The 72,089-nt window shown below is 37.6% G+C and overlaps 1 protein-coding gene and 1 non-coding gene across 2 annotated transcripts; one reads left to right on the forward strand and one right to left on the reverse strand.

Moving 5' to 3' along the window:
• Positions 1 to 6,910: 6,910 nt before the first annotated feature.
• LOC141616307 (small nucleolar RNA R71) lies at positions 6,911 to 7,017 on the reverse strand. The gene has a single exon (XR_012530663.1). It is a non-coding gene; the product is annotated as a small nucleolar RNA R71 (small nucleolar RNA).
• Positions 7,018 to 37,069: 30,052 nt separating this feature from the next.
• On the forward strand, positions 37,070 to 41,676 carry LOC141612162 (uncharacterized). Its single transcript, XM_074430882.1, has 3 exons — positions 37,070 to 37,212; positions 37,618 to 40,274; positions 41,086 to 41,676. The coding sequence occupies exons 2-3, from the start codon at positions 37,748 to 37,750 to the stop codon at positions 41,445 to 41,447; spliced, it is 2,889 nt and encodes a 962-aa protein (XP_074286983.1). The 5' UTR covers positions 37,070 to 37,212; positions 37,618 to 37,747; the 3' UTR covers positions 41,448 to 41,676.
• Positions 41,677 to 72,089: the final 30,413 nt, after the last annotated feature.

Consider the following 72,089-nt stretch of genomic DNA (forward strand, 5'->3'; position numbering starts at 1 on the left):
TCATTACAAAAAGTATAAACATGATAATAGAATGAAGAAATGAACAATAAAGATTAAAGAGTAAAGGAATTATACCAAACTTGAGATGATCCAAACAATAAAGCAAAGAATAATAGAAGAAACTTGATTGATTGATGGAAGGTTGTCAATCCTCCAATAATAACCCAATAATCTTCAATTACCCAAAAGTAACAAACTTGAATAATAATTAAGGAGAGATTAATGTGAGATTTGTGGAAAGATTAAAGAGTAATCTATTCTAATCTACTCCTAATCTAATCTAAGGAAGGATTTTCTAGCTAAGAGAGCCCCCTTTTGATTATTACAAATGGGGTATTTATAGTAGGAATTCATTAGGTTAACTAAGGCTAAATTAGTAATTACACTTTTGAGTTTAGAGCAGGGAGACGCCGGTATTTTTCGAAGGAAGGGCGTCTTTCTTTGAAGCTTGAAGAAACGGATTTGTGCTGGGCTGGAATCCGTGCGTCTTAGGGTGAAGACGGGCGGATTGTAGCAGGGGAAGACGGGCGGATTTGGGTGAAGACGCACGTCTTCTGTTGTTTGGGGACGGCCGGATTCTAGAGAAGCCGCACGGATTGGAGTGCCATCTCGTTTTCTCTTCTATTCTTCCCTTTCCTTCACTTCCATTTTATTCTTGTGGGATTGGTCTTTAGTTCTCGCTTCCTCTTCATACTAGTTCATCAAATATTGTCAAATAGCTTCCGAATATGCACAAAAGACGGGAATTTCCGCCTTATTATCTCCTTTCCTACAAAACATATGAAATGCGATAGAAAAGCAAATAGGAAGGTTTTGACGGATAAAATGGCCATGAAATGCTATAATAGTATGCAAAATAGGCTCAATTAGGGGACTAAATGTGCGCAAATAATGGTCACATCAGTGTGGTTGAGACACGATATCTAGCAAGGATTCGGTTAGTGCCCGGGTCCATACCACGATGTGGCCCAAGTACCTTCGTGATGGATTGTGGTCCGGCGGTTTGGTGACGGTGTTGCGATGTCGTCACCGGGTTTGTTATGGAGGAGTTGTGGAGTTTTGATGACTTGCATTGTTACACCACCATTTCATATCATAATTATTTTGCCTTTCACATTCACATGTATTTTAATGAGCATTTGTATTATTGGAGCTAACCAAAGCGCTTTCAAATATCTGTGGTGAACCATATGATGATTTTCGCTCATATGGGGAGCAGTGGCTTGACAGGTTATATTTGCATATACCTTGGAGGCTTGGGAGAGGTCTTCGCCTTAGTTATCGCTATTTCTTGTTGTCTAGTTTTTTACATTTATTAGACTCCAGTTTTATTTTCAATTAGGTTGTACTATTTGGAGTTGTCATTTGAATTCCTTAACTTGTAACTTAATTATCTTAACTACAACTTATTTATGTTAAATTGCCTATTCTCATTTGTTCGCACTACAAGCTTGGGAAACCAAGTCATGTTACATCTCCATTAGTTATGATGACCTTGAGGAAGCTTTCCGACTTATGGGGGTATTAAAAAACATTTATTAAGGTAAAGTAATGATAGTACGATTACAGATTCCAAATCCCAAAATACAACTCATAAATCCAAAATGTGATAACTATTTAATAAACTCAGCGGAAGCTACAATTGAAATGACTCGTCAGGCGTCCCATCTAATCCCGCACATAAGCTCAATCATCAACACCTGCTAAATTCATTGCTCCCAATTTTCCGAAAATATCAAATGGTTCACCACAGTTTTGAAAACATACAAAGGTCAGCAACAGTTATACAACTAGTCATAAGTAAAGGCATCCACATATAATTACATAAAAACAACCAATCCAAATTCGTCAATGTTATACTCCATAATAACCTGTGTCCAAACCGCAGTGTGGACACCGCTAGCTCCCATCGAAATGAGTAGCCTGATTCCCATCGCAACAGGTAACAAACTCCTGTCGATGTCAGGCCGCAGCACTGGACATCAAATGCCCCGCTCATCGTAACGAGCGACCCCAGATCATTAATGTTCACATCCTACTTGTGATAGGAGTCACAAGAGGCGATACATGGGGGTGAAGTTCTTCTCTCGACATGGTTTCACAATCACAACCACAACCTCCATCACCATAAACACAATAATAATCACAATATCACAACCGTATCACAATTAATCATACAACTATACTGAGTAGGAAAACCGTACCTTATTCACAAATCCGAACTAGTACGCAAGCAACTAGAAATGCTCCTCTACAAAGTCGCCATCTATATAAACAATGTAACTACAATTACTACAACGATCATCATGAAAATACTATCAAAACTCCCTTAATCCACCCAATTTGGGTTAGGTCGATAACACAAAACGAATAAGAATGAAGATCGAGACTTACAACACGATCAACACGATGAAAAGTGGAATTCGAATGTGCAAAAGACCAAATCTTTGCTTAGATGATGATTAAAGTGATTAGGGAAGGTTTTACGAAATGTTTTAGGTTAAATGACATTTAGAGACTGACAAAAATGATATATAAACCTCCCTAATCACCTTAATTAAACCGCGGAAAAATAGCCCGCCCCCCCATCTCGCGACGGCCACTCGGTCCAGTGTCACACCTCAGTCGACTGAGTGGCACTTACTCAGTCAGTGTCCAACCTACCACTACACCAAATCGGACCATCAATAAGGAGCGTATCACAATGGTTTAATGCATTTAATAACGACACTTAGATTACCGTTTTCAAAATATTGGTGGAAACCTAGACCGCGCTAATAAGAATAACGAATTCCGTCGAAAACCGTTCTTATTATAATGTGACAAGGGTTGTTTAACAAACCGTTATCAAAATCGTTTAACGGTTTCCAAAAAGTCATTATAGAATCACCCTTATCAATAGTTGTTAGACAACCATTACCAGTTTAAGAAAACGGCGTTTCGAAAACCGTTACTAAATTAACACCAGCAACGGTTTTTGGTACCCGTTGTTATGTTATAGCTACGGGTTTGTTGTAACCGTTATCATTTTCTATTATGAAAGAACGGTTTCTCTGTACCCGTTGTCATTTATAATTTAAGGGTTAAAAATAACCGTTATATACTTTTTCCAATGTTTAATATTCAACCGATGCATGTATGATAAATAATGAACCGTTGCATGTATTGTTTTGTTTGACCATTATTACTATCCGTCCATTATTATATTCACACATGCATGCATACATATGTTCCTATAAATATCACTTATAATGTGATCAATTAACTATATTCACCAATTCAAAGTTCAATTAATAATAGCCTATAATTTAATTAAAAATATTACACTTCGATCACCATGTCGTCGTCGTCTTCTACACCCGCCGAATCACAATCAAATACCCGCTATGTGCATCCTATTACCTGTATTATACACAACCTTCAAATCAAATATGATGACAATGGTAAGACTTTTTCGAGAAGTTTTACTTGGATGAGAGATATGATTCGTCAAGGTGGTTATACGAACGTTAAAAAGGTCCAGCTAGCTTGGACTAAAGTTCATGCTTTTCTTGGTTACGCAATGATCAAGTTTGAAGGTTTTAGGAAGAAGTTAGAATCTTTTCGTCAAGCAAGAAAACTCCAGGCAAGATACGAGGATCATGATGCTGGGAAGAAAAATTATTATACGGATGATGTGTTACAAGCGCAATATTTATGGATTGCAACCGATTGTGATATTAATCTATTAAGAACATATCGGCACTATATTGACACTGTGCCTCATTCATGGGAGGCGGAACAAGTGCTTCCTAATAATCCACATATTGAATTCCCAATATTTATCTCAATCACAGGGGAATTACAAGATGATTATGTTGATTAATTATTATTATTATTATTATTATTATTATTATTATTATTATTATTATTATTATTATTATTATTATTATTATTATTATTATTATTATTATTATTAGTAGTATTATTATTATTATTATTATTATTATTATTATTATTATTATTATTATTATTATTATTATTAATATTATTATTATTATTATTATTATTATTATTATTATTCTAATTAATGTTGTTAAAACTGCGCATCTTTTAATTTCTTGTTATGTATGTGTATTTCTTGAATATATACGTGGTAGTGTATTTTATTTTCTAATTATTTATTGCAAGTTATGTAGGTTTAAAATATTGGTTAATAAGTCAACTTTTACATTAAATTAATTACCAACGGTTTTGAAAAAAATTATAAATATGACTATAAATATTAAAGCATCCTTTACTAACATTCATTAATCAAATCTTAATATTTCATCCCCATTAAATAAATTTGAAACAACATGGCAATGAACTCTAATTTTACAAACAACAAAGAATGGCTTACACAAATGATTGCAGATGATGGGAAGGTTCTCGCCGGGCTTCCCGCCGATTGATATGACCATTATTTGAGCGTATTTAGTCCCCGAATTAGCCTTGTTCTCATGCTTCTTAGTGCATATTTAGGTCATTTATTGTCATTAGTCCTTTGTTTTGCATATTCTTTGCGGTTTTGTTCCCTTGGTAGGAAAGGAGTGCAAACCTTGCATTTTCAAGGCAAAATAGAGCTAAATTGATTGAATTCAATGACCAAGCATCAAAGAGAAGACAAGACTAGAAGGCCTTTGTACATATTATAGTAGATGGGCAATGATAAGGAAATATCCCTGCATCTCCGACAAGATCCCCGAGGATTGTTGGAAGATGGAGGAAGAAAAGAAGAAAAGAAGAAAAGAAGAAAAGAAGAAAAGAAGAAAAGAAGGAAGCTGACGAAGAATCCAAGCGGCTTGACCCTCGGGATGCTCGTCCAAGAAGCCCAGAATCCGAGCGTCCGGACAAGCAATCCGCTCGTCCAACAGCCAGACAATCCGCTCGTTCCGCTGCCTTGGACGCTCGGATTGTGTTACAGCAACTTTTCATTTTCTTCTTGTTCTATGAAGGATGCGCATATTTCGGAAAGACCGGCAAAAAGGAGACCGGCATCTCTTTTGAGAGGAGCGATTCCTCAAGGACTTAATCGTCATTTAAGCCCTTAGTAAACCCTAATTTGTGTACCTAATCCCCACTATAAATACCCCATTAGTCTAATCAGATAATCATATTCTTCTTATCAATCTCTAGTGTAGTTTATATCATTATGATCTCTTCTTAATCTTGTAATCAACTTTTAATCAAGTCTTAATACAAATCTCATTTCCTTAATCTCTATTTTGTTCATCTTTTATTTTGGGTAATTGAAGATTATTTGGGTTATTATTGGGAGATTGACAACTTTCCAATCAATCATCAAGTACTTCTATTATTCTTTGCTTTATTATTGGAATCATTAGTAGGTATAATCCTCTTAATCCCTTTTTAATTATTGTTAATTATCTTCATTTATTCATCATGTCTTGCTTTGTTAATGTGATTGACAACCTTGTTAACATGCTAAACTTGATAATGAGTGAGTAGTTTCCTTAACTAGGGTTAATGGGTAATTAGGGGAAATTAACATGGGGAATGATTCATGCTTAATTTAATATGTTTTCATAGTTTATTTGCTTGCTTGTTGTGATCTCAACTTATGCACATGTTATGTTTGATGAAATGCGAGCCTATGAATCCTTGCATTTTTTACCCATCAATTACCTTTTCAATGAGACTTGTAAGACATAAACCAACTCGAGTCTCATTAGACCATGCATATAGTTGAGTAGGGAGGATTAAGTCAACTTGTAGGTGTTGTACAATCTAATCTATTCAGCTTCGGGACACAAACCTTCCTAGGATTGTAAGATATAAACCAACTCGATCCATCACAACAATAATTGCTTGCTTATAATTTGAGAATATGTTTGTATGATCAATTCCCATGAATCCCCTATGACCCCATGACACCCTAGTGCCTTTTATCAATTGTTTACATCCCTTTTTAATCATCTTTCTTGTTTACTTTCATTGCTATTTAGTTTAGTGATCTTCTACTTCAAACCCAAGATTGTAACACTCCTAGACACTGCTACTTGCAATTGAAAATCTTACTTCAATACCCGTCCCTTGGGATCCGACCTTTACTTGCCTCTTTACTAATTGTAGAGTTGTTTGTGAAGTTATAAATATTGTTTTGGTCTAGGTGCTCCTAACGACAAGTAACCGAAAACCAAACCTCCAAGTGAGTACGACCAAAAATGGCGCCGTTGCCGGGGACGGTGTTAACTTGATTTAGACTTTCTTAGATTGTTATTAGTTGTGTCTTTCTTTGCCTTGGGGAAGTAAAAATCCTCAAGGTTTGTTCTAATTATTTTCAAGTTGTTTGATATTTTGCATGTCTAGAAGATCACAGAGTAACTTGTTACCCATTGATCACGAAATTGAAAGAACTTTGACAAACAATAGAAGACTTGCTAGAGGTACTTTGAGAGGTATTGGTTAGGTTATAGATATTCAACCAAACACTATTGAGTTCGTCAACCCTTTTGCAAGAGAAGGTGAGGAGATCCCAACACAAAATCAACCCACAATGCCTAAATTTTCATCACATTCCATACCAACCGAGGAGAACCTACCCAATGGTACTCCCACACCACAACACTTAACCGGAAACTTCATTGCCAAATCCGCATTTATCTAATTAGTCGAAAGAAGCCAATTTAGGAGGATGCCTAGTGAAGACCCTCATTCTCACATGGAGACTTTTTGTGACTATAGTGATGCAATTTCAGAAACCGGTGTAACACAAGACCAAATTCGATGGGTCTTATTCCCTTTTTCTCTAATTGGCACCGCAAAACAATGGTTGAAAGGCCTTGATAAGGCTACTCTCGGAATTCACTCTTGGAAGAAATTTGCTCTAGCTTTCTACAAAAAGTTCTACTCACCAGAAAAGACTAACATGCTAAGAGCTCAAATTACGGGTTTTAAGCAAAGAGATGAAGAATCTTTGTATGACGCTTGGGAGCGGTTCAAGGGAATTTGTCGCTCATGCCCTCATCATGGACTTAGCGAATGGTTCTTGGTACAACAATTTTGGAATGGTCGTTATGAAAACTCAAGAAACATTCTCAACATGGCATCAAATGGTATGTTCACCGAAGTTGACGATAATCAAACTTTGAACAAGATTGAGGAAATGGCTGTCTATAATTCACAATATAGTAGACCTCGCAAGGCTACTAGAGGAGGAAAACATGCAGTGGACTCTATTACTCAATTGGGTGCTCAACTTAGTGCTCACATTGATACCATCAATTTGAAGTTCGAAAAAGCTATGGCTAGACTTGAAGAAGCCTCAAAATCATCAAAGCATCATGTTAATGCCATGACGGAATCTTCATCAATCCCAAGTGGGATATGTGAGAATTGTGGAACTTTGGGACATGACCAAAGTGAATGTAGGGGAACAAATGAACAAGTGAATGCTTTTCAAGCATAAAGGAGCGGTACCCCTTATTCTAATTATTACAATGAAAACACCAAATTCCACCCAAATCTCTCATACAAAAGCCAAAATGTTCAAAACCCTCAACCAACATATACCCCACCTCCCATGAGAAACAAAAATCAAAGACCCATTTACAACCAAAACCAAGGTTACCAAAATCAAACTCCATACAATCAACAAAATGACCAAGGTTTTGATGTTCAAAAAGTGGTCCTCCAAATGCAAAAGAATCAACAAGAGTTTCTCACTCAAATGCAAAAGGATAGTCAAGCAAAGGACATCACCATCAACAACATCCTAGCCCACACCAAAATGTTGGAAACCCAATTGACTCAACTAGCATCTTCAAGTTCTCAAAGACAAAAGGGGTAATTACCACCTCAAAGTAATCCCCCGAGACATGAAACGGTTAGTGCCATCCACTTGAGGAGTGGTACGAGATATGAAGGACCAAAGAAGCAAGTTGAGGATGAAGTTGTGGAAGCTAGTGACAAAGAAGAGGTTGTGCAAAACTCCAAGGATGGAGAACCAACAAAGGAAGAATTTTCAAAGAAAAGTGAAGACAAGGCCAATGAGAAGGAACCCATTGTGATTAGACTTCCTTTTCCAAGTCGTCAAGTTAAGCCCAAATTTGATGACCAACTTGGCAAATTTATGGAAATTGTGAAGAATTTGGAAGTCTCGATTCCTTTCACGGAATTAATCAATCACGTGTCGGCCTATGCGAAGTACATGAAGGACATCTTTACAAAAAAGAAGTCAATCCGGAAGCTTGAAACTGTCGCCTTCACTAAGGTGAGTAGTGCAATCCTTCAAGGCAGTTCAACTCTGAAACTTAAAAGATCCGGGAAGCTTCTCAATACCGTGTACCATTAGCGACACCACGATTAACAAGGCCTTATGTGATCTAGGGGCTAGTGTGAGTGTTATGCCGTATTCGGTGAGTAAAAGGTTAGGGATGGGAGAGCTTAAATGTACCAACATCACACTCCAAATGGCCGATAGATCGACGAAGACACCATTAGGGATATGGGAAGATGTTCCCGTAAGAGTTGGGAAATGTTTCATCCCGGTGGACACTGTCATTGTTGACATGGAAGAAGACTCCAATATTCCAATCATTCTAGGTAGACCTTTCTTGCACACCGCGGGTGCGGTGATAGATCTGAAACATGGAGAGCTTACTCTAGAAGTGGGAGATGAGAGCATAACTTTCAATCTTGATAATACCATGAGAGCTCCCCGTTTGCATGAGCCATGTTTTATGGTTGATCACTATAGCCGGAAGGATGATGGGAAGAAGTCGGAATTCCAATGGAAAAAGAAAGTTGATGATGCTCCATCAAAAGAGCAAGAGAATAGCAACAAAGAGAGCTTGAAAAGTTCACCCATGACAAGTGAAGAGAATGGCCTCATTGGCCAAATCAAGAAAGGAGGAGAGTTATCTCTATCAACTCAAGAGATTTTTAATGATCAAGTAGACGAAGTTTGCGGTCTTTGGGATGATGAGTTTGAAGGGATTTTCAATCCCTATATTGGCAGCGCTATCGATCAAGACCATCATGAAGGACAACAAGTGCAAAGATCTATTGAGGATCTTTATCATGATAATGAACAAGCTTTTGACTACTTCTTCAAGGTGTTGAGTAACATCAACAACACCTTGAACATGCCCCCATGACATCTCACTAAGGATGAGAGTTTGGTGGAGTCCTCTCCAAACCACCATTATTTGAGCGTATTTAGTCCCCGAATTAGCCTTGTTCTCATGCTTCTTAGTGCATATTTAGGTCATTTATTGTCTTTAGTCCTTTGTTTTGCATATTCTTTGAGGTTTTCTTCCCTTGGTAGGAAAGGAGTGTAAACCTTGCATTTTCAAGGCAAAATAGAGCTAAATTGATTGAATTCAATGACCAAGCATCAAAGAGAAGACAAGACTAGAAGGCCTTTGTACATATTATAGTAGATAGGCAATGATAAGGAAAGATCCCTGCATCTCCGACAAGATCCCCGAGGATTGTTGGAAGAAGGAGGAAGAAAAGAAGAAAAGAAGGAAACTGACGAAGAATCCGAGCGGCTTGACCCTCGGGATGCTCGTCTAAGAAGCCCAGATTCCTCAAGGACGTAATCGTCATTTAAGCCCTTAGTAAACCCTAATTCGTGTACCTAATCCCTACTATAAATACCCCATTAGTCTAATTAGATAATCATGTTCATCTTATCAATCTCTAGTGTAGTTTATATCATTCTAATCTCTTCTTAATCTTGTAATCAACTTTTAATCAAGTCTTAATACAAATCTCATTTCCTTAATCTCTTTTTTGTTCATCTTTTATTTTGGGTAATTGAAGATTATTTGGGTTATTATTGGGAGATTGACAACCTTCCAATTAATCATCAAGTACTTCTATTATTCTTTGCTTTATTATTGAAATCATTAGTAGGTATAATCCTCTTAATCCCTTTTTAATTATTGTTAATTATCTTCATTTATTCATCATGTCTTGCTTTGTTAATGTGATTGACAACCTTGTTAACTTGCTAAACTTGATAATGAGTGAGTAGTTTCCTTAACTAGGGTTAATGGGTAATTAGGGGAAATCAACATGGGGAATGACTCATGCTTAATTTAATATGTTTTCATAGTTTATTTGCTTGCTTGTTGTGATCTCAACTTATGCACATGTTATGTTTGATGAAATGCGAGCCTATGAATCCTTGCATTTTTTACCCATCAATTACCTTTTGGATGAGACTTGTAAGACATAAACCAACTTGAGTCTCATTAGACCATGCATATAGTTGAGTAGGGAGGATTAAGTCGACTTGTAGGTGTTGTAAAATCTAATCGATTCGGCTCCGGGACCCAAACCTTCCTAAGATTATAAGATATAAACCAACTCGATCCATCACAATAATAATTGCTTGCTTATAATTTGAAAATATGTTTGTATGATCAATTTCAATGAATCCCCTATGACCCCATGACACCCTAGTGCCTTTTATCAATTGTTTACATCCCTTTTTAATCATCTTGCTTGTTTACTTTCATTGCTATTTAGTTTAGTGATCTTCTACTTCAAACCCCAAATCGTGACACCCCTAGACACCGCTACTTGCAATTGAAAATCTTACTTTAATACCCGTCCCTTGGGATCCGACCTTTACTTGCCTCTTTACTAATTGTAGAGTTGTTTGTGAAGTTATAAATATTGTTTTGGTCTAGGTGCTCCTAACGACAAGTAACCGAAAACTAAACCTCCAAGTGAGTACGATCACCGATCAACACCCATTAATCAAAGCATCCCTTGAACATTAATGGAATTATTGGATTAAGAGGTGAAACGGTCGTTTCTGTACCAAAACTAAATACCTAAATATAACTAACAGAAGCTAGCGATAAGTAGGGTCGATCTCCACAGGGAGGCAAGGTATCTATCTGTAGGCCGTCTATCTAAGTCACATATGGGGGTTTTATATTTGGTTTCTAAACTAAAGAAGGCTTAAGGAAAGAGCAGTAAAGAAATAGCAATAAAAGACAGAAAATTCAAGTAAGATGATCAAAAGAGATAGAACATGTCAGGATTTCGGTTCACCACGGTAGTCTATCGACTCAATCGCAAATAGCCTAGACAATCTAATGTGAGAAGGATACAGGAAAGGTCCTTCCGGTCCACTTTCTATCCTAGATTTCCACTAACTTAACTTTCGTCCTCATTATGGTAGTCTACTGTTCATAGCAGGTCTGTTCATTCCAATCTTCCGATCCAGGAACGAAGTTAACCAAATTAAAATAATTTAGAAGCATGCATTCAACTAAATTGGTGATATATTTATATTGCTATGGGGACAGATTCTCACAAGTAAACCGTCTAGTCTATTCGCTACATCGTCACAATCCTACCATAGATCCCCTAATCCCGACATGAAAGAGTTTAGCTACTCATATTACTAATATTGTCAATATTAATAACAATGAATGAACTAATAATAGAAAGCATGATGAAATAAATATGATTAAGCATAAAACAAATTAGGGCAGAAATTAATTAAGAGAAGAACAAGTAATTAAAGTAACAAATAACTTGATTAAGATTAAAAGAAGAAGAGGAATTATAATCTCAAGCAATTTCGGCGTAGAGAACAAACCAAAATCCAAGCAAGAGATTAAGAGAGAAAAGTTACAGTGAAGAGAGATTAAGAGAGAAAAGTTGATTAAGAGAAGTGTTGAAAGGTAAAGAAAGAAGTGTTTATTAACCTAGTTACGACTCTCTTATATAGGGAAGTGAAAATTAACAAAACTAAACCTATCACGGGATAAAAATCCCGAGTATAATAGCTAAATACTCGTTCGAGGACTTTTATATCACTCGATCGAGCAAATCCAAGCTAAAACCTCTCGATCGAGTACTTTAGGTACTCGATCGAGCACTTATTAAATAGGCACTACTCGATCGAGTAGAAAAAGGAGTCGATCGAACATAATTGTACTCGATCGAGTACTTTCCAGCGCACAATTCCTGCTTCGCGCACTGAACTTCAAACGGCTGCCATTTCTTCGTTACTTAGGAAAACAAGGCATTTCCGATGGCGTTGGAAAGCTGAGAGGACAAGCTTTCATCTCCAATTAGAATCACCTGAAAATCGGTTGTAGAACTCGAGATATGGCTCTTCCAAATAGGTACTAGTAATTTGAAGTTCTTCCTTTACTCGCCTAGCTATCTTACTTCTTTGCGCATCTCAAAATAATAGTCTTAAGGCTCCAACTCAACTAATCTCCTAAATGCATGCATAGGGACATGTTTTAGGCTTGATTATGCTCATTTCCGGTTCATACCTGCAAATAATACAAGACAAACCAAAGTAGACTATTCGTGGGACATTTGTAGCCAAACACCACACAAAATGCATTGAGATGCGTGCAAATGAAGTACAAAATACCTATATAAAACGCACGCATCAAATCTCCCCAAACCAAACCTTTGCTTGTCCCCAAGCAAATTAAATGCAAACTAATGCAACGGAAAAAGAAGGCTCAGAGCTAGCTATTACCTGTCTACTTGAACCAAATTAATGCAATCAAAAATTAACAATCATAGCTACAGTAGTCAATACGCAAACGAGTTATAAGATGTCCATAAACAAGGCTGACCTATCGACCTTGCAAGACCGACAAAATCGGACTCTCACGTGGTCACTCTTCTCTCATGAACTAAAGGGTGAATAATTATGTGTAAGAGGGAAAGAGAATACAGTTACTCACCTAATCTGCGACCTACATAACATGCATGCAACAAAAATGATAGACGATTCAAGTACTACACATACATTCCAACCAACAATGTCCATCACAGCCGAGGGCTTACCAAAAGTATAGGAAAGTGAGGTTCAGGTGAGAAAAGGCAAAATAAATTATGGGAATGTAAAGGTAAAGCGTCAAGCTAGTTCCTAAACAAGACCATATAGGACCATCCAAATCTCAGCTGTCTAGAAAATACAGCACAAGTGCCCTTCATGGCACATAACTCACTAACCAAATATACTATCTCCTCAAAAATGTAGGAATAAAACGGAGGAGTAAGACCGTCACAAGATAAAAATAAGCAGAGTCGGTCTCTATTATTCAACCAAACTCAAAAAAATTCAAAAAATTTCTTCGTTTCTTCCTGTTTCATGTGTGATTTCCAATTTTTCAACTTTTTTTTTCTTTTTTTTTTTGATTCCTCACACGTTGCTTTCCTTTTTTTTCACGTCTTTTTCTTTCATTCTTTATCCTTCCTCATTTTTCCACCAACTCCAAACAATAAAAACGAACCAAACTCTCAACATGGATCAACATACAACAAATGACACACTAAACTAGCTTGACTGGGCAGACTTAGTTTTGGGTGTAGCTAATGGGTCAAAAAGGCTAAATTTGGCTTAAGTGGAGCTAAATGGGTGAAAAATGTAAGAAGAGGGAAATTTGCAAGCGCCTCCCTGCATGTGACACCGACCACAAACCGAATGTATGCAATTAACGAGAAATCGAATGTCATAAACGTGCAATAAAGATGAACATGCTATGAAAGGAGTACTACTCTCAATTCCTATGTAAACTGGTCATGAATGTCACCAGTTATAAGGCTCTAAATCTCATAATTTATAAAGTAGGTTGCCGATTTATAAGGTCAAGTCTAAACAGTCAGCTAAGTTTGAACAAAAACTCGTAGATTATGCGCAAGACTAAACTAATAACTGTCAATAAAGTGCAAGGCTCAAGTAAAAATGACAAGTTGTAGCGAAATTTCATCTCGGAAATCGACCGTTCCGACTCAACCTATATGCAAAAATAAACGTGAATTTTTTTTTTTTTCGAATTTTTTGTTTTTTTTATGAGATTTTTGAATTTTGTGAAAATGAACAACAATTCATACAGAAATTAAACGTGATAACAGAAATGCAATAAAAACATAAATGCAGACACAGATATGGATGCATAACCTCCCCAAACCAAATCGTACAATCCCTCATTGTACCTAAAACAAGGAAAGGAAATGCAAACTAAAAAGGAGAGAGAGTGTAGAAGACTTACAAGATAACGCGAAGTAGGGACCTCCCCCAAACCAGCCAGCAACATGGGAGGTCGCTAAAACCTCCATAACAGCGTCACAGGAAACGAATCAAAGCAGGGAAACTTGATTGAGAAGATACAGCGCTCGATCGAGGAACAGAAGCTGCGAAAGTGGTCGATCGAAGGGAAAAAAATCGCTCGATCGAGTAATAGTACCTGCAGACTACATATGGCGACAAAAACCAAGTCTAAAATTGTTTACAGTCTATGGTTTGTAAACCAATTATTAAGCACACAACAAAATTAAAGTGTTCGAAAATCAACTAAACAGAAATTTAAACTCCGGATTGCCTCCCGGACAGCGCTAGTTTCAGACAGGTCCCAGCTCGACCTTCTTTTCTTTTAGTCAGCTATTCCGATTGAGCCCAGTCAAAACAGCTCAAAGCACGCAGTAATCGATCAAATAACTGCACATGTGCTACACAAAACTGTAAGTAGCACCATAAAATAACAATAGCATAGGAAATTAAAATGAAATAGCATTAAAGTCTAACAAATTTCCTATGACAGTTCCTAAAAACATCCACAAAATTATTCCTCCCTCCAGCTAAGGGCGGAATATAGAAGCTTAAATTAACCGCGAGTGGAAAATAAGAGAGCTCATGAGCATTTGACTCGAAAATAACGCGAGTATACTCTAGATGCACTGACGGGATTGTATTGTGAGGTAGAGGAATCTGGTCTGCTAAAGGAGAAGGTGGGTATTCATCCCAAATGCAAGGGACGGTAAAGTCAATTGGGTCAATTGGGTCCTCAATAATAGGTTCATCCATAGTATCGTCATAACTATCCCATTTAACCTCAAGACTGTTAAAACTTTTCTCCTCACTCCCCTTATAGCTAGACTCGTCAATAGGGAAGTTCTCAAAGAGAAATTCCCAGTCGTCCTCACTATCTGTGCAAGAATCATAGAGGGGTTCTAAATTATCCTTATAAAAGGGATTATCAACCACGCTAATGGTCTCCTCTATTTCTTCGTCAGTATTTCTTAAAACGGATTCTAAGATCTCACCCACCCCCTTATATGAGTCAACATGAAGAGAGAAATTGGGTTTAAGAGTTTCAGTAGCAAACCATTCAAAAAATTCTAATACCTCTTTTACGGGGATTCCTTCGAAATCCTACTTACCATTAGCCTCGAGGTATGCTCGCGTAGGGGCATTAATTCCCCGGATGATAGACTGGCATATTTGGAGTCCCGAAAGCATTCCCGTCTTGGTTCGAGCCACTCCTCCCACCTGTCTATATAAGAACCAAAACTTTCGTTCTCTCTCTACGGAAAGTCAAGAAACAAAGACATGAGAATAGTCCCAAGGAACCGAGGTTCCTTGAGACAAGAAATAGACTAAATAAAAACAGATAAAACTACGCTGCCTCTCCGGCAATAGCGCCAAAATTTGATACGGTCGTTTCTGTACCAAAAATAAATACCTAAGAATAACTAACAGAAGCTAGCGATAAGTAGGGTCGATCTCCACAGGGAGGCAAGGTATCTATCTGTAGGCCGTCTATCTAAGTCACCGATGGGGGTTTTATATTTGGTTTCTAAACTAAAGAAGGCTTGAGGAAAGAGCAGTAAAGAAAGAGAAATAAAAGACAGAAAATGCAAGTAAGATGATCAAAAGAGAGATAACATGTCAGGATTTCGGTTCACCACGGTAGTCTATCGACTCAATCGCAAATAGCCTAGACAATCTAATGTGAGAAGGATACAGGAAAGGTCCTTCCGGTCCACTTTCTATCCTAGATTTCCACTAACTTAACTTTCGTCCTCATTATGGTAGTCTACTGTTCATAGCAGGTCTGTTCATTCCAATCTTCCGATCCAGGAACGAAGTTACCCAAATTAAAATAATTTAGAAGCGTGCATTCAACTAAATTGGTGATACAATTATATTGATATGGGGACAGATTCTCACAAGTAAACCGTCTAGTCTATTCGCTACATCGTCACAATCCTACCATAGATCCCCTAATCCCGACATGAAAGAGTTTAGCTACTCATATTACTAATATTGTCAATATTAATAACAATGAATTAACTAATAATAGAAAGCATGATGAAATAAATATGATTAAGCGTAAAACAAATTAGGGCAGAAATTAATTAAGAGAAGAACAAGTAATTAAAGTAACAAATAACTTGATTAAGATTAAAAGGAGAAGAGGGATTATAATCTCAAGCAATTCCGGCGTAGAGAACAAACCAAAATCCAAGCAAGAGATTAAGAGAGAAAAGTTACAGTGAAGAGAGATTAAGAGAGAAAAGTTGATTAAGAGAAGTGTTAAAAGGTAAAGGAAGAAGTGTTTATTAAACTAGTTACGACTCCCTTGTATAGGAAAGTGAAAATTAACAAAACTAAACCTATCACGGGATAAAAATCCCGAGTATAATAGCTAAATACTCGATCGAGGACTTTTATATCACTCGATCGAGCAAATCCAAGCTAAAACCTCTCAATCGAGTACTTTAGGTACTCGATCGAGCACTTATTAAATAGGCACTACTCGATCGAGTAGAAAAAGGAGTCGATCGAACATAATTGTACTCGATCGAGTACTTTCCAGCGCACAATTTCTACTTCGCACACTGAACTTCAAATAGCTGCCATTTCTTCGTTACTTGGGCAAACAGGGCGTTTCCGATGGTGTTGGAAAGCTAAGAGTACAAGGTTTCATCTCCATATGGAATCACCTAAAAATCAGTTGTAGAACTCGAGATATGGCTCTTCCAAATAGGCACTAGTAATTGAAGTTCTTCCTTTGCTCGCCTAGCTATCTTACTTCTTTGCGCATCTCAAAATAATAGTCTTAAGGCTCCGACTCAACTAATCTCCTAAATGCATGCTTAGGGACATGTTTTAGCCTTGATTATGCTCCTTTACGATTCATACCTGCAAATAATACAAGACAAACCAAAGTAGACTATTCGGGGGACATTTGTAGCCAAACACCACACAAAATGCATTGAAATGCGTGCAAATGAATTACAAAATACCTATATAAAATGCACGCATCAAGAGGCGTGAAGCAGTCCGGCTTGTCAACCAAGCCTCATCATCATCATCATCATATTCATACCCTCGTCGACCTATTACTCGCAACTTGGCTGCAGCTAGAGATATGCTGAGTTGTACTCTTTCAACCTTATCTCCACATGCAAGTCGTGTCCAGAGTGGCGTAATTGGTGGCAGGTTGAGAAGCGCTTTTTACGCTTAACCGGGGTTGTTCCAGCTTATTATACATCTTTTGATTTCTGATAAATGTTGTAATGTATTTGGTTTACAATTAAATGAAATGATCATTTTGAAAGTGTTGAGTTATGCTTGTTTGATTTGCTTCCATTTTTTGAACTCCATAGATCAGTCAGTATCAAGATCCAGATTGTTGCTACATAATACTCATCAACAACGGTTCACCTGCAACCGTTGTCAATTGGTTCGTCAACAATAGTTCACCTGCAACCGTTGTCAATTGGTTCATTAACAACGGTTAACTTACAACTACAACCGTTGTAAATTTGTTCATTAACAAAAGTTCACCTACAACCGTTGTCAATTATGACGTTCTAACTTCAACGTGCACCGTTTATTAATTGTTTGACCATAAGACTCAATATATTAAAAAAAATGTAAGATATGACCATACGACTCAATATATTAAAAAATAATTAATTTTTTGACCATACGGTATTTTTTAAGTCGTGGCTAATATTTCTCATTATTCTTGATTTGACCAATGCACGGATGGTTTAGTTATTTTTTATTGAATCAACGTTGCATTATTGGTGGGTTTGAATCAACACTGCATTATTGGTGGGTGATTCTATAATTTTAATTTTGTTCCAAAATTATGGTCGTTAACCAAGATACAAATTTGTGAGTCCATGAGTGCAGAGGGATCGTAAGTTGTCAAAAGAAGCAGAAAATAAAAGATTACGGGAATTGCGGCGTCAACTGAGCTAAATTGAAAGCGAGAACAAAATGGATTCATTACGAGAAAGGTTAAAGGAATAATGGCCTTTCCATTTCATTAAGTTCCCCCCTAAATATATAATTATTGAAGGTACAGATGAGAATTCATCGGCTTTCGAAGTTGGTTCTTCTGAGGATTTGATGGTGGGGTATATATTACCCAGATGCGATTGGTATGTATCTACCGTGAGTGAAGAAACAAAAGCTTGGTGTCAATGGTGGTTTAGGTCATCGAAAGTGATGTCGGATTTGGAGGAAAAGACCAGAGTTGAAATAGACTCCTACACCATCATTAATGGGAAGAGATATTATCCATAACGTAGTGTATTTTGGGTCAGTTGATTAATGTCCGTTTATTAATTGCTCATTGGGTTGTATTTAGGAAACTAATTGAGGAAAGAAGTTTTTAATATATGCATTAAATACATTGGGTTGTGTATAATTTAGTCTTGAATTTTTATTTTCCCCCACTTGCTATCCCAGTTGCCTAATTGAGGAAAGAAGTTTGTACTAACTTAATACGGATTACCAAATATGGAAGATGCTTTTTTTTTGCGGGAAAAACTTGACACGATGAAAGATAAATGACAACGGTTAGGCACCAACCGATGTAATATAATGAAAACAATTACGGGTTTATAGTCAGTCGTGGTCACACTGCAAAATACAGAATACGGTTTCGCTTAACCCGTGTTTATTAGTTTCAATTAAATAATTCTTCAACCAACACACATCCAAACCTTCTCCTCGCTCATTTAAAACCCTCGAACACTGAGTTTCCCTAGAATCACTACTATTCTCCGTCGCCGTCGTCGTCGCCGTCACCTTCCCCGTTGCGTCTGTCGTCCCCTCCGTCATCGCCATACCGGGGCCGGCTTCTCCTCTTTGAAGAAGTAATAATATACCCTACTCCTTCGTCTCATTAACTTAATGTCTTTATTTTCTTTTTTAGTTTTGATATTATCCCCTAATTATCTTAGGTTTATTGTGTGTTAAACAACATCTATTATTTTAAGTATATCGTGTGTTAAACAAACCTATATTTTTAAGTATACTGTGTGATCATTTATTTGAGACGGTGCTCCTGCTATGTCGACTTAATGCTTAAAGTTAGTAGTTTGTTAATTTCTGGTTTAGATATGGGTGGAAAGCGGAAAAAAATTATGGGAAAAGGTCAAACGAAGAAGATTCAGATGACGAGAATAATTTGGAATCGGATACTGGGCGAAGGAGCCATAGGGTTTCCCTAGAAGCAATAGAGAGAGGGATACCTAATAGACTTCAATGGGATAAATTAACGGGGCTGCCAGATGGTATCTTTGCTTCAAAATTCGCGAGTTGGATTGGTTGTTGTGTAAGAGAGTATGTGCCTCTCGGTTTACTGCGTATCGATCAGTTGAGTAAAGACCAGGAGGAAAAGTTATGGGGGAGAATAAAGGTATGTATATACAATAATAAATGCAGTGAGATGAAATTATTTTAGTATTCGATATGTGCTATTAGCCGAAACTAACCAAATATGCTCACCATATATGCAGGCAGCTTACACTGTCCCCCAAGAACATAATGGTTACCTAAAAAAAAGATAGAGGAATCCTTCAGAGCATGGAAGTTAAAGGTTGCTCGGAACCACTTGTTCAACAAGAAGAATGGGAAGATAAACAAGAAACCACCAACAAAGAAGTATCGGTATGTCAGCCAGCAAGATTGGTATAACATTATTGCTTATAGGCAGTCTGACAAGTTAAAGGTAATTTTTATGCGACTCAGTGGGCTCACTTTTTTAGTAATCACTTAATAAGTAATGAAATATGCTTACGTTACTCGATACAATTCATTTTATGAAGACTATGAGTAGGCAGAACCTAGAGAACATTTCAAAGAAAGAGAGCATCTTTCATGGCTCCAGAGGTGGTTATAGATTGATTAAGAAGAATCTTGGAACTGTCAATCGTCACGACGCTTGGGTGGCCGGTCACACTCCTAAGAATGGAAAGTCGAAACTCCATATGATAAGGCCATCAAAGAGAAAATTGTAAGTTTGAATAAATATGTCACTCCTACCACTGGTGGTCGGTTATATAATTGTAAGTATAAATAAAATTTAGTTGCATAATAGTTTTATGTGTATGTAGAGGATCTGTGAGAAGGAGATACAGGAAGAAAAATGGAAGCCTGAAAGATGTGATGACATTCTTGCTAGGGCAATCGGCAAAGCAGAGCATCCAGGTCGTGTGAGAGGGGTATCAACGCATGTTGGTATCACTAAATATTTTGGGAAAAATACTCGAAGGACAATTAGTGGTGATGATAGGGTATATAAATACTGTATTTTATTCAACATAATATATATATATATATATATATATATATATATATATATATATATATATATATATATATATATATATATATATATATATATATCTTTGAAATTATACTACTTATTTTAATCATATTCATTTCTACTACACATCTCCAAACAATGGCCAGGTTGATTGTCATAATGGTGGAAACGGGAGATAAGCCATCTGAAGAAGAGTTGGTTATGGTTCGGCAAGTCATAAAGGGAGCGGGGGAGAAGAAGGAAAAAGCGGGCATGCGAAGTGAGAAAGACATGGCAAAGGATCAAGATGGGGTAGATGAAGAGGAAGCCATGAAGGCAGGGGAGAAGGAGGTGGAGGTGGGAGCCGAAGACATGTTCTTATCATCACCAAATCCGGCTTTTGACGAGGTATTAGCTACTACGACTAGTTTATAATTGTTGTATATATACTAATTAATTAAATTTATTAATTAAAGTAGTGCATATATATATATACTAATTAATTAAAAATGTGAAGGTCGTTTGCAAGAAGTCTTGTGTTCTTTACTACAAACCCCTACAGTAGCATCGGGTAGAATTTTTGTTTCTAGGGAGTAGCGTTCTATTACGACCAGATTCAAGAAGTTGAGGTTGAAGGCAATCAAGGCATTGCCCTCCGTGAGGGATGGAAGGAAGTCGAAGTGACTGAGTTATATCTGGAGGAGTTGTTAGAAATCTTGATCTCTTAACTAACATATTCATATATGTTTTATGTTAATTTAATCATAAAATTAATTGGTGATCTTATGCATGCAAACCATAAATAATATAAAGAAGAAATCTTCATCTTACATTGGTATTTTGGTTTAAATGGGCACAAGAGAGTTCTCCTTCTCTCTTGTTCTTGTGCTCTCTAAAATGGATGAACTAGGATCCAAGTGTAGGATCCCTCCCAAAGTAAAATACCCAAAGCAAACTCTTAATCAAATTAATATTATGTATACTAGAATAATATTAATTTAGTTAAAATTGACCCAAAAATATTTGGTTTTGGTCTCCTAAAACCGGTTAAGAGAAGAAGGAGAAGGAAGAAAATATTTTATCTCTCTAAAATATTTTTATGATGGATGAATTATTTTTGTAATACACTAGAATGTTATGTAGTGTATTGGATTAATTATAAGGCAAAAACCCTTGGTTTTGCCTTATGTAAAACCGGGTAAGAGGGGAAGAGAGGGGAGCCAATGCATGCATGAATTTGTCTTCACAATGACAACTAGGTTGCATGGCTAGTTTATTAGGGGAATGATTATGTTCACCACTAACATAATCAACACTATGTAATCTTAATACTCCCCTTAATACATGCGGGACAGATTGTAAGGCCCAAGCATTCGAAGCGACAAGTTAACTTCCTAGCGCAAGTCCCATCCGATAAAGAAAGGTAGGGGGTTTACCCATCCTCAACAGCACTGTTCTATAGGGCATGTGGGATGCCTAACTGGGCACCTCTTGGTCGAGGGACCCTTCTTCAGCAACCATGCTATGTCAAACCGCCGCTACCCTCGAAATGAACTCCATTTTATCTTTGTCAAAATGTCAATTTGTCATATGTCACATGTCATATGTCACATTAATTTGTTATGTATTTTTAACATATTAAAAATAAACGTATTAATAAAAATACGTCATATACAAAAATCGACTCAGCAATTCATAATTACTTGTACCAAAATATTTTACCAATTTATAAATCACAGTAACTTGTATTTATAATAATTCATTCAATTTCAATTATTTCCTTAAACAATAATTTCATCTGAGTAATGAAACAATTCGATTACTTAGACCGTATCTCATTTAATCAAATTTCAATGAGACACGTAAATATTACTTCCAAAATCGTCCGTCAATTTTAAATATTTAATTGACCCGTATCTTCATACGATAAATTAAATGATCAATTAAGAGTGTTGCCCTTTAGGTATGACCTAGGGGATCAACAGGTCACCACCGTCGCACGACAGTAATGTCAAACTCTAGTTAGCCAATCATTACCGATATGTGTGGACCAGTTGACAGTAAAATATTACTTCCCAATTGTATTCTTTATAATGAGACTTAAACATGTGATCATCATGATCAACAATTGTGATCGCATTATTGTCGGAGGACACATATTCCAACAATCTCCCACTTGTCCTCGACTAGTGTGCGTCACCAATTCTCTTGTCCTATTACTATCTCCCACTCAATGCAAGGTGTATTTCAGGTCGTACTTACAAGTGATCATATCGAGAGTGGTTTCCTCGATCTGGAGAATAACTGATTGACCGGATTTATCCACCATGGATACATTCCGAGTGTGGCCACGCATTTCCAATTCATTACTCCTCGAGTGGCCCTGAGATATTGTTATAACCCTGACTAGGGGTGGACAATTCCTATCGCACTCATTCCCTTCGACTAGCCACAGCCATCATAACCCAAAATATGCCCATTTGACCCCATTTACGAAGGTCGTAGTAACATAAATCAAAGCTAATCTGAAACTGTGCCATCTTAGGCGAACAGTCTTTAGTCAAAAGAATCGACTCATTAGAATACTATAGTAGCTCTCGCCACGACCAGGCTATATAAATTTGCCAGAACTCTATAAGCGGTCATAAGGCCCGACAAAGTGTTCCTAACAGTCTGTCTATGTGATCGACTAGTCATCTCACATGACTCTATGGCACTTGAACTTGCCATCAATCGCATCACATTCTAGTCACTTCGAGTCGTCACCTCATATAAGTAACTATGGGCAAATACAATGCTAATCCGTGTTCACTTTAACGGGGTTCAGTTGTCTCTACAACCCGTTTGGACATAGCAAAGTATAAGTTGAGTTAATAATAACTCAAACGACAAATGTTGACATCACACTTGGGTAGTCAATACCATATTACAACCTTGTGATGCATATCGTAAGTGTGTAAACACTTGTTGACTGCAATAGAAGTTTAACATATCATGTGTTCATGTGTTCAAACTTCTTATAATCGCATTTTCCTTTACGTTCATGTTATCTTCTCATAGCATGAACCTTACCAAGTACACACTTAGGTTCCCAACCTCGGTTTCGGTTCTTTATCTTGAAAGAACTTCCTTGTCGATTATCACATAACGAACGAATTTGTGGTGAATGATATAACTTGAATTGGTCAAGTACTCCATCCACACACAATGCACTAGGTATATGTTTTGTAGAGTCTTGCAACAATTTGTCAAGATGATTAGCCTAGCACTTCTCACAAGTCCTAGCATATTAGGGAATATTAGTTATGAGTAACTTCTTACTTCAACCAAGTACTATTCAAAATTCTTATTTCTCCTTTTCGCTGAAAAGCTTAGGATTTTCATAAATCCTCACATGTTGTTTGAACTTTAATATGTGCAATCTCTTGACATATAACAGTATTCTCACAAACATCAAATCGCTCATCGGATTCTCCTCGAGAATTCATGACGTTTCTTGTATGGCTTGCCAATGAATCATCATGCTTTTATGCATATGATTCACCATTGGACATGTGCATGATTATTCTAATGGCGGAAATATTAGTTACTAATAATCATGAGATCAACCGTTCTTAGGTTCAATGAACGATCATGACTGCTAATGGCAATTCCATTTTCATTTACATGAATAACCTATGTTTATGTTGATTCGATGTGTATCTCTTAATACTTATCCAACATCTCTTGATGTAATTGGATTCATCATAGTCTATATTCATCCAGAATTGAAAACTCAAATACTTCTTTGTGAAAGAAGGTATTAGCTCGTCATTCCTAATGAGTAATGAGTTGTAAACTTTCGCAAGATGATTGCTCCCACTAAATTCCATGTCTTCACATGATAATTTCTAAACTCCCACTCAATTCCTCATGTTTCGAAATTGATTACTCAATCGAAACATTCCAAAATTTGGAATGTATGTTGCTATGCAAAGTTATTAAGATGAAACCATATATGTTCTCATCATATCCTTTCAAAAATTCCTATTTTGAAGAGGTCTCATCCTAACCTTATGGAAAGAGATTTTAATCTCTAACTCATTCATGTCATAATGATTCGTAGCAATGTCATTATTCAAATATAAATAATATCTAATACACGTCCTTCAAAATACCCTTTTCAGAAGGAGGTTTAACCAATTCATTTTCATAATGTGGTTAAGTAATGACATTTGCGTGGTTAAAAACTTAGCTATTGATGATATCGGTATATCAATCCTTGCAACTTCTAGTCATAAATCTCGTTTATTATCTAGGATGTAACTTTGATTCATTTAGGCTCGTAAGTAAATCTCAAGGTTGAAACTATTGGTCAAAATTTATCATAAACTAGTCAATTAAGACTTTACATTAGTCATTCTTGTTCCAAAACTTTCTTTTGGTCTCCTCGTGTAGTTATCTTGAGAGCATATACTTTTGATTACTTGACTCGGTCTCTTTAGTCATGTAGATCTAATTGAGACCATAGATCTCATCTATTGGGTATACTATATAAAAATAGATATACCTTCATTCAAATCATTCTTCCTTGCGTAGATCTCGTATACACAAGTACACAAATTTATCTTGGTGTGTGTTGTGTCCTCATTTTTCTCCCACTCTATCTTTAGAATAAATACACTAGAGATTCAAAGATAGCATATGAGACACAAATAATGATTTTTGAAGTAAAAGGAGGACTATCTCATAGGTTGACTAATAGTTCTAGATTTTGTAATTGTACTTGGTGATTGACATTCCTTTTCGAGAGTTCATAAACTCAAAATCACTTTATAAATGATCGTACACAAGCCTTAAGCATGTGGACATATAATGAATCCCGTCATTATAGTTGTCTATTAGATCACTTTAAGTGAATAATCATATGTTTCTAAGAACAAGCATTTAAATACGAATTTTGAACAAAGGATAAAATGATAAAACGGGTGACTTGGGTTGCAAACCAAGCCACCATTATCCAAAATACAACGAATTATCCAAAATACCTTTCCATGTCGAACACGGAAACTTAAAAGGTTCTAAAATCCGAAACATAATTAAAATAAGACAATAAAAAGCGAAGCTTCATGAAAGCTATTCCTAGCTTCTTGATGGTTTCGCAAGCTTGCTTTTCTTTTCCCTTGTCTTTGCTTGGTGGAGGCCCTATTTACAATAAAAAGGGAGATACATTATCACAACTTTGTATCACAATACCATAGTTGAAATAGAAACATAAAAGAAAGGATAATCATTTACCTACTGGAGTAATCTTTCCAGCCTTAATATCACCAAGGTATTTGGAACAATTTCTTTTCCAATGTCCAACACCATTACAATAATGGCATTTATCAAGAGGACCCTTCTTGATTTTTGAAGTGCTAGCTTCATAAGTCTTAGCTTTGGTGAAAGTGGGAGCTTGTTTCTTACCCTTCCTCCCATTCTTTTTGAACTTCCCCTTTCTTTTGGTGCTAATGTTGAGCACATCCTTGGGTGGGTTCACATTTAACCCCATGTCTCTTTCGGCTTGCTCAAGTAGCTTGTGCAACTCTTCAAGAGACACATCCTTGTCTTGCATGTTAAAATTCACTCGGAATTGAACATACGCCTTGACTTTGGATAAGGAGTGTAGAATCATATCTACAATGAGTTCTTTGGGGATTTCAACCTTTTGAATCTTCAAGGTCTCGACTAGCTCCATAAGTTTGAGCACATGAGGGCTAACCTTTTGGCCCTCTTTGAAGTCAAGATCAAAGAATGCCGCGGCCGCCTCATATTGGACGATCCGCGGAGTTTGTGAAAACATTGTCACAAGCTTGGAGTAAATCTCATTAGCGGTGCGCATTTTAAAGGCTCTCCTTTGGAGATCCGCCTCCATCGCAAAGATCAACACGTTTTTCATTGCGGCGGACTCCTTATGGTAAGCCTCATGTGCTTCCCTAGTAGCGGCACTCGACCTAGCATTAGGTTCGAGTGGAGAGGCCTCGGTGAGGTAACGAAGCTTATCGTCACCTTGGGCGGCTAATTTGAGTTGGGCATCCCAATCGGAGAAATTTGACCCATTCTTTTCAAGTTTACATCGATCCATGAAGGATCGGAGCCATGATGAATTAGCGAGAGGCGTGGCGTTTGGGTTTGGTGTAGCCATTTGTTATGAGAAAAAGAAGTGGTCTACAAAACAAAAAAATAGAAGGAATAAAACATATGTCGTTTTAATAATAATACTCGTAAAATAATTTAAACAAGTTTTATTGCATTTTTCTAGTGACCTCTACCCAACTAGATAAATGATTCCAAGACCCAAATTCATATCAACTTAGGCACGGGGTAGCCGATGAAACCCTTATCAATATAACTTGGTGGATTAACATTTTAATCGATTCTACTTTTAGAACTCTTGGTCGATAAAATTACTCTAATGTTTATCTATAGCCCAAAACACATCCGACAAGGGCACGGGGTAGCCGATGAAACCCTTATCAAAAACTTTTGTTGAGTTCAATCCAAATTTCGAATAAATGTGTCCATGATCCAAATTTACATTAATTTGGGCACGGGGTAGCCGATGAAACCTTCATCAACATAAATTCGGTGGATAGACATTTATCACCCACTTCCCCTACGTAAGAAGGTTTGTACCCCGGGGTAGCCGAGTGCACTCCCTCGCGAAATAGGTTTTCATGATTTCTACTACTCCCTCCTATTCTACATAAGTGTCCCATTGTCTATTTCCGTCTATTCACAATAATGTCCCATTGTCTATTTTTGGTAAACTTTTATACTTATTTTAATCACTTCAACCCCACAACAATACCTCACCTCAACCCGAAACAATACTTATTTTAATCACTTCACTCACAATAATACCTTCCCTCTCTCCAATTATCTCACCCCACCACAATACTTTACATTATTTAACTCATTTCCTTAATTCTCGTGCCATGCCTACAATGGGACTATTATCCAGAATAGGAGGAAGTATTTGGTAAGGCTATGTCTCAATTGATTGTTTTAGCGAGAGGTCATGTCAATTTATTATCTATCACGTTTTAAGTGAACTAAAGCGGTGAACTACGATAATTCTAATTGACACGGTCGATAAACTCGATAAAAAGACAATGCATGTTTTAGTTATGGCGATTTAGCGATGCATGCGACATATAATAAAAATGAAAAACATAGAATAAATCCTAGTATGGCCTTCCTAAAATAGAAAAACTATTTAACTATTACATATTCGGAAACCAACTCCATTGGTCCCTTGAACTTCGGTTGTGGCACGCATCTCTAGGTAACACCGTCTTTATGTATCGCCTTCTTGAAGAAATCCGTCTTTATGGAACTCCGGAATAAATAAATTACATAATAAATTACATAATTTCCTATTATACATTTGTACTTAAAATAAAATAAATCTATTAAATTACAAAACGGTGATACGAGATCACAATAAAATTACAACCGAATCGATATTCCCTTACATTTCGGGTAATATCAATTAAAAACAAAGGCCATACTAAGTAAAATTACATAATTTAAAATTACATAAAATCAAATTATGACAATCACAATGAAAATGCAGCATTATAATATGTATGAACATGCCCAATTTTATGCTAAATCGCCTTTAAGTAGCCAATATCGTATATTACACGGTTTTTACGGATTTGCGTGATTCAACGTTTTATAATCACAAAAATTACATAAATTCATATTTATGCATAAGTTAATTACCCTAACCTCTTAGGACTCAAAATTTAGTCTTCACCAATTATTTGACCATAATTAACTCATATTTCTAAAATTTGTTCATTAATGGACCTAAAATTATAATAAAAAGCTATAAACTTCAAATAAATCACAAAATTTCAAATAAATTTGAAATTTAAAATTTAAACTCATGAACATTCTGGAAAAATACCATGACACTCATAATATTAAAAAACTTAGGTTAAATATTTCGAAATTTATCCGGAAAAACAATGTTGCGGTTTATCGGTTTTAACAAAAAGTAATCATAAAAACATGAGAAAAATTATATTCATCAACTTTTCAATTTTAGATCTGAAAAAGATAATAAAATGCAATATGTGACGTTTTTCCTTAGTCATGGAGTATGTTTTATTAATATTTCACTAATTAAGTCACTATTTATGTTATTTTTCTTCAAAAAATCATAAATCATGCATAAAGACTTTAATATAGCCTATTATTTTACACACATCTTGTAAAATTGCATGTGACAACATACTAATTTTATATGACCAGATTCGAAATTTATCTCATATTAAACTATTTTTCATCTAAATTCGATTTTCATAATGAAAAATCCATTTTTCGAGCATAAGAAGTCCAAAAATTATGAAAATTTACAGGTCATCGCAAAGTAATATATGTGACAACATATCCAGAAATCACTAGAAAATTCGAAGTTTAGCTAATTTTAGTCCGAAAATGACATTTTATTCATAAAATCACATTTTAATGTCATTATTGTATAATATGAACAATAAAAATCCATAAAATTAACCAAAATATCCTAACAACATTTTAGGACCAGAAACTTGACATGCATAAATTTATTTCGTGATATATCATAATAACACAAATTTACAAGTTTTATATGTTAATCGTATAACTCGGAAAAACTTTTAACCGATTTGCATGCAAACAACCAAGGCTCTGATACCGATTGTTAGAAATCTTGATCTCTTAACTAACATATTCATATATGTTTTATGTTAATTTAATCATAAAATTAATTGGTGATCTTATGCATGCAAACTATAAATTATATAAAGAAGAAATCTTCATCTTACATTGGTATTTTGGTTTAAATGGGCACAAGAGAGTTCTCCTTCTCTCTTGTTCTTGTGCTCTCCAAAATGGATGAACTAGGATCCAAGTGTAGGATCCCTCCCAAAGTAAAATACCCAAAGCAAACTCTTAATCAAATTAATATTATGTATACTAGAATAATATTAATTTAGTGTAAAATTGACCCAAAAATATTTGGTTTTGGTCTCCTAAAACCGGTTAAGAGAAGAAGGAGAAGTAAGAAAATATTTTATCTCTCTAAAATATTTTTATGATGGATGAATTATTTTTCTAATACACTAGAATGTTATGTAGTGTATTGGATTAATTATAAGGCAAAAACCCTTGGTTTTGCCTTATGTAAAACCGGGTAAGAGGGGAAGAGAGGGGAGCCAATGCATGCATGAGTTTGTCTTCACAATGACAATTAGGTTGCATGGCTAGTTTATTAGGGGAATGATTATGTTCACCACTAACATAATCAACACTATATAATCTTAATACTCCCCTTAATTTCGGTACATATGGGGATAAAATGGACTCCATTTTATCTTTGTCAAAATGTCAATTTGTCATATGTCACATGTCATATATCACATAAATTTGTTATGTATTTTTAACATATTAAAAAACAATGTATTAATAAAAATACGTCATATACAAAAATCGACTTAGCAATTCATAACTACTTGTGCCAAAATATTTTACCAATTTATAAATCACAATAACTTGTATTTATAATAATTCATTCAATTTCAATTGTTTCCTTAAACAATAATTTCATCTGAGTAATGAAACAATTCGATTACTTAGACCGTATCTCATTTAATCAAATTTCAATGAGACACGTAAATATTACTTCCAAAATCGTCCGTCAATTTTAAATATTTTAATTGACCCGTATCATCATACGATCAATTAAATGATCAATTAAGAGTGTTGCCCTTTAGGTATGACCTAGGAGATCAACTGGTCACCACCGTCGCACGACAGTAATGTCAAACTCTAGTCAGCCAATCATTACTGATATGTGTGGACCAGTTGACAGTAAAATATTACTTCCCAATTGTATTCTTTATAATGAGACTTAAACATGTGATCATCATGATCAACAATTGTAATCGCATTATTGTCGGAGGACACATATTCCAATAGGAGTATGGTACTCTAATAATACCACGTAGTGATAATTGGCTTTTGCAAGATGTCGTGGGTTCTATTGTGCAATGGCCTGAAGCATTCATTAGTGTTGACATCTCAGGGGTAGTTATGCTAAAGCGAACGCATTTTATATAATGAACGCCTTTAAATGTATTATGGTAACCTTATCTAACATATAGTAAGTATTTCAATTTTTACATTTTCGGGAGTTACACGAAGCCATTATGGTTGAAATTAGAACTACAACGTCAACACCCAAAGTCACTGATTCGACTGCCTCTCCACCCAAAATTCAAGAGGTAGTTATAATTTGAAAAATAGATTGTGAGTTTTTCCTTTTTTTTTGGTTATTTAAATTATATATGACGTCTCGTGTAAGTATGTATTTTTTTTTCTAAATTGTAGACCGGGGTTAAATCAGATGACTTACGATATAAGCCATCTACATTTGCAGCACACAACGCTGGTGTTCCTCTTAAACCTAGATATCACACCAATGATTATAAGCAAAAATTGAATACTCCAACGTTGGTAGCTTTGCACCAGCTGGCTGAAAGGAAGCCAGCTATCGGGGAAGTACTCATTATTGAGATCGGAGAGGATTTTATGGGGAAGGTACAACTTTTCTCATGGATGGGGAATCACTGTGTCAGTTTCTCGACCTTGACGAGTTAAATGCTATGCACATTGTAAATTGGATGAAGTAAGTTTTTTAATTAAAACTTGGCATTTGGTTTTACGAATAGTGATGTTTATTTAAATCATCAATGAAAATAACATTCTTCGTTCTATTTGACGTAATAGGTACCTGTGTACACACATCGCTGAGGGGAACTATGTTTCTCATGACTACTGATTCGTGTCACCTGAATTGTTCTCTCACAAGTCGATTGGATACAAATACAGAGACTACATCGATAAAATTGCTGAACGGTTGATGACACCCAAAATCCTATGGTTTGCCCCATACAATGAGAATCAGTATGTATAGTACTTTATTATAATGAATCACGGTTCTATTCATTTATTAACACGCTTACATGTATGTATATGAACCAACAGTTCAATTTTCAATATTTCATAGCAAGCATTGGCTGCTAACGGCAATCAATGTGAAAAAAGGCATAGTGTACTGGATTGACTCTTGCGGACATAGTCCCAATGAGAAATTTGTAAAGATGATGACTGAGTAAGTTTACAACCTTACGTTATAATGTCAATTGTTATTGTATGACCTTTGAAGACTAGGCTCCTCTTAATGTTCCATCAGTATTACTAAGCCAAATACTAATTATAATTTACTGTATATATTTATGAATTAGTGTGTTTCAAGCAATTGGAGCATCAAGTCCAACTTTTGCGACGATAAAAGTGAGTGTATTCTTAATAATTACTCATATCATTTAATTTATGTTTATGCGAGATGTTGATCTAATTTAGCATATTTGTATGGGATTTATATAATAGTTTCTAATACAACCAAACAGCAAACAATGCGCCTTTTTCTGTTGTCGGTCCATGTGGGAGATTATCACCCGAAAGTATATCAACATAGAGTCACCGATTAGTGTGTTTTAATAACTATTTCAAACGTAACTTGGGTTTAATTATGTGTAATATTCCACTTATTCTGTCTATTTTGATTAAGTATATTTTGATTTGTAGTTACCACCTTCAATCAACAACAAAGACCCAACCTATTGGAATAAGGCCATGGTAGGAAGGTTGGTTGACTGGGTATCTATGAAAAGAGACTCAATTTGGGTACATTGCTTGGGTGCAAAGTAACTATCTTAAGGGTCAGGAGTGGATAGAATACAAGCCTAGTACAAATTCTAGCTGGGTATAAAGGAGAATTTGCAGGGTTAAGGATGAAATGAGGGCTGGTTATGTCAATGGACAGTGGAATGTTCAACCAGGAGGTTTTACTCCAGCTGGTTGTTATGCCTGGTTTAGAGGGACTAGGCCAAGAGTTCACTGGGTTAAGGCAGTCTGGAATGGGTGGGCTTTACCTAAGCACCAATTCTTAGGATGGCTGGTTGCTCACGAGGCTTTGATTACAGCTGCTAGATTAGCCAGATTTGGGGTGGATATTGAGGACAAATGTTCTTTGTGTGGTCTAGTCTCTGAAACCATTGAGCATTTGTTTTGTGATTGCTTATATAGTAGAAGAATTGTAAGGGAATTGAACAAGAAAACTGCTTGGGTATTTCCTGTCAGGGATGTTATGACATGGTGTGTGCATAGGACAGGAACAGTGCTTCAGAGAGGAATACAAATTGCTATGATGTTGGGCCTTTTGTACCAGGTATGGCAACAGAGAAACAAAGGCAGAACCGAGAATGTTTTGATTTGTCCAGAAGTTGTGGCAGGTAAAATCTTGGAGGAGATGAGATCAAGAGTTCGAACCCGAGAGAGAACAACTTTGACAAGTGCAGAAAGAGATTGGCTTATTAGAATGCGTCTTATAGAATGATATCTTGTTTCATGTGTATGATCACCATATAACCACATGTAATTAACATTTTTATAATTTATATAATTTCTCACATTTCACCAAAAAAAAAGACCCAACCTATTCGAAGGAAGACATCGCCGACATGAGAAATAAGTGAGCCACTTATTTTTTTTCATTAGCGGATGGCAAATAGTCTGCTCATTATGTATGTGTGTATAGAGAGTCATATGTAATTAGTTTTGGTTACCATGTTTATAATATTTTGATGTTGAGTTGAATAGATCAATCTGTGTAATATTCTGATATTGCAGGATTGAAATTTTGCAATGCGCAGCTGTTGAAATGATATTTTGCAGTAGCATTTCAGTGGAACCTGCTACTGCAAAAATTAGCTTTTCAGCAACTGCTGGAACCTGCTAAAACAATTTTTTTTAAAAAATATTTATAAATTAGATTACGGTTAAAAATAAAACCGTGGTCAATAAATTTATTGAAAACGGTCGCATTTAAATAGAAACCCGTTGACATATTCATCCATAATATAACGGTTTAATAAGCATAAACCATTGTCGAATTCATGACATTTAAAACGGTTTAATAAGCATAAACCGTTGTCATATTTACTATTTTACAGCGGTTGTGTTTCACTAAAACCGTTGTCATAGGTTTCCGTAGAGCATTCAGACTAATACTACCACGGTTTCAATATTATAGACAACGGTTTTTAAACCGTTCTTAATATTGTATTACGGTTATTTGAACCCGTTATTTACATTTCATAACGGCTCCGCCTTTTTAACAACCGTGGTCACAAAATAACAACGGTCGATGTAATAACGGTTCCTTATTTTGTATTACAACGGTATATCACCTTATCTAACTGTTGTTGCACCTATTATTTGGCGTAGTGTACTCGACCGAGTGCACCAATGCCAATGCCAGCAGCCTCGAAAACTCTCAACTTCACCAAAACATCCACTCGATCAAAACACTCGTCCTAGGAGGACGCACTCGGTCGAGTGACCACCCTACTCAACCGAGTGCCACTGCATAGAAATGCGGAGTATTACAAAATATTTACAAACAATATCTTCAAAAAATATCTTTGAATTATTCTTTGCCAAATAACTTTCATAATTTTTTTCTCCAAGCTTCTCAAAATATCAGGGAAGATTATTCAGCAAGGATATTCTGTTAAAACAATATTGTTCACAAAATATTTTATTCAAAAATCTCATTGGAAATTCAGAAAAATATCCCAGCATGTTTCCATGAAACAATCTGAACTGAACAGTCCTAGAACCTGTTCAGAATAGATATATCGAGTTATGCTCAGATTCTCCACCTTTACATATTCTAGACTTTAAGGAGTAAGACTCGAACAATTCTTCAAGCTTCTTCCATGAATAATTTTCATCCTTACAAATCGGTCACATTTCATGTCTAGCCAACAAGCATTAGTGAAGAGGAAAATGAATGATTAAGGACTTATCATCATCAACATAAATGGTTCAACAACAAGGTCTCAATAAGTTAAGCTATAGTACTTCATCCATTTCAATCATTTCTAAACATTTGTTGAATATATGTGAGTTATATTTTAATCAAATAAATAGAATTAAATGAAATGGAAGATATGATATTTATTGCACTTGATAGCAAAATAAAAGATTTGAATAAAACGAAACTCTCTAAAAAAGTCTCTCTTTAGTTTTCTCTCCCCCTTCTCTCTAAAAAAACAAAACTCTAAATCCTCCCCCTTTGCTGCCGCCGTTCTCCTCCTTCCTCCCACCGCCACCCATCAACCCCATACAATGTCGCCGGGGATAGGGTCTCTCAAGACCTTTCTCCGGCGACCCGTCTCCTCTCTTCCGATTAACCCTCCTCCCCTTTCTTACCCACACCCGGTTCTGGATCGTACGGGTCTGCCCATTCCTCTCGGTCTGTGTGGTGTATGTGGGTTGTTCGGGTCTTATCGGACGAGTTTGTTGAGGTGGTGTGGCAGGGTGGTGCTTGGATCTGGCAGTGTTGTGGGTTGGTAGGGAGGCGGTGGCTTCCGTTTTTTTCTCCTGTGTTCCGCTTTGTTTCCTTTATGTTTTTGTTTAATTTCCGCTTTCGTTTTTGTTTCGTCTCTCTTTATGAGGGCTTTGTCCCCGTCTATCGGTGGTGTCCTTCTTTCAGTTTGAGAGCTTTCGTTTTCTGGTTCGTTTGCAGTTTTCTAATAAGTCAGCAGAAGATTAACGTTGTTATAGATCATTATATGGTTTTACATATTTTGCCCGATTCATGGCTACAATCAATCACGTCAGAAGAAATGGATACTCGTCAAGGAAGATTCGGAGACCCTCTTATGGATGAAAGCCTTTTGCGGCGAATCGATGATTGAGACTCTGTTGCAGTGTTTCATTCTTTGAACAAGAATTTATTCCCTATGGTTGTAATCGATTTGTATCCGATTGAGCTTGGCATATGTTGTAAATGTCGTATGACTTTTTATTAATGATAATGATATTTTCTCAAAAAAAACGAGGCCCGCAAGGATGGAGTCTAGTGGTTAAAACTTGGGTGAAATTCCCAGGAGACCCAGGTTCAAGCCTCCCCTAGAGCAAAATCTTGTGGAGCATTCTTGGCCTGAGTCCATGCGCTAATAGACTTCGAGCCTGTCACCCTCGGATGGTTTACCTGGTATACGTGGTTTGCAGGCTATCACTTACACCCGCGGGTTTACCCAGTGCACACCAAAGATAGCCGCTGCGGGTTCTCTCGTTACCAAAAAAAATACAATTGGTCTCCCTTGTGACGGGTTACCATTTGTGACGGATATTTTGTGAGATAAAATGGTAACAAAATGGGTTAGTGGAGAAAGGGGACCACATGAATAGTGTTGCAGAGAGAGAAAAAGTGGGTACATTGTGAGGTAAAATGGTATCCGTCTTCAGCTTGTGACGGATATGTCATGTCTTCAATGAGAATTTGTGAAAAAAATAAAACAAAAAGAGCTTTCACTTTTCCTTTTTATTCCTTTGCTTTTCCATATACTTCTCTTTTAACTTTTTCCTACTATATACCCATTACCTCTACTTAGCTTCCTCTTTCGCATGTCTACCTATCTATCGAGTCCTTTTTGTATGATTGTATATGTACTCGTAATTTCTCTTTTATCCTTCTCAAATCTGAAAAAGAATCCAAGATGGTCAATAATGTACGTTATGTCATTATGTGGTGGAAAAATTGAATGAAAACGACCAATCTTTCAAACAATTCTCATGTTTTGTTGTGCTATGAACTAAGCCTTTAACGCTTTACCAACCCTACTTATTTTCAACTATAATTACTATATTTCTCATTTTGATTATTTTTCGTTTATTAGTCTAACTTGAAAGAAAAATACATTGAAATCTATACGAAAAAAGAGTAATGTATAACTTTAATTCCTACTTATCTGCTTCTTGGTCTGTTGACTTATAATTGTAAAAGAGAGTCTTTTACCCTAAAGGTAAGCTTCGTTAGCTTACATTCCGCCTTTCAGTTATAGGTTTTTATGGTGTAAGTGCTTGTTGTTCTTGTCACTCTACAACTCCTCAAACTTTTCAATGGTTTTGGGAGTTATTACTTGTTAGCCTTGTAGAGTTGTAGATATTGCGAATCATAACGTCCGTGCCCAAAAAAACTAGCGTATAACTACGGTTTCAATAGATGAACAACTTTCGATAAAATAATTACTTGAATGACATTGTTCATCTAAAGATCATCTAAAGGAAATGGTCCAAATCTTCAAATTTTAGTAGACTTTTACTGTACTTAAAATCCTTTTTTCTGCATGGCTGGATGATTCAAAAGACAAGTAGCATAGCTAGCAAAAGATCAGTGAGACTATACTTTTATTTACTACTTTTACGAAGCTATACATTTACAATCTTAACATATAATATCATAGCACACAAACAAAACTAAAGCTATCAATTTACTGAGCATACTTTCCAATCCTTTGAATTTCTTTTCAACGTTTCTTGGGGCCAAACAAATAATAAAAAAAAAAGTTATAGTATAAATTAACCTATCATCACCATTTTTATCCAAAGTTGAGTCAAAAGAGAAATTTCGAGCAATCTCAATCCGACAATATCAACATGGGCTTTTTCCTAACATCCGGCCCAACCAATAATTCTGCTTTCTTTGCCCTACCATTAATTTTACCGTTAATTATACTCCTATATATTTGTCATTTGTGTATTTGAACTTCCCTCAACATCTCAATAATCTCAATAGTAACTCCATTTTATTTTAAGGAAATATCATTAAAGTTGCAAGGATTTCGACATACTTAGTTATTGTAATCTCGTAGAGAATTTATATATCTACTCGGAAGTCAGCTGGAATTGTGAGGTACATGTTCATTTTATATAAACTCGATGATTTTGATGTCATGTACGCTAAGATAGTTGACGAGGATTTGATAATCTATCTTAATTATAAGTCTCTAATTAAAGACACGAAAAATACAACAGTCTTAAATAAAATACGCTTATCTGTAATCTCGATACACCATGTAAATTCGTTCGAACTCTAGTGGTATGTATCGACATTCTTTTGATACAAGACGTAAGGGATGGGCACAATGGTATGTATCTAGGCCCCTCTTTTACAATTTACTCTTAGAAATAGTTTACTATTAATCATGCATGCAATAATATTCATAAGCTTTTACTTTTCATTATTCACATGACAAACTTTATATGAGTGATTTGGTGATGCTCATAATATAATTCGTGCATCTTCTTTATTTTTCAGATCAAAGGACGGCTTAAAAGAATGCTACTCATAATAATCTCACTCACTTGAATTGAAGCCTCTATAATTATCTCCTTTATATCCTCCCTAAGGCTCATTATATTCCCCTACGTCCAAAGTAATCAAGAAGATGATGAAAGAAGCTCAAATGCACATTTTCATACTCATTTCCTTGGCCTTTCAACTATCCTATGGCAATGAAATAAACCATCTCTTATCATTTAAGGCTTCAATAAAAGATCCTACAAATTCCCTTTCCAATTGGAACACCTCCACCCCACTTTGCAATTGGAATGGTATTACTTGTTCACCTTCAAAAACCCATGTTCAAGAAATCAATATTTCTAACATGAACATCTCCGGGGAAATCTCCACCTCGCTCTTTCGTCTTTCTAAGGTGGAGTCACTTGACCTTTCTAGCAACCAACTTCATGGGAAAATCCCAGATGGGGTATTTGCTTGCCTTTCATTGCAAAAGCTCAACCTCAGCAACAACAACCTAACTGGTCGAGTCCCAAGCCCAATACTGGGCTCGGGACTCAAGACTTTGGACTTGTCCAACAACATGATTTCCGGGGTAATCCCAGAAAACATAGGTTGGCTGATGCTGAGGTATCTTGACCTTGGTGGGAATACCCTGACGGGACAAATCCCGAGGTCAATTTCAAACATGACAAACTTGGAGTACTTAACATTGGCATCCAACCAACTTATTGGTGAAATCCCACATGAGTTGGGGAATTTGAAGAAATTGAAGTGGCTTTATTTGGGTTACAACAAACTATATGGGAAAATCCCAAATGAGATTGGTATGTTAAATTCTCTTTACCATCTTGATCTTGTTTACAACAACCTTAGTGGACCAATACCTACATCTTTTGGCAATCTTACAAGTCTACAATACCTCTTTCTATACCAAAACAAGTTAAATGGCACAATACCACCCTCAATTTTCTTACTACAAAGTCTAGTGTCCTTAGACTTGAGTGATAACTATTTCACAGGAGAAATCCCAAAAGACCTCACCCTTTTACAAAACCTCAAAGTTTTCCATCTTTTTTCCAACAATTTAACAGGAAAAATCCCAAATTCCATTTCTTTATTACCTCAACTTCAAGTTCTTCAACTATGGTCAAACAATCTACATGGTGAAATCCCTCAAGACCTTGGTAAAACCAATAACCTAACAATCCTAGACCTTTCTACCAATTCCCTTTCAGGGAGAATTCCCAATTCCCTTTGTAACTCAAAAGCACTTTCCAAGCTTATCCTCTTTTCCAATTCTCTTGAAGGAGAAATCCCATCTAGCTTAGGCAAATGTAATACCCTCGAGCGTGTTCGGCTTCAAAAGAATGCCCTTTCCGGGGGATTCCCTAGGGAATTCATCAACTTGAAGAATATTTACTTCCTCGACGTTTCGAGTAATAATCTTTCAAGAAACATTGATCATGGTTCTTGGAACATGCCATCTCTTCAAATGTTGAACTTAGCAAAGAACAAATTTGTTGGTGGATTGCCTGATATATCAACTAGTGTAAAGCTTGAGAACTTGGACTTGTCAGAAAATAAATTCTCTGGAATTATTCCACCTAGTTATGGTAATCTGTCAGAATTGATGGATTTACATCTTGGTTGGAATCAAATTACTGGGGTAATTCCTAGGGAATTGTCTTTATGTAAAAAGTTAGTAACCCTAGACGTTAGCCATAATAGGCTTATTGGTCCAATCCCTTATGGTTTGGGCCAAATGCCGGTGTTAGGCCAACTTGACTTGTCCGACAACCAACTTTCCGGTGAGATACCACGAAATTTGGGTTCAGTTGACTCTTTGGTTGAGGTCAATGTGTCACATAATCATTTGTATGGTGTACTACCATCCAATGGTGCATTTCTAGCCATTAACTTGAGTGACGTGGCGGGGAATAAACTTTGTGATGGGTACCACTTGACTAGTGGCTTGCCACCATGTCAAGAGACGATGAAGGGCCCCACTACCACCGCGTTTTGGTGGGGTTTAGGTGCCTCAATTGGTCTCGCGATAATGGTTGTCGCAAGTTTTATTGTTTGGGTGGTTTTGTATGTTAGAAGGAGGAGAGATCAATGTTTGTTACATGTGCAAAGAGTGGAAAATGAGGATGGACTATGGGAGGTCCAATATTTTGATCATAAGTCATCCAAGTTAATTTCCAATAAAATCCAAGATATTATATTAAGTAAGAATTACAAAACTATGAAGAATGATAATGATGATGATGATAATATGGATTTTATTGTGGAAGAATTGAGTGTGAATAATATTTGGGAAGAGGTCATGGAGCTTGGAAAAATTAGGCATAATAATATAGTGAAACTTCTAGGGGCTTGTAAGGGTGAAAAAGGTGGATTTTTGATATATGAGAGATTGGAAGGGAAATGTTTAAGTGAAATAATACATGGTTTGAGTTGGGGGAGTAGAAGAAAGATTGCAATTGGCATTGCTAGGGCACTAAAGTTCTTGCACTATAACTGCTCGCCGCCTATATTGGTTGGTGAAATGTCGCCGGAGAGAGTTCTTATCGGTGGTGATGACGGCGAGGCAAGGCTTAAGTTGGGTGTTGGTGGGTTGTTTAGCCTAGAACGACCCAAGAGTTTCTTGTCTTCTCCATATGTTGCTCCAGGTAATGCACCCAAAAATATTTAATTTCTATGAATTATTTTCTACATATGATATTGATTTTGTGCATGATAATTTAACTTTATAGTACTAATTTAATGTAGAGCTAATTAATTAGTTTGAAGTATTATATATATTATATCTTGATAAATCCTCTAAGAAATATGCATGTGGTCTTGAGTTACTTTGATCATAATTCAAATCCGGGTACAATTAAATGGAACGGAAGATCGAATATGCAACCTTACATACACAATTCCTTAATTCAGGCCACTAGGTTACTAGACCAAGATGATAATTGAAAACTTCGTTTGCGTGAACGAAACTATATAGTTCAATTTTAGTTATAATAAGTTTTGAAACCAGGTTATCATGAATAGGTAGTCTCAATAACTTTATCAACTAAGTTAGCTGAATTGGTAGTAAACCGGCTTTTTATGTAAAACTTAAGAAACTAGTTCATGTGACATGCATCATATTGTATGAGAAAGAAGAAGCAAGAAAGAAGAAGCAAAAAATTGCAGCTTTTAAAGAAAATTAAATTAAACTTGTTGCCATAAACATGAAGTCACAATTTAAGGAACTAATACAGTACAGTTCCCTAAAGCAAAGACCCCATTTAACAGCTCATTGCATCTTGCATGTTAAGTATATTGTACCTCATTGCTGCCTAATTTTACCTTAATTTATTGTAATTATTTAGTCTGTTAAAGTAGGAACACAAGTAAATCTTTACCATTATCCCCATGCTTATGTGTCTCATAATATGATAAAGTCACTAATTTACTTAATGGATTAATCATTTGTTTTGGCAGAAACAAAAGAGGCTAAGGAGATGACTGACAAGAATGACATCTATGGATTTGGCCTAATTCTAATTGAGCTCCTGACCGGAAAAGGGCCCACGGATTCCGAGTTGGGGGTCCAAGGCGGAATCGTTGAGTGGGCCCAATACTGCTATTCCGACTGCCATCTCGACGCGTGGATCGATCCGGTGATCAAAGAAATGAGGTTGGATAATAACCATAATGAAATTGTTGAGACTATGAATATGGCCCTACAATGCACGGCTAGTGATCCTATTGCTAGGCCTTGTTCTAGTGATTTACTCAAAGCATTGGAGTGCTCTCTTGTTAGAACTAGAAGTTGTGGTCTAGGCATGGAAATTTCTAAGTAATTCTTGGTGTGGAGATTGTTTCAATGTTTTGGAGTCATCAACTATTAGTTTTTGGGTTCTGTTTTTGTTTTATCTTTTGCTTGTTTAATTAATTAGGCTGAATATTTGAATTAGAAAAAGGGTAGGCTTAATATAACATGTTCATTAGTATAAATAGCTAAGGTTATTGTCACAATTTTTGCGTGTAAGATTTTGTAAGAAAAGATTTATCATTGAATTGTTACAATTACCATGGTCCATTATGTAGTTGATCGACATTAAGGTGGATCACGGGTAGGATATATGATCAAAAGTGTTAGTTTGGATCGGATTTATCATAGTGGAAATTCAGGAAATCAAATATCCAAATACGATAATACAAAAATTTCGGACAGTCAATGTTTCAAATATCCAAGAATAATCGGATTCGGAAGCGAATATCCAACTGATATTCAATTGATTTTGGAATTTACTTGAATGGTTTAAAATAATATTGTACATATTCAATCATCTTGTATAATGATTTTTATTTGTTTACCTAGTCCAATGATCTCGATAGATCACTTACGAGTATATGTTATATTTCTACCGTTTCTTTAAGTAGGTGTATCAAATAAAAGTGTATAGATCATGAATTTTTTTGCTAAGCGTTAGTTGACATTACTATGGGCACGCTTCTCTCTGAACAAACTTTAAGTGTCGTCTTATGCAAGACTAGCTGTGTGTAAAATAATATACATTCAGCGAGAATAATAATATGTTTCCATAATTGTATTTGAATAAATATTAAGTGTAATAACATTGACGTGAAAGAAAAAAAAAATATCTTGTATTCTCTAATTTACATGATTTGAATTAAATCGATTCAATTTTCCAACGGATTTCTTTAGATTTAAGAAATTGGCTCAAGTTCTTACGGAATGTAATCCTTTTTATATTCTAAAAGAAATAAAGAGATTCATTATGTCTTACAAAACATTTTGATTTATTTTTCATTTTAATTTATTCGACCCCAAAAAGAAATGTGGACACTTGAAATATATATGCACCCTATCATCGGCCACATTACTAATCTCTACCACTAGGTAAGCTATTTCATTTTTGTATAAGAAATGAAAAACTCCATGCAATATATATGTTGCGCATGCAAGTTCTAAATTCATGCAAGTTACGTAAGATAGGAATGTAATGCTATGGAGTAGTGTTCCACTGCGATAGTGGACATCAAGTTCGTTCACATTATTCTTAAAATGATATATTCTGCCATTATTCTCTTTTAAGTCTTTATTATAACTGTTATCAGTGGGTAGGTCAAAAGTGCAGCAATTTGCATACACATGTTTTTCTCTTTTCAACTCTTGCCCATAACAATTTTACAGCTTCGTGTAATCATAAGCTACTGGGTCAGCTTTGGTCATATATATCTTGTCTAGTTGTCTTGTTTTATAGGAGTATGTTTGTGTGATTTTACTTCCTGTTCTGATATTTTAAATTACTTTCTGTTTGTACGACTTAAGGCTAAAACTTAACAACTGTATTTTCATACACTGCTACAAAAAAGTGGTAGACATCGGACTTTTTTACTAATAGACATTACATTTTGAACCGATGTTAATTAAGTTGAGTGATGTCCATTATATTATTATATCACCTGTTTTGGTAAAAATTTACCGAGTAGTCGATTTAATTTATAGGTCAAAGTGATCGATCTATAGTTGCGAATGAATTTAAGGTCGATGATGCAAACGAATGTAAAGACAATGAAAAGAAAATTGACACAACGGAATTTGGTGACGTGGAAAACCCAATGTGGGAACAAGCGCGGGGGAGTCGGAATCCCGCCAATATTAGCACTATAATCGAATTATTTTAGCAAGTAAGGAAATAACAATGGTGATTCTCTTAGGAATTGACGGAAATAACTCTTAGGTCGAAGATGACGTTGTTTAGTTGTTGTGTGTAGCCTTGGGATGAGATGCCACAAGACTGAGTTCGCTTTCCCTTTTATAGTTGTTATTCTTAGGGTTAGCTCCTGCTAGCTCCTCGCGAAACAGCCTCCTGGCATCCAGTAATCGTTACCCTTTTTTTAGGGGTCAACCATGTGGGCCCTTTTTCCTTTTTGACTATTAATTCACTCTTTTTTTATCGTGTGCTTCTTTGCTTGATCCAACGGATCTCCTTTTGCCATGTAATCAATCTCTTTGCCTTTATATTTATCACTCATTGCTTGACATGTGTCCTTTGACAAAAATTATAAATTTTGACTCTAACAATTGCCCCCAAATTCCTGTGCAATTACGCTTGGGCGGGAATTTCAGTCTCTAGAGCCGCCGAAATTCGTCGATCCGATTATACACGTCTTTTGTGCTTCCTGATTCCTCAACTGCTGTGCCCATTTAGTCTCCCAACCGTTTATCTACTTCTCCCCACTTTCCCATAACTTTCCTTTAAATCTTCCACACTCTCCTTACTCCTTACTTTTCAACTTCCCAAAAATTTTCCTTTTCTTCTCCATCTTCCAAGACCTCCGTCCTCTATCAGGTACTTTCGCTTTCTTCTCTATTTTTGCAATGGCTCGAAAAAATACTCGATCTTCTAGTACCTTTGTTTCGAGTTTTAATCCCGATTTACATAACCCGTTTCCTTCTACCTCTATTCTTACCCCGACCCATTCCTGTGATTCCAACTTTGAGGCGGCCGACCTTGTCTTGATTAGGGAATGGTTCGGGTTTTCTGATGATGTGATGGTGCATGTCCCACTTCCGGGTCAGAGAGCCGATTTCCGGAGGCCTGGATGGACTTGTTTGTACTATTACCCCTTCCTTTTGGGGTTAAGGTTTCCTTTTCCAAAATTAATTCAAGATTTCCTTTGCTTCAATAACCTGGTCGTGTGTCAAGTTGCCCCATACGCTTGGTGTGCTCTACTTTCTCTTTGCGTTATGAATGACCTGTATGTTGGAGTAGTGTCCTCCACAATAAGTGCGTTTACATATTAAATCTCGTGCAAGGAATATAAGGGACTTATTTTATATATTTGTCAGTTGATCAACGTTAATCAGTAACGCTCAGCTGACTAGAGTTTGACGTTATTGTCGTGTGACGGCGGTGATCAACTGATCCCTTTAGTTCACACCTATAGGATGACGCCCAAACTGAATGAATTAATTATTTGTATGAGATACGAGATAATTAATTCCTTGTATTATCTGACTTTTAATTAGTCGTGTGAATGTATTATTTGATGACGGGTTACGAACTCGGGATAAGAGGATTTATTATTTAATTATGTGATAATTAATTAATAAATAAATAAATAGAATTTATTAATTAATTTTTAATTAATTAATTTTATACGATATGTGAATAAGTTTTGAAGTGGAGATAATTAGTTATTTAAATTTACAAGAGGTTTTAATATTAGCTAATAAGGGTTTATAAGATGAAAATTCCTTACATCGGTTGTTAGGCAAAATGGGCACTACTAGGTCTCCTACCTAAGTAGTTCTTAATCTTATTTTGAATGGATGATCCTCCAATATTACCAAACCATCAAGAAGATGATCTCCTTTAAGATGCGCCCAAGAGTTCACCCAAAGCTTACTACAAATAATATTAACTAGATATTATTTTAGTATTATGTATCTATGTATATTTGATATACTAATTAATATTATTACCTTGACAATATTATTAGTCTACTTTTATATGTGTTTTTTTATAAAAGGATGAACAAAATAAGAAGAAAAGTATGGTCTATTGATGGTGTATATGAACCATCCACAACAAGCACATAAAGACCAATTTTTCTTCAAATTCTCAACCTTAGAAATTATGGAATGACTTGGGTATTTATAGGCATGCAAATGTAAACAATTCACATACAAATACTAGTGGCAGTTGCCTACTTTTTCCACTCGCAATGAGTGTATTAGTAGGTGTAAAAACCTGTCCAAATGGTCCCCTCCGGGTCCATTTCGATTTTCGACATTTGCCCCACAAATGCTTATAAGTCTTATATTTAATTATCTGACATAATTAAAAATTAATTTGATTATTTAACAATTAAATAATAAAAATTAATAACTAATAGCCACTTAACCATTAAGTAATTATTGGACCATTTTATCAATATAAAATGTATCTTATAAACCTTTATTAGCTAATTTTACAACCTCTTGTAAATTTAAATAGCTAATTATCTCCACCTCAAAACTTATACACATATCGTATAAAATTAATTAATTAACAATTAACTCATAAATTCTAATTTTTTATTTATTAATTAATTATCACATAATTAAATAATAAATCCTCTTATCCCGAGTTCGTAACCCGTCATCAAATAATACATTCATACGACTAATTAAAAGTCAGATAATACAAGAAATTAATTATCTCGGAACTCATACAAACAATTAATTCATTCAATTTGGGCGTCATCCTATAGGTGTGACCTAAAGGGGTCAGTTGATCACCGCCGTCACACGACAGTAACGTCAAACTCTAGTCAGTCGAGCGTTACTGATTAACGTTGATCAACTGATAAATATATAAAATAAGTCCCTTATATTCCTTGCACGAGATTTAATATGTAAACGCACTTATTGTAGAGGACACTACTCCAAAAATCTCCCACTTGTCCGACACAAGTGTGCACTACTAATTCTCTTGTCCAATAATATCTCCCACTCAATGCAAGATGTCTTTCAGATCGTTCTTGCACGTGATCATATCATAAAGTGGTTTCCTCGATCCGGAGAATGACTGTCTGACCGAATAATCTACTGTAGATCTAATCCGAGCGTGGTCACGCATTTCCAGTCACCTCTCCTCGAGTGGCCTTGAGATAAAATATGACATAAATGGACAATCCCGTTGACCTATTTTCTTCGTTCGAAACAGATCACAATGACCCGTAAATGTTCATTGGCCTCCTTTTACGGCGCGACCTAGAACAAAAACCTAAGCCACCGGAAAACCGCACGCACTCAAACAAATAGTCACTAGTCTAAAGAATTGACTCGAACGAATAAATAGAAATCCTCGCCACGACCTAGCAACTAAGGACTCTATAAACGGTAACTGTCCGACAAATCGTCTCACAATCTGCCTATGTAATCGACCAGCCATCTCAATGGCCATATGACAGTTGAACTTGTCATCTATCACCTTACAATCTATTCACTCTGAGACGTCACCTCATTAAGTAACTAGGGAAAAAAATACAATGTTAATCCAGTTCACTTTAATAGGGTTCGACGTTGTCACTACAACCTATTTGGACAAAACAAAGTATTTAAATTCAGATATAAAAACTTAATACAACGATAAATGTAATTATCATATATGAAAAAATAAATACAATATCTAAATTATTACATATCGTATAATTTACAACAGTTCTGGCATTCGTCTCAATCCCATAGAAACTACATGACTATCATGTTTAGCTTGAGACAATGACTTGGTTAAAGGATCAGCGATGTTGTCAGCGTCCCAACCATCTGATCGTAATTTCCTTCCTTTGCGCTTCGTAGGGTGCAATGTACTCAACTTTCGTTGTGGAATCAGCAGTCACAGACTCCTTAAAACTTCCCTAGCAAACCGCCCCTCCGTTCAACAAAAAGACAAAACCAGCCTGGGATTTCAAATCATCTCTATCGGTTTGGAAACTGGCATCCGTATAACCTCTTATACGTAATTCAGATTCTCCTCCAAATACTAAGAATGAATCCTTAGTCCTTCTGAAGTACTTAAGAATATTCTTGACGGTTATCCAGTGACTCTCACCTGGATTTTTCTGAAAATGACTCGTCATACTCAAAGCATACGAGACGTCAGGACGAGAACACATCATAGCATACATGATCGATCCAACAGCGGAAGCATAGGAAATCGATTTCATGCGTTCAATATCCTTAGGCTCAATAGGACACTGTGACTTACTCAAAGTAATCCCACTGCCTATAGGTAGAAAACCTCTCTTGGAGTTTTTCATATTGAATCGGTCAAGAATCTTATCGATATAGGCTTCTTGACTCAAAGCTAATATCCTTTTAGATCTATCCCTATAGATCCGGATACCCAAGATGCGCTGAGCTTCTCCCAAATCTTTCATTTGGAAGTGATTTCCTAACCACTTCTTGACAGAAGCAAGCATATCTACATCATTCCCAATGAGTAATATGTCGTCCACATATAAAAGTAAGAAGACAACTCTACTCCCACTAAACTTCATGTATAAACGTGGTTACTCAACACTTCGAGAAAAACCATTCTGTTTTATAACATGATCAAAACGATGATTCTAACTCCTAGAAGCTTGCTTAAGACCATAAATGGATTTCTTAAGTTTGCATACTTTGTTAGGATTTTTAGGATCCACAAAACCTTCAGGTTGTGTCATAAACACTTCCTCTTCCAGAAACCCGTTCAGGAAGGCGGTTTTGACATCCATTTGCCATATCTCATAATCATGAAATGCAGCAATCGCTAATATTATCCGAACAGATCTAAGCATAGCAACTGGTGCAAAAGTTTCATCATAGTGTAAACCATGAACTTGAGTGAAACATTTTGCCACCAATCTAGCTTTGTAGACATCTTTATGTCCATCCATGCCGATTTTAATCTTAAATATCCAATTACACTGAAGAGGTCGAACATCTTTAGGTAAGTCAACCAGGTCCTATACCTGATTATCGTACATGGAATCCATTTCGGATTGCATGGCCTCGAGCCATAGCTTAGAGTCAGAACTAGTAATAGCTGCTTTGTAGGTCTTAGGTTCATCACTTTCTAAAGCAAAACCTCATAGTCACCATCTTCTTCGATAACACCAAGGTATCTATCAGGCTGGTGACTCACCCTTTCTGACCTCCTAGGTTCAGAAGGAACCGATTCAGACGTAGAAGGAACATCTTCCTGTACTGTCATTTCAGTTTGTGCCTCTTGAACTTCAGCAAGTTCAAATTTTCTCCCACTCTGTCTTCTAGAAATAAACTATTTTTTCTAGAAAGACAGCTTCACGAGCCACAAACACTTTATTCTCGTTACTATTGTAGAAGTAATATCCACAAGTTTCCTTAGGGTAGCCTACAAAAATACATTTATCAGAACGAGGTGCAAGCTTATCGTCAGACTTGCTCTTGACATAAGCATCACAACCCCATACTTTCATGTATCGCAAATTCGGGACCTTCCCTTTCCATATCTCATATGGAGTTTTGTCAGTTGCTTTAGTGGGACTTTGATTAAGTGAGCGTATAGCAGATAAAATGGCAAATCCCCAAAATGACTTAGGTAACTCAGTTTGATTCATCATTGATCGGACCATATCTAATAAAGTTCGATTCCTCCTTTCAGCCACACCATTAAGTTGTGGTGTGCCAGAAGGAGTTATCTGAGATACAATACCGCAGTCTTTAAGGTGATATCTAAAGTCATTGCTTAAATATTCCTCACCACGATCTGATCGTAATGTTTTAATGTTCTTATTTAATTGGTTTTCTACTTCATTCTGAAACTCTTTGAACTTGTCAAAAGCTTCACTTTTATACCTCATTAAGTAGACATACCCATATCTACCCATGTCATCGGTGAAAGTAATGAAATAGTCATAATTACCTCTAGCAGTGATAGTCATTGGACCACATACATCAGTGTGTATCAAACCCAACAACTCACTAGCTCGAGATCCTTTTTCTAGAAAAGGTGCACGAGTCATCTTGCCAAGAAAACAAGATTCGCATATGCCAAATGATTCAAAATCAAAAGATTTAATTATACCAGTCGACACTAGTATTTTAATGCACTTCTCGTTGATATGTCCTAATCGACAATGCCATAAATAAGAGAGATCGGGATCACCTGTTTTGAGTCTTTTATTATCTAAATGATAAACATCATTGCAATTATCTACAATAAAAATACCATTGATTGAAATAGCTTGGCTATATACAATCCCATTAAGGGAAAAAGTACAACACTTGTTTTTGATTACAAAATCAAAACCTTCTGTGTCTAACACAGATACTGATATTATATTTCTAGACAACGTTGGCACAAAATAACAATTATTTAGAAACAACTGCAAACCCGAAGCTAAATTAAGTACATAGGTTCCTACTGAAACGGCGGCTACTTTAGACCCGTTACCCATTCCGAGATCAACGTCTCCCTTATTTAGCTTCCTTACGCTTTTTAGGCCCTGTAAGTGATTACACAAGTGAGAACCACAATCAGTATCTAATACCCAAGTTGTATTTGAAGCGTAATTTATGTCTATCATAAAAGATTCGGTTGAGAAATTAGATGTTGGCTTCACAATGCCAGCTTTGATGTTATCCAAATATTTTGAGCAACTACGCCTCCAATGTCCCTTGTTATTACAATAATTACAAGTGTCTTTAAGAGGATTACCCTTCTTAGGTTTAGGCTTGGTAGAGCTATTCGCAATAGCCTTACCTTTGCCCTCTACCTGTACGGGCCACTTACCTAAATTCCTCTTAAACTTCTTCCCCTTCACATTAATCGCAAGTACATCCCTCCTCGTACTCCCACTCAATCACATGTCCTTCTCTGCTTGCGCAAGCAGAGAACGGAGTGTAGGGAAATATCCGTATAAAACCCCTTAAAATTAAGGACTATAACGTAATTTATCATGTGATTAATTGTCATAAACGAAAAACAAGAGACACGATAAAAGAATAAGAATCAACCTCGGGTCCTGTGAATTTCGGCCTAAGAACAGAAATCAACGTAGATTTCCTCCTAATCGTTGCACCCAAGATCGTCTGAGACTATGCCCCTTGTGCTAGAAATTGCTCTCTGATTGCCTTGCAATATTGAGAGAGCCTTTTTGTGAGTTTTGATGTGAGATCTAGAATTTCAGAGAGAATGCTCCAAAACCCTAATTTTTCTACAAATGAAAAATGATTAGGTCAAAAGGAGAGAGTGACTCTCCTTTTGTTATTCTCGGCCAAACCGTGAGCTCAAAGGGGGAGTGGGCTTTCCACTTTCTCCTTATTTAACTCGTGGTCCGACTCGTTTTGCTAAAATGTATATGACGGGTTTTAATTATAAATCGTCACTCGTTATCAGATAATAAAACATCGACTAGTAACATGAATTAGTCGACATATTAATACTTGTCCGACAATGACAATATTGTATAATTAATTAATTCAATATACATTAATTAAATATAACCGTTTATATTCAATTTACGAATTAATCGCTTAATTCACCTTAGCCACTATTATTTAATCCGTATTAAATAATTATCTCAACATCGCGTTTGACTAATTATTAGTCAATAACTCTGACTAACCGCTTAGTCATATTAGGCATCAATATGACTGTATTTTCATACCGTCACATCTCTCAAACGTATCCTATAGGTGTGACTTTTAGGGACCAGTTGATCACCGCCATCTGTATGACAATAACGTCAAACTTATCTAGCAAGCCAACCGTTATTGATAAACGTGGACCAACTGATAATGATACAAAAGTATACCCTTTAATCCTTTTAGAGATTTATATGTCATTGCACTAACTGTGGAGGGCACCAGCCCCAACAAGCTCCCACTTGTCCGTACAAGTGTACGTGCAATAATGTTATCCGCACTAACTGGAGGACACCGGCTCCAACAAACTCCCACTTGTCCGTACAAGTGTATGTGCGATAACCGATTCTCATATCCATTTAAAATTTCTCCCACTCAATGTAAAACAATTTGCAGATCCGTATCCGCAAAGGTCGTATTTTACAATCGATCTGTATCAAGAGTGGTTTCCCCGACTAGAGAGTAACTTAACTGATAAAACGAATCCGTATTCGAGCATGGCCATGCATTTCAGTTACAGCTCCTCGGGTGGCCCTGAGAAATATCGAGTACCTGATAAAGGCTAAATATTTCCTTCAACTCGACTCCTGCCGATCTAAGCACAGCATGAAATGACCCAGAAAAAATCTACTTGGCCCCCTGTTACGGATGACCGTGAGAAAGAAACCAAAGTCACCCAAAATCTGTCTTGATCTCAAGAGACAGTCGATAGTCAAAAGAATCGACTCTTAGGATCACCATGGAGGTCCTATCCACGACCTGGCACCGAATGTTATAAAACGTTTAGGACTCCACGTCGTTGTCACAATTGTGTCCTACGAGATATCCGTATAACTCGCCTCTGTGATTGGTCAGTCAACCGTTTGACTTATGGCCCGTTGAACCCACCATCAACCAGCGTCACAAAATAATGGCCAGAGTTATCAGCTCACTTGGGCAATTAAGGACCAAAAATATAATGTTTGTTCAGTTCACTTTGTGGTGTTCAAGATTGTCGTACAATTCCACATGAAAAACAAAATATATAAATATCAAAACGATGATGTCGTATAGAGTAAACGAGAAAATGAAACTAATCCATAAAAGAGTACTACAACCCAGGAACACGTTTAATTCCCATGGAAATAACATGCCCTTCATGCTTATCTTGTCGTAATGGTTTAATGAGAGGATCTGCTATATTATCATCTGTAGCAATCTTTTCTATCACTACCTCCTTTTGCTCCACGTAATCTCGGATTAGATGAGCTTTCCGTTGTACGTGTCTAGACTTGTTGCTAGACTTAGGCTCCTTAGCCTGGAAGATGGCACCTCTATTGTCGCAATAGATGGTGATCGGGTCATTCGAACTAGGCACTACAGATAGTCCTTGTAAGAATTGACGCATCCATATCGCTTCCTTTGCAGCTTCAGACGCGGCATAGTACTCGGACTCAGTCGTAGAATCTGCTGTAACACTTTGTTTGGAACTCTTCCAGCTGACTGCAGCGCCATTAAGAGTAAAAACGAATCCAGACTGAGATTTCGAGTCATCTCGATCCGTTTGGAAGCTAGCATCTGCGTAACCGGTTGCGCATAGCTTTTGATCGCCTCCATAAGTCAATGCCCAATCTTTAGTCCTCCGTAGGTACTTAAGAATGTTCTTGACAGCCATCCAATGTGATTCACGTGGATGCTGTTGGAATTGACTCGTCATACTCAATGCATATGCCACGTCCGGACGTGTGCATATCATGGCATACATGATTGATCCTATAGCCAAGGCATAAGGAATCCGTGTCATGCGCTCTTTCTCTTCCGGTGTCTCTGGTGCCTGAGACTTGCTCAAATGCACCCCTGGAGCCATAGGAAGAAACCCCTTTTTTGGAGTTAGTCATGCTGAATCTCTCTAGAATCTTGTCTATATAAGACTCCTGACTGAGAGATAACATCCGACGTGATCTATCTCGATAGATACGGATGCCCAAAATTCTTTGTGCCTCACCCAGATCTTTCATGTGGAAATGGTTCTTCAACCATACTTTTACCGAAGTTAAGAGAGGTATGTCATTCCCAATCAGGAATATGTCATCGACTTACAATATTAGGAAGACAATCTTGCTCCCACTCGACTTGATATATAGACATGGTTTCTCGACCGATCGAGTAAATCCATTTTCTTTTATCACTTGGTCGAAACGATGATTCCAACTCCGAGAAGCTTGCTTAAGTCCATAAATGGAACGCTTAAGCTTGCACACTTTCTTAGGATGTTCAGGATCGATGAAACCTTCGGGTTGTACCATGTACAACTCTTCCTCCAAATAACCGTTTAAGAAAGCGGTTTTCACATCCATTTGCCAAATTTCATAGTCATGAAAAGCGGCAATCGCTAAGATAATCCGAATGGAACGCAGCATGACTACGGGTGCAAAAATTTCATCGTAGTGCAAACCTGTCACTTGGGTGAAACCTTTAGCAACTAGTCGTGCTTTAAAGATATCTTGTTGACCTTCCACAGAATGCTTTATCTTGTAAAGCCATTTGCATTGAAGGGGACGAACCTTAGCAGGCAAGTCAACAAGATCCAATACGTTGTTCTCATATATGGAGTCCATCTCGGATTGCATGGCCTCAAGCTATAGCTTTGAGTCGAAACTAGTCATGGCTGTAATACCCGCCCTTTTAGGATCCTTTGACCAGCGTTGACTGTCCTTGGGAGCGGGAGTAACCTTAGGGAAGTATGCCAAAACCATCGTAGGGTGCGTATTAAGAGTGGTACTCGATGGAGTAGAGGTTACTCGATCGAGTAGCTAGGGTACTCGATCGAGTAGGGGGCCACTCGATCGAGTAGGTTGGGTACTCGATCGAGTGCCTGGTTTTCAGCGAGGGTTTTATATCGCGTTTTGTTAAATCCGCAAATCACTTCCGCCACTTTCCTCCTACCCTTCAGTCGCCTCTTTCCCTTCCCTTCACCTCAAAACCTCCATGGAAGCCTTTGTGAAGGTCCTTGTGCCTTAGGAGAACTCTCTTGAGTCGGGTAGCGGTCTTTTGCCTTGTCTCTCCCTATAGGTATGTCACAATCATCATCCGTGTCCTTGTCTCTATAGCTAGGGTTTGTTTGTTAGTAATGGATGTTTGTATGATGGTAATAGGCTTTGCTTGGTCGCTGGATATGTTATCTGACAGCGTGGATTGGTTGCGGTTGCTTAAAGGTAGGTTCGCCTACTCAGTTTCTGTTGACGGTCTAGTGTGTCGGTCGTTGTGGTAGTGTTGTGCTTGTTTGATCTAGTATTTGTGTGTGTTGTGATTGTGGTGGTGATGGCTGTTGATGGTTCTCGAGATGCGTTCTCGGCTGAGTGAGGTCACTTGCGGGAGTGACTTCACGCCCTAGTTTCGCCCTTCGTGGAACCCGCCACGGAAGGGGATGTGCACATTAATGGGACGGGGTTATCGCTCGGTATGATGAGCGGGGCTTAGGTGGGAACGGCTGCGGTCCCCCATCGCGTGGTGGTCCAAAGTGGACGATCGATGTGAGTTGGTTGGAGTATTGTGTTTGCGATTGGGACTGATGTCATTGTTTGTATTGTTGATTGTAGTTGTCATTGCCTTGTCTTGTCTCAGTACTGACCCTGTTTGGTTGTTTGTTTGTTATGTGTCTGTCGTGATCCCTTATGGTGAGCAGTCGGTCTTAGCAGGTGTTGATGTTGTGGATAGCTGGAGTCCGGGCAGGGATGAGTCTTCACGAGATATGATGGTCATAGCGAGTAGTCTTTGAGTTGTACCTTGTATTGTATTTTGGTTTGAGTCACTTGTAATATAACTTAATAGTTCTTTTATTGACATTTGATAACTACTTTCCTCGGGTAACCGAGATGGTAACGCCCTTATATGCTAAGGAAGGCCTAGTTAAGGCTCCTCTGGATATGGGGGTGTTACAAAGTGGTATCAGAGCGACGATTTTGGAACCTGTAACAAATGAACATAATGAACGTAGGGAGTCTAATAAAATGAACCTGGTGTATGTGTAATGGGAGCCCCGGCTGATGCTAGATTTTGGGTGAGTAGGCGCCCTCATTTCAAAATCTTGGCCCCATGACACTTAAGCCAGTCACATGGGATGGGAATGTGGAGTCCGTATGTCTATGTGTGCTATGTATGTTAATTGTGCCGGAGCTACCTCCGGTTAAGTCTCTGTTAGAATTAATAGGGGTGTGTTAGCAATATATCAGGCCGTGTATGGTAATTGTCGATGAGACTAGTGAGGTTTTGAATGACTAGTGAGCTGATATGATAGCTATGAGTATGTGACGAAATTATACGTCATGGAGATGCGTGAAAGTGTGAAATCGAATGTGTAATACGAATAGTAAACACGTAGGTGTTTGCCATAAAATTTATGATGACGGAAGTTGTAAGTGAGATTATAGATCCTACCACGATGACTATAATGATAATTATAGTATAGACGAGTAATAATCCGAACCATGGTATATGGTAATGTGTATATGCTTTGTTATTTAGTTGAAATTTTTCCGCTGCGTAATATTCGATTTAAGTAAGATGAATTGCTTATGATAGAATGTGAAACATGGTAGATTAATTTGTTTTGAAAAGTATGCCTTTGTGTAATACGTGAAAGAATGAACTAATATTAATTTAAATGTTTCAATTTGGTAGTAATATATATAAAGTAAGCTTAAATGTAATACGATGACGTGATTATGTTTATGGAAGATTCGGTAGCAGGTAAACCGAGTAGGGTAATGGGTGTAGTGTAAGTGGAATAAACTCCATTTGTTTGACAATATGGTAGGCTTTGTTAATAATAGTAATGCATGAATGAACTTGATAATGAGTGCCGAATTCCAAACTTAGTTGGAATCGACACGCGGTGTTGTTTTTGCAGGAATCTTCAGGTTACTTCGTACTTAATCGAGTACCTAACTATACTTGACCGAGTGCGAGTGCTTACTTGACCGAGTAGACCTCACTCGATCTAGTTAGGAAGCTATGATGTCGGGACGTGGGAAAATTCCTGCAGTTACTCGATGATTTAGCTCCTACTCGATCGAGTAGGGTGGTACTCGATCGAGTACCCCAGGCACTCGATCGAGTAGGTTACTGTGCAGTAATTCCTACGGGTTTTCTTAAAACCCTCCATCCTTCTATTTCTTCTTTTTATTCCTCTATATTTCGACACACCCATCCTAAATCACTCTTAAATCCTTTATTCCCTCTCAAATCCTCTCTTTCTCTTGGGTTAGTAGTGATTCTTGGGGTTGATTTTCTTGTTTAATTCGTTTCTTTACCTTACTAATCAATCAAGGTATGTTATTCTTCTTAATTTATGTGATTTGTTACTTTGAATGTGTTAGAATGATGAAATAATCTGAAAGTCTCGGTTCACATTAGTAAGTTGTTGTTTTTTTATGGTTGAAATATGGTTCATATGCCTCCTATTCTTGCTTGTTGGTGACTAATTGCTGTAAATTAGATTAGAAATTTGCAAAGTTGAAATCGAAATTTCTAGGGTTTCCAAAATTGAAATTGATCTTTGGTTGTTTTACAATGATTTGATGGTAGAGTTGAGCCTTAAGTATTGATTATATCATGTTGAAGGATAGATTTTGATGATTTTACCCTTAGAAAGTTGCCTTAAAACTCCGTCTTAAAAGTGCCTTAAATGGAAATTCGTGATTTATAATTGAACAATTTGTGTTGTAATTGACAGTATAAGCATGAGTTGAACTTCATTATGCTAATAGAATCGATGATTGATGAAAATATGCCCAAATTGTCACAGCTGTAAAGACCGTCTGAAGATTTTTATTTAGTTGCTAGACATAATATGAAGGTCATAACGACATGTTATAAGTTATTCTTGTTCACGAACTAGTAAGACTGCTTCACATGTGCTAACAGCGTACTTAGAATGAGCTTAGAATCATGCTAGGATGCCCAAAATTGTTGAGTATATACATAGTCACCATGATAATTTCTTTCACAACTATGGCTAGCAAGTAGTAGTAAACTGAACTTGTATGGCAAAATTGGAAACTGTTGACGAATGTGTGTACATAATGTGACATTCAAGGTTAGTAGCATGAAGTATGTGCCTCACATGTCAAATTGTTGGTGAAATCGAGTACTTAGCTGAATATGTTGAATTCAAATTACATGAAGCATATGCTTGCGTGTTTATATAAATTGTTTGACCTTATACCTAAAGCAGATGTCGAGACTGAACCTTGGAAACCGCCAAAGCAAACGGGGGAGGGGTAACCCACCTGAGTTAGGGGAAGGAAGTGGACCTGTGGTACCCGCAGTCCCCGAATACCCTACAGTTGTTTTTGTTGACTTCAAGCAAAGGGAGCGTTTTGTAGCCTTACAAAAACGCAAATTGAGACCTACAAAGTGTATAGACACCAGTGTATTAGAGGAGTTGGAAATAGAGACGGATGTCCGTCACATATTCGAGACCTTGGGTTTTACGGGCTTGTATAGGCTGAGGAAGCATACTTACCCTTTTCTTACTTTGGAGTTCCTGAGCTCTTTTAACTATGACCCAGTAGGGTCGATTTGTTGAGTTTAGATTGATGAATACCGTTTTTACTGACTATGGACCTGTTTGCATCTCACCTTGGGTTGGCCAAGCCTCCCAAGGACTCCATCACCGACATTCCAGCGGAGTGCGGCGTCTGCCGCCTAATGCCTTGCTTGACTGGGAAGCAAGCTCCCACCTCGAGCAACATGCTGATTAACGATGTTCAGCATATTACCTTGAGGGTCTTTCTCCGTTCTCTCTCGAACCTCCTCTACGACCGAAAGGATATGAGTAAATTGAATAACCATGAGGTCTTGCTTTTAATGTCCTACCTCAACCCGGAACGGGCCAGAAAGGTGGTCTTTAATGCTCCTTCTATAGTTTGTGCTGCCCTTGCCTTGATGGCTTCTTCCTCTTCCCGTGCACGAGTTGTGGTGCCATTGCCACTCGGTTAGCTGAAAAGCTAACCTCCTTTGAGGCTTCTCCGGCGTACGTGCCTCTAGCTACCCCAGTGCCTACCATGGATCGTGAATACTATCTCGACTTGAAATGGTTGAGGACCTTGGCTGACGGTAGCCTATCATGGAGGGTGTATGGCATGAGTTGGATGAAGGTTCCAGCTCCTGAGCACCTCCCACCCACGGAGCCCTTGGAGCCGACGGTAGTGACGGTGGACTCCGATGACGAGGAGGAGGAGGATGATGACGGACCCCGCCAGCTACAGACCTATCTCATTGACGGCGCCATTCTCGAGGAGATGCCGGAGCCGACGAAGGGTGAGAATGCGGGAGTTCAGGCGGTAGAGAGACCTAGAGTGGTGAGGGGACCCCGTCGAGTGAGAGAGAGGGCCTCGGAGACTAGGCCACAGCCAGCAGCACAGCAGTAGCAGCAGCAGCCTTTTCCATGCTACCCTTACCTCGACACCCCGGAGACGCGATCCAGTTACCTGGCGGAGAGAGTGTCATCTACCTTGACACTCCGGAACATGCACGAGATGGCATACACTCAGGGGATAGGGACCGAGGGACCGCATCCAGTTTGGTGGAGTGGAGTTGAGAACTACTCGGGGGTTTTCCATTCCTACGGGGTGGATCAGTCGACGTGGGGAGCACCTCAGTCCTTCCCTTACAGTGGCTTGACCCCGTGGTACGTGGGCCCGGGAGCAGGAGCAGGAGGTGATGCGGGAGTGGGTTCATCAGGTGCGGGTATGGCTGGAGGTGGTGGTGGTGATGATGAGGTGATGATCGAAAGCAAAGAATAACGAGCGGGGAGGAGTGATACTCCTTGTTTCTATCTTCATTCATGATTGTTATTAGTAGTAGTTGTTGGTAGCGGAGTTAGATTTTTCGGTTGTTTTCTTTTAGTGGAAACTTTATTTGAGAACTTGTATCGTTAGGCCATAAGGCCGGATTTGCTACTCTAACCTTTTTCAGGATAATTAAGGGTCGGGGCATCATCCCGACTCAATTTGTGTGACAATCGTGTGTATATATGTCGGTTTATGACAGGTTGCGTAGGGCACTTGGCATGCAGGTACTCGACAGAGTACCCCACACTCTATCGAGTAGCTGCAGGAAAGGAAGAAAGGAAACATTCTGATCTCGGGCTACTCGATCGAGTAGCCAAGACACTCGATCGAGTAGCATGGCACTCGATCGAGTACCGTTACCTACTCGATCGAGTAGCACTGTTACAGAAGTTTTTTTGAAAATTAAAATGTTCAATTGTTTTATAATGGCAAGTTTAATGTTTAATGTGGTTATTAGTGCGTAGCAATACCTTTGAACTGTTAAATTCATATGTTGGAAGTCGTGCTTGAAGTTTATAAGTGTATTTGTTACAATTAGTAAGGCGGTAATAATTTCTTGTTACTTTAATATTGCATACGCCTCCTTACGATCTATTTGTCGGCGTTGTAACTTCGCCTATGCTTGTGCATACCATAATATCGTGTCTTCTGAAAGGCAGCTAACTAGTCCGGTGGTTAGTGTATAATTGCTAATTTAACGAGTGCGTGCTTAACGAGTAATGTCCGCAATAGATAACATGTTTTAACCCATGTCATGAATCAAATAATAAGTAAAATGCGTGGTAATTTGGGTGATGAACTTCGGGGACGAAGTTCCTTTTTAGAGGGGAAGAGTAATGTCGCGAAATAAAAAGGTTGTTTTCGAATAATGTTTTGCTTGTTCATAATGTTGTCGGTAGTTGTTTATAATGTGTGTTGTTGGTAGTTGTTTATAATGTGGTTGGTGTCATGTGTTGCAAAAAAAAAAAAAAAAAAAAAAAAATAATAATAATTTGTTGTTGAATTATAACGACTTACTTTCTTTGGTTCTTTAAAGTGAGTGTGATCGTATTTGAATCGCGTTGCCAAGTAACATGGTGGCATTAGTTGTACCACATGAAAGTGGATATGAGACATGTTCTAGATTGATGGTTGGACGGTAATTAGTGTATGTTGGGAGATCGTGAGTGACGATTCGCACTGCGCGTCGGATGTTGTATGTGTATATAAAATAACGGTTGACTGTGATAAAGCTCGCATGATAGTGGCAAGAGTCGATAGGTTTATTTGTGGACGGTGATGATGATGACATGGGGGGGATGGTGTTTACAAGGAGTGATGGTCTGACCGGGAAGATTGGTGAGATTGTGTTGGTTCCGTGCCATGAGCGGGAGAGGTGAGTTGAACTTCGGGGACGAAGTTCTTTTTAAGGGGGGAAGACTGTAATATCCGCCCTTTTAGGGATCCTTTGACCAGCGTTGACTGTCCTTGGGAGCGGGAGTAACCTTAGGGAAGTATGCCAAAACCATCGTAGGGTGCGTATTAAGAGTGGTACTCGATGGAGTAGAGGTTACTCGATCGAGTAGCTAGGGTACTCGATCGAGTAGGGGGCCACTCGATCGAGTAGGTTGGGTACTCGATCGAGTGCCTGGTTTTCAGCGAGGGTTTTATATCGCGTTTTGTTAAATCCGCAAATCACTTCCGCCACTTTCCTCCTACCCTTCAGTCGCCTCTTTCCCTTCCCTTCACCTCAAAACCTCCATGGAAGCCTTTGTGAAGGTCCTTGTGCCTTAGGAGAACTCTCTTGAGTCGGGTAGCGGTCTTTTGCCTTGTCTCTCCCTATAGGTATGTCACATCATCATCCGTGTCCTTGTCTCTATAGCTAGGGTTTGTTTGTTAGTAATGGATGTTTGTATGATGGTAATAGGCTTTGCTTGGTCGCTGGATATGTTATCTGACAGCGTGGATTGGTTGCGGTTGCTTAAAGGTAGGTTCGCCTACTCAGTTTCTGTTGACGGTCTAGTGTGTCGGTCGTTGTGGTAGTGTTGTGCTTGTTTGATATAGTATTTGTGTGTGTTGTGATTGTGGTGGTGATGGCTGTTGATGGTTCTCGAGATGCGTTCTCGGCTGAGTGAGGTCACTTGCGGGAGTGACTTCACGCCCTAGTTTCGCCCTTCGTTGAACCCGCCACGGAAGGGGATGTGCACATTAATGGGACGGGGTTATCGCTCGGTATGATGAGCGGGACTTAGGTGGGAACGGTTGCGGTCCCCCACTGGCAGGGCTGGTCCAGTGGACAGTCAGTGACAGAGTTGGTTGGAGTATTGTGTTTGCGATTGGGACTGATGTCATTGTTTGTATTGTTGATTGTAGTTGTCATTGCCTTGTCTTGTCTCAGTACTGACCCTGTTTGGTTGTTTGTTTGTTATGTGTCTGCCGTGATCCCTTATGGTGAGCAGTCGGTCTTAGCAGGTGTTGATGTTATGGATAGCTGGAGTCCGGGCAGGGATGAGTCTTCATGAGATATGATGGTCATAGCGAGTAGTCTTTGAGTTGTACCTTGTATTGTATTTTGGTTTGAGTCACTTGTAATATAACTTAATAGTTCTTTTATTGACATTTGATAACTACTTTCCTCGGGTAACCGAGATGGTAACGCCCTTATATGCTAAGGAAAGCCTAGTTAAGGCTCCTCTGGATATGGGGGTGTTACAATGGCACCTTTATAGGTTGCGGGTTCACTACTCGTTAAGAGCAGAATGTCATCTATGTCATGTTCCTCGACCATACCAATGTATCTGTCCGGAGGAATAGAGACTCTTCCCCACCTCCTAGGTTCCTCAGGAATACTAACCGCAGCCGGGATTGAAGGAACTGATTCCTCCAATGGTTGCTCGGCATTTGGTTCTGGAATCTCCGACAGCTCGAAGGTTCTATTACTCTTCGCGTTCTCGAGAAACTCCTTCTCTAAGAATGTCGCACTAGCCGCAACAAATACACGTTGTTCGGTTGGCGAATAGAAGTAATGACCAAATGTTCCTTTAGGATAACCTATAAAGTATGTCTTGACCGATCGCGGGCCGAGCTTATCCTCGTGTCTCCACTTGACATAAGCCTCGCAGCCCCAAACCCGTATAAAGGACAAGTTAGGGACCGTTCCCTTCCATAGTTCATATGGAGTCTTGTCAACAGCTTTAGACGGACTTCGGTTAAGTATTAGAGCAAATGACGAAGAGCATAACCCCACAATGAATCCGGCAATACGGTGTGACTCATCATGGATCGAACCATATCAAGTAGTGTTCGATTTCTCCGTTCGGACACACCATTCAACCGAGGTGTTCCAGTGGAGTTAATCGTAAGACAATCCCACAGTCTTTAAGGTGTTGATCAAACTCGTGTGAAAGATACTCACCACCACGGTCTGATCGTAGTGTTTTAATCTTTTTACCCAGTTGGTTCTGTACCCGATTCTGGTATCCTTTGAATTTCTCAAAGGACTCACTTTTATGCTTCATTAAGTAGACATAGCCATACCTACTTAAATCGTCCGTGAAAGTGATAAAATACCTATAGCCTTCTCGTGCGGTGATTGACATGGGTTCACACACATCCGTATGTATGAGTCCTAATAGGTCAGCAGCGCGCATTCCAACACCTTTGAAGGAAATTCGAGTCATCTTACCAATGAGACTAGATTCACATGTGCCAAATGATTGAAAATCAAAGGCCGAGATAGCTCTATTCTTTATGAGCTGTTTAACACGTTTCTCATTAATGTGTCCCATACGGCAGTGCCATAGATAAGTTTGATCTTTGTCACCAACCTTTAACTTTTTATTCATTACGTGCAATATTTCAGTGGTCTGATCTAAAACATAAATTCCATTCATGGAGACTGCCTTGCCATAAATCATAACGTGTAATGAGAAAATGCAGCTATTATTCTCTATTACAAATGAAAAACCAAGTTTGTCAAGTGCAGAAACTGAAATAATGTTTTTGGATAGACTGGGTACATAATAACAGTTATATAAAAATAACTCAAATCCGCTAGGAAGCTGGATCACATATGTTCCCCTCGAGACGGCAGCCACTCGTGCTCCATTCCCGACACGCAGGTCCACCTCACCCTTTACGAGGGGTTCGATGTTTCGGAGCCCCTGCACACGATTGCATTGATGAGAACCACAACCAGTATCTAGTACCCAAGTTCCGTAACTTGCATGGTTAATCTCAATCATATGAATAAAAGTAGAAGAAGAAGAAGACATACCAACAGGAGTAACGCGACCTGCTTTTATGTCCTCATGGTATACAGGACATGTACGCCTCCAATGCCCAGTCTTGTGGCAATGGTGGCATTCCATGTTACCGGTCTTGCTCTTTGTTGCACCTAGTGAGGTGCTCGACTCACCAGGCCCACTCTTACCCGATCCCGACTTCTTAAACTTCGGCTTACCTACTGTTAGGTCTGCCTGAGCTTTGCCCTTACCTTTGCCCTTGTTTGACACAACGAGAACATCCTGTTTTAGGCTCCCACTAAACTTCATGTCCTTCTCGGTCTGTACGAGAAGGGAGTGTAGTGCATGAGGACTTTTCTTCAAATCATTCATATAGTAATTGGCTCTAAAGAGCGCAAAACCATCGTGGAGTGAATGAAGCATGCGGTCAATCACGATGTTCTCACTGATCTTACAATCAAGTGCCTCCAGTTTCTCGACATTCTCAATCATGCTGAGAATGTGTGGGCTAACCGGTTGGCCCTTCTGGAGTTTCGCCTCAAAGAAGCGACAGGTATGCTCATAGGTCACGATTCTCGGTGCTTTCGAGAATTCCTTAGTGAGCGTGGTGAAAATTTTGTTTGCACCTTGGGCTATGAAGCGTTTCTGCAAATTGGATTCCATTGCAAAAATGAGTACGTTCTTTATCGCACCCGCTTCCATGACGAAATCGCTATACGTGGCGATCTCGTTAGCTCCAGCCGTGGGGCCTGGGTTTGGCGGGATGGGCTCTATCAGATATTTGAGCTTCCCATCAGCAATGGCAGCATTCCGTAATGCCGCCTCCCAGTCCGCGAAGTTTGATCCATCATTCTTGATCGAGTAGACCGATTCATCCGATTCATGAAGATCCGAAGCCAGGACTCACGGTCCAATGTGGCACTTGGCATTGGGTCGTTCATACGGCCAGCCATTTTTTTGTTATTAGCAGTTTAAATGATCGTGTTCTACACTGAAAAAGAAAGAAAAACAAAACGAAATAAGCAACTCATCGAGGTGATTTAAGTGTAATTAAAATTCATTTTAACGTGTAGACTCATTGCACTTATATAATTGATCTACCTCAAGAATTATACAAATGATCCTGTTCCGGGTGTAATTCCAGAGCAGTTATTTGTTACCACCCGTGCTTGTAGAATGACGTCTTTGGTTGAATCCTCCTTTCGGTCTCCTGAAACAATGAACAAACTGAGGGCTCGGCTTTGGACCGAGCGAACTCACTCCGACGCTCAAGTCAGTAAACTTAAGAGGATTAAGTTATGTGTTACTTGGCGAAGTATATATTGTAGAGAGATAAGGAAGATATTACCAGATTATGAGGTGTTTAGGTTAAAATGTGGATCCTTTCCTCAATGAGAGTTGAGGAGTATTTATAGACTTTCACCTTTTGTCACGTAGTGGCCAAGTGGCCAGCAGGTGGAAAGACTGATCTACCCTCGGCCGAGGGACCCATGGCAGGCCGGCGGGCTCTGTTGACTCACCGCCGAAGGGTCTTGGATATGAGTTCGCGGATGTGTGCCCCGGCTGGCTAGTTGCCCCAGCCGGGACCCAAGAGACAGGCTGCGTCGGTTAGGCTGTCTAAGTCGTTGACTTGCTTGTGGATATCTTTGACCTTGCTCAATATGTTGACTCGGTCAGCGGGTGCAGAATATGCCCCATCAGATCCCAAGACTCAATTTCTGTAAATTGATAAGCCAACTGTTTGGCTAGTTCTACTGTTAGAACTCTTGGTCTATAGATCTCCGTAAATCCTATCTGTAGTCCACCATAATCACAGGATCGTACGAGTGACCATAGTGTTGAGGTAAAATAGGTCAATCAGTTCCAACTTACCCGACGTAGAAGGGGTCATATTATGCCTACCGACGATGAAGGGATTCATTAGAGTTTGACCTATAAAGACTATTCTCAATTTTTGGTTATACGAGGAAGATCCCATCAACTTAGTTTTAATTCATTTAAAGTGAACGAAAGTCTAGCATATTACGTGAATGAATTAACTTAGGTGATGGCTTATTAATTCCGTGTGACATCTGTATGTCATAGAAAACTTACGCGTAACCTCTATATGAGTCAGTTTTCATGCAAATATTAGGTGGTTTGGTTTTAGGCGGAATATGATGCAAACTATCGTTACGATGAAAACATAAAAAAAATGCAAAACGTAAATAAAAGTCCTAGTGTGGCCTATCCTAGCAAAATGAACATAATACAACTTTGGAATCCACCGTTGGACCCGAGAAGCTTGTCTTGATGTTCCATCTTGATCCATGCAGCGGGAGTGAGTATCCGATCTCCATCTTTGGTCTTCTCAAAATTACAATTTAAAATTTACAAAATATAAACCTATTTACATTCTAAATTAAAACTGTATTTTCAAGGAAAAATCCAAAACGGAGATGCGAGATCTCAAAATACAACCAAGACCGTGTTCCATCATTACGGTAACACGTTCTACTAAGGCCACACTAAGTTACAACCGTTTGTAAAATTAAATACGTAATAAAAAAAACATTCATGGCATTCAAAAGTAACGATAAATAAAAATGCATCAACTAAAACAAAAATTTATTCGTGACATAATTCCGTAATTATGTTAAATTTATCCAAACCACCTTTTAACGCTTAAAATTATATGACAAAACCGCTTTTATCAACTTAATTTTAATCCATTACAATCCGTTACTTTAAACCGCTTTAAAATAACTAAATGGTACGTGTGTGAACCGTTTCACAATCAAGCGAGTGCACAAAATTCGTATTGTTTACATAATATGGCCGAAAAAAATAAAAAAAAACACGAAATTTTTTTTTTCTTTCAGCGCGGCATTCATGTAGACTTCTCTTCATGTTTGTCATATTATAATTTACCCTAAATTGGGTAAATCCTTTGACATGTGAAAGAGAGTGGAGCACTCGGTCCACCACAAGCTCATCAGGGATCTTACATCCCAACCCATCTAGAATTTCCACGTACTCAATCATTTTAAGTACGTGTGAACTCACGGGTTGTCCATCTTTGAGGATAGCCTCAAAGAAACGGACTGCGGTGTCATACTGGATTATCCTTGGGGCTTGAGAAAACATGGTATAAAGCCTCGAGAACACCTCATGAGCATTGCGGAATTTGACGCATTGTCTTTGTAAAGGAGGATCCATTCCAAAAATCAAAACATTTTTTATGGCAGCAAATTCTCTTTGATATTCATTAAAAGCCTCCCTTACATCGACAGTGGCCCTAGTACTAGGCGAAAGGGATAGGGATTGACTAGGTAGCGTAATTTGCCCTCACCTGCGGCAGCTAATCGAAGTTGTTCTTCCTAATCTTTAAAATTATTACCGTCGGCTTTTAAAATATATTTGTCCATAAAAGAACGAAACCATGAATCTTTAGATATAATGGCGGTTTGACTAGTAGAAGCCATCGTGATTACTACAAAAGGAAATGAAAGGAAAATTTAACATTTATCATTTAAACATTTTACTTGTAAAACTATTTTATCAAGTTCCCATTTAGATAATGATCTCCCACTGAATTATATAAATGATTCCAAGATCCATCTTTATATGAACACGGGCATGGTGGACCGATTCAATCCATATCTATATAAATTTGATGAGTCAACAACTTTGACTGATTCGACTATTAGAACTCTTGGTCGACGGATTTTCTTAAAATCTTTTAGCCCCGTAATTAAATATGGGCATGGTGGACTGATTCAACCCATATTAATCCCGTTGAGTCCAACCAATTTTCACGCGAAATAAATCTTATTACCCTACTTACCCAACGTAAAAAGAGTGTACCTCGGTGATCCGAACCTACCTCTAATGAAGAAGGGATTCATAGGTGCTATTATTTGGTAAGGCTAATCTCAATTATTATTTAAAAGGTGAGAGATCTTATCAATTTAATTGTCTATCACTTTTAAGTGAACAAAATTGGTGAATGCTAGACAATTAAATTGATAACAACAACAAAAATAAAACATGTAGTGACGATTTGGCATGGATGCATAAAAAATTAAAACAATCAAGTCCTAATATGGTCACCTAGTTAATCTAATTAACTAAAAAAAAATATTACGCTTCGGAAACCAACTCTTTGGTCCCTTGAGTCTTCAACAATATGGCCTCCTTCTTTACGATTTCGGAACGCCTTTCCGAAAACACCGTCTTAATGAAAACTCCGTCTTTAGATGCTTCATTTAACTACCAATAATTAAATTACATAGCAATTTCCTATTATACATTTTGTAATAAAAAATAAAACTATTAATTAATTATAAATTTGGCGATGCGAAATCACAATTAATTACAAAACAAATCGATATTCCCTTACATTACGGGAAATACCAACTTCTACCTATGGCCATATAGGAAAAATTACATAATTAAAATACTAAAAATCATTCATCCATATGAATAATAAAAATGCATTATGTAAAATGTCATGCCAAATCGTCTAACTTACCAACAACGATCAATTGAGCTTTCTTTGACGGAATTTTTACCATTAAAAAATCCATAATCAATTCTTAAAACAATTTTAAGATTAACTTATCAGACTAATCTGATCTAAAATCAAAATAACTATTCCCACTAACTCTTGGGTGCATCTTAATTAAAGGAGACCATCTTCTTGATGGTTTGGTAATATTGGAAAACCATCCATTCACAATAAGATCACGAACTACTTAGTTAGAAGACCTAGTAGTGCCCATTTTGCCTAACAACCGATGTAAGGAATTTTCGTCTTAAAATCTTTGCATGCATGTAGTTTTAGACCGTCTTATAAAATTAGTTAGTAATTTTATTATCATAAGATGAGTATTATATGGTCTAAAATACTAACACTGTACGGTTCCGGGATCGACCTCAGTGACTTGGGTCACCTTTTTACGGTGACGTCCCTGGGTCATGGTGAGGTGACCCTGCGTGTACGGGAAAATGAGGAACACTGCATAGTCTTTCCTCTTAAACCCAACGATGCTGACTGGTTTCGTGGTTTCATTTTTGTAGAGATTAAATCCCTTCCTCCTCCAGTTGGTTATTTGTTCTCTGAATGGCGATCTACCGCAGGTACCTGCTATTTCACCTTTTGTTGTTTACCTTTGTTTGCTTATTTTCCTTACTTGCTTTTATTTGTAGGCTTGAATCGTCTTATACCCTCGCCTGACAAGACCGCTTCTCTGACCAAGTTGTTTGGTCTGACTCCTGACCAAAGATCGTTCAACCGTTTGCTCGACTTTTCCTCTGTTGGAGCACTTTCTGTCGAGGGAGAGGAAGAAGAAGAAGTTGTGATGTCGGGTATGTTTTCTTCTCTTCCGCTAAATTTTTCTGGTTACTGATTTCTATGGCTCCTGATTTTTCTGGTTCCAGAATCTGCTAGACCCAATGTTACTTTGCAGAAGATACTAGCTCAGAGGAGAGAGAGAGAGAGAGAGCTAATGGAGGTGCCCTCAAGCCTGCTTCCAAGAGGAAGGCTGATTCTTCCTTGGATGCAGAAGTTGCCTGCTCGAAGAAACCTACCACTTCTTTCGATTCTATCCCTGTTGAGGGTACTCCCCTAGCGTCTTTGCCTCCTGAAAGTAGGAGGTCTCCTACCCCTATAGCTTCCAGCACTCCTCTTGCTGAAATGACTTTAAAGCTTCCAGAGGTGTTTGGTCGCTCCAGGGCCCTTGGGCACTGGTCTTATTTGGAGCGGTTGATGCTTCATGACCCTCGTTCGTCACTGGAGAAGAAGCCCCTGAAGGAAATGGCGGATCGGGAGGCTGTGCATGCTTTGAGGTAAGGTTTCTTTTCTCTTCACTGGGTCGTTATTTTCCTTGCGTGGATTGCTCGTTTTGATAGCCCTCTCTTCTTTCTCTCAATCACTGTAGATATCTCTCCTCCTCCGGGAGAAGCCTGCTCAACTTGAAAATGACGTGTGCCTCCTTAACCCAATTATGGTCATTTTACCAGATGGTACAATTAAGGTGATGAGAAAGAGAGGTAGAGCTAGATTGACACCACACTTAACCGTTGATCATGTACTTCTAGTACCTGATTTCAAAAAAAATCTACTATCAGTTGGTAAATTGATTAGCAAATCCCATATAACAGTCATTTTAAACACTCATGAATGCATTTTCCATGACCTGACAAGTAAGGTTTCCAAGGGAATTGCAAAGAAACATGGAGGACTCTACTGATTCAAGCCTTATTAGGATTGTTCTCCTTAGGTTTTATCTTCATTTTCTGATGTCAATAAAACTAGTCATACAGCTAGTTGTAGTAGTAGTGGTGGTGGTAGTAGTAGTAGTAGTAGTAGTAGTAGTAGTAGTAGTAGTAGTAGTAGTAGTAGTAGTAGTAGTAGTAGTAGTAGTAGTAGTAGTAGTAACAAACTCAACTGTAATGATTTAGCTACTATCCATGCTAGATTGGATCATTGTTCTCTTGATAATATGAGACATATGCTGAATGTTCGGAATTTTGACGCGAATAATTTTTTCTGTGAAACTTGTATATTGTCTAAACATCATTTGCTTCCCTTTCCTAGAAGTCAATCAGATGCTTCTGTTTGTTTTAAGCTTTTGCACATGGATATCTGGGGACCTTATAGGGTTGAAGCCTTAAATAGAGTCAAGTATTTTTTAACCATAGTTGATGATCATAGTAGAAGTACTTGGACTTTTTTATTCCATGACAAAACCCAAGTCCTCAGTTTTATCCAAGATTTTCTTGCTTATGTAAGCACTCGGTTTGGGGGTGTTGTGAAACTTATTAGATCAGTTCATGGGTCTGAATTTATTCAAAGGAAATGCCATAGATTATTCAAAGACAAGGGCATTGTTCATCAAAGAAGTATAGTGGGTAGACCTCAGCAAAATGATAGAGTAGAAATTAAAGGAAGCATAAACACTTATAAGAAAATGTCAGTGCCTTGAAAATTCATGTCAATTTGCCACTTAAACTCTGGGGTGAGTGTATACTGGCTGCCACACATCTAATTAATAAAATGCTAGTGAAATTGCTCAACTGGCACAGTCTGCATGAAGTTTTATTTAAAGAATAACCTATATATGATGATCTTAAGGTGATAGGTTGCAAGTGTTATTCTACCACACCTATCACTCAAAAAGATAAGTTCAAAGAGAGAGCTAAGAAATGTATTTTCTTAGGATATCCCTTTGGACATAAAGGATATAAGCTTTATAACTTAGGCACACATACAATATTTGTTGGAAGAGATGTGGCTTTTAGAGAGATAGAATTTCAATACAGGTTACCTGTCACACAAGGATCTGAGTTTATGCCTTGTTCACAGAGTCTTCATTTAGTGGATTTTACAGGTGGCATCAATCCATCTGGTGATATTCCAGTTTTTCTTAATACTGGTTCACATGTTGAGTTACAAAATAATACTTCAAATAATAACAATTCAAACAATATCATTCCAAATAACAATAATAACACTTCTTCTACTTTAAAACACTTACATAGTAACATTACAAATAATATTATTCAACATAACTACTATTGGTGATTCTGTCACACAACCACTAATGAGGTCCACAAGACCAAAACAGGTCTCATCTTCCTTAACGGGATATCACTGGCTTGTTAAGCAGCCTCCCAGACCAGTGATAGGACAACAACACCATCCTCATCTTTTCATGCTGCAGTGCTTCATGAACTTTTGGACTGAGATGAGGGATATCTGGCAAGCCTGTCAAATGTGCTTACAAAATCTGAACCCTCAACATATCATCAAGAAGTTCAAGATGAAAGATGGGTTCATGTCATGGACAAAGAATTAGAAGCTTTAGAGAAGAATCAGACTTGTAATTTGATTCAATTACTCCAAGGAAAGAAAGCCATAGGATCTAAATAGTTTTATAAGATCAAACACAATCCTGATGGTAGTATAGAAAAGTTCAAAGCCAGGTTAGTGGCAAATGGGTATAACCAAGTTAAAGATAAAGATTATAAACACAGCTTCAGTCCAGTGGCTAAATTTGCTCTTGTCAGAACCCTTATGGCATTGGCTGCATCAAAAGGTTGGAGTCTATACCAGCTTGATATTAATAATGCTTTTTTACTTGGATTCCTAGAGGAAGAAGTGTACATGATACCACCTTTAGGATATGTTAAAGCCAAGTAGGGTGATGTTTGCAAGTTGAAGAGGTCACTATGTGGACTTAAACAAGCCTTCATGCCAGGCTATGGAATAAAGAGCTAACTAAGTATCTTATGAGCTTAGAATTTGTGCAATCTAAAGAAGATTATTTACTTTTCACTAAATCTTCTTCTGCTGGTTCTCTGATTGTTGCTTTGGTTTATGTGGATGTATTGTTGACTGGCAATAACCAAAGTGAGATTCAATCTGTTATGAATGGGCTTGCTGGTACTTTCACTATTAAGGATCTTGGTCACATGAAGTGTTTCCTTGGGCTTGAAGTAGCAAAAAATGACACTCGAATTCTCTGAAATTAGAGAAAGTACATAGTTGATTTATTGAAAGATTTAAGAATGGAAAATTGCAATGAGGTTGAGTTTCCTATGCCAAGAGGATTGAAATTATCTACCACACAGGCGGAGGAACTTTTGGATGAACCAGAAAGATATAGAAGATTAATTGGGAGACTGATGTATCTCAGCCTCACTAGACCAGATATTTAATACTCGGTGCAACAACTTCTGATAACCTCCTTTTGTTTAGTTTAAGACAATTTAAATTATCATATGAGTACAGTATACTACAAGACGTAAATTAACTCCGAAGTTTTTGCTTAAATGGGGTTGAAATCGAAACTATTTAACAAAATAGGGCGGGTTTCAAACTATTTACAAAAAATGGGTCCACGTCACCATTTCCTAATTTTAATTTTTTTTTCTCAAAAATTAGAACTAGTCGCATTTTATCCGGACAAATGACATGTTGCTCCCGTATTCGGGTTCTTGACAAGCTAACTTCGTCGTCTCCGTTCTCCTTACCCCGACTACCATTCTCTTCTTCTCACTTCCCTTATTGTATTCACATTGTTTTTTGAGTTATTACCTCCATGGTTTGCGCAAAAAACGACTCGCAATATCGCCGTTCAATAACAAATTTGCTGCGAAACCATTTATACGTATTAAATTAATAACTCAAGTAAAAGGATAGCAAATTTGCGAAACCAAAATCGAAATGGTTGAATGTTTTATGCTCACTACTGATTTACCATATAATGA

The sequence above is a fragment of the Silene latifolia genome, chromosome 11 (assembly GCF_048544455.1).
Source record: "Silene latifolia isolate original U9 population chromosome 11, ASM4854445v1, whole genome shotgun sequence".
Classification (NCBI taxonomy): domain Eukaryota; kingdom Viridiplantae; phylum Streptophyta; class Magnoliopsida; order Caryophyllales; family Caryophyllaceae; genus Silene; species Silene latifolia.

Excerpts from the sequence above, each read along its gene's own strand:
- LOC141612162 (XM_074430882.1), top strand. The coding sequence starts at position 37,748 with ATGATGAAAGAAGCTCAAATGCACATTTTCATACTCATTTCCTTGGCC. Across the intron at positions 40,275-41,085 it reads TTCTCCATATGTTGCTCCAG|AAACAAAAGAGGCTAAGGAG; the intron begins GTAATGCACCCA and ends TTGTTTTGGCAG.